Consider the following 71,827-nt stretch of genomic DNA (forward strand, 5'->3'; position numbering starts at 1 on the left):
GGATGCCATAATAAAGTACTATACATTGGACAAAATGATCTATTTGTTTCTTTTATTTCAAAAGTGAAGAAAAATCAAAGCCAGGGCGCTATTGGATTGTCTGATGAGTGTGTGCCTCCTGGTTCAACTATCCTCTTCCTATCTCTTTACATGGCAAGAAGATAGAGAGTTCCCTGGGATATCATTCATGAATGTGTGTGTGTGTGTGTGTGTGTGTGTGTGTGTGTGTGTGTGTGTATACTGGCAGGGGCTGGAGAGATGGCTCATCAGTTAAGAGCACTGGTTGCTCTTTCAGAGATCCTGGGTTCAATTTACAGCATCTACATGGTAACTTGCAACTGTCTCTAACCTCTGTTCTAGGGGATCTGACACAGACACAAATGCAGGCAGAACAACAATGCACATTTAAAAATAAAAAACATGTTTTTAAAAGTGTACAGGCTAGCTTTACGTGAACTTGATACAAGCTATAGCCATTTATGAGGAGGGAACCTCAAACGAAAAAAAAAAATGTTCCATAAGATGAAGCTGTAGGCAGGCCTGTAGTGCATTTTCTTAGAAATTGATGGCGGAGGGCCCAGCCCATTGTGGGTGGGGCCATCCCTGGGCAGGTGGCCCTGGGTTCTATAAGAAAGCAGGATGTGGAAGCCATGTGGAGCAAAAAGTAAACAGCTCCTCCCCTCCATGGCCTCTGCATCAGCTCCTGCCTCCACGTTCCTGTCCTGACTTCCTTGAGTGATGAACAGTGATGTGGAAGTGAAAGTCAAGTAAACCTTTTCCTCTCCAACTTGCTTTGGTCACAGTGTTCCATCACAGCAACAGAAACCCTGACCAGGACAACATATATCTCCCTAAGAAAACACTAGTCCTATGGCCTCATTAACTCCAAAGATCCCACCTTCTAATACTACTAGGGGTCAGGATTTCGATGTATGAATTGGGGGAAGGGCTCAAACATGTGGTCCACAGCACACACCCAGCTAGTTAAAACCTAAGCATAGGACCACACCAGATGCTGGAGGGAGGTAGGGTAAGAACGTTCATTTACTCCTTGGTCAGTGTGGGTATAACATACTGCACACATCATAAGATAACACTGAAGACTGACCAATGGGAAGTCCACATTTCTGTTCTTAGGTAAATATACGAAAGAACTGTATTTGTGGCAACCAGAAGTCATGTATAAAAATGCCTATCACATCCTTTGTCATGCTATACAAAGACTGAGACCCTCTCAAATTCTGTATTGTGATATAGATCCACTGTGATGATGAATCTTGAGTGCCAATATCATAGAATCCAGAGTCAGCTAAGAGATACACCTCTGGGCAGCTCTGTGGGGGCACTTCCAGGAGGGATTAATGGAGGAGGGAGGACCCTCTCTCACAGTACACAACACTTTCCTGCGATGGTCCAGGTGCAAGATGATCCAAAACAGCAGCTCTCTTGCTCTTTCTTGCCTGCCTTTGCGTCTTGCTGGTGAGTGCATCTGCCCAGTTGCTGCTACCCTTCACTGCTTCTCCCACCTCCCAATGTGGACTGGGGACCAGTCACTCTGCTGAAGTCCCCAGGCCTTCAGCACCAGATTGGGACAACAGAGTCATCAAACCTCACAGACTAAACTGCTGCTAGTTCTTGGCCTCTCCAGAGTGTAGCTAGCCACTGTTGAACCACCCAGCCTGCATCCTGTAAGGCAATCTAATAAATCCCCTTTGTAACATATATTCACCCTTCCAGTTCTGTTTCTCTGGAGGGCCCCCTCACCCCCACCCCCGCTGCGTGAACTGTTAAAAACAAACTCAGACCTTTAACAAAATATCAGATGAAAGAAGCCAGACAGACAAACTTGGTCAGTGAAAATGAGGTAACTGTATTCAGTGACCTGGTCACAGGAGGGAAACTTCAGTGGTGACCGCAAACCATCAGCCCACGGCTATCACTGACCTTTGGGGACGGGGAAGGAGATGCAGTCTGGTGGGCCTCCCACACGGTTCCCGAGTGCTGACAGGAAGGTTGCAGCCAGCAGAAGGTGACACATGCTTTCGCATTCTTCACATTTGTCACCGGGGACAACTCAGTGTACCTGTCCCATACCGAACACTAACAGCCTTCCAGCTGTGAACACCTGTTCTCTCTGTGTTCTCTGAGTGACCACGTGAGATTACTTACCACCTCCGATTTCCACACTGCAGCCTGGAGGACACGCCAGTGTGGAAAAACCAGGTCTAGAACCTGGGGCTAGTGTTCTGCTCTGCAGAACAACTGTATGGCAGAGATGCACACAAATCAGAAAAAACTGTAAAAGAGCTCCTGCGTGGTGTGCTACACGTTCATGCATGTGCGTGTTTGTGTGTACAGCGGCTTGGGGAGACTGGCCATCCACTTCTGCCATTTTCCTCTCTGAGCCTCCAACCTTATTTTTTTGAAACAGTGCCTCTCACTGAGCCTGGAGCTTGCCAATTTGGCTAGGCTGCCTGGTCAGCAGGCCCCAGAGATGCTTGCCTCTGCCACCCTAGCACTGAGATTATAGGGAGGCACTGTCAGGCCCTGAGTTTTATGTACTTGCTGGATATCAGAATTCAGGTCCATGTTCGTGTGACAGGCATTTTTTTTTTTTTGTTTTTTGTTTTTTGTTTTTCAAGACAGGGTTTCTCTGTGAAGTCCTGGCTGTCCTGGAACTCACTTTGTAGACCAGGCTGGCCTCGAACTCAGAAATCCGCCTGCCTCTGCCTCCCGAGTGCTGGAATAAAAGGCATGTGCCACCACGCCTGGCTGTGGCAGGCATTTTAAGCCAAGCCAGGCCCAGTTCCTGGAAACAATACCAAACAATACGAACAATACCAAACAAGAATAACAACAAAACCAAAACACTCCAAAATAAGGCTATGTAAGGCTTCTGGCAGGAACATTTTTATTTTTTGGTTAAAGCCACAACAAATAGAAATGTCATAAAAACACACATGTAAACAGCATCAGAACTTTGGTTTCACTGAAACATCTTCTACCTGAAATATCTGAGGTACGAAGGCACCGTGCTGGGTGCTACAGTCTGGCTCTACCGCAGCCATGCCAAGACACCCACAGAGCCAGGGCAGGCATAAGCTGGTCAGAGTCTGGGGCCCAGGTCACCCAGGACTCGGCTCAGGATATACTCTCTCAATTCAGTCAAACACTGGCTCCTCCAATGACCTGCCTGACAGGAGCTGGGACATACAAAGGAAGCTGTCACACTGAACTTGAAGATGATTTGGACTGTGGGCCAGGGAGGGGTGGAGCAGAAAAGGACATCAGTCAACTTCCGTTGTTCCACAAGGCCTCAAGAACTCCTGTCCTCGCTCATGGAACCACTTGTTGGAGACTGTGAACAGAAAGCAAGTATGTGACAATCCCCTATCAGTTCAGCAAACAGCCAAAATTAATGCTTCCTCCATGATGACCACTGCCCTGTGCTCTGTGGGTAACACTCCAGTGCCACAGGGCCTCAGGCTTCAAGCTGCTCACGTGCTGATGAAAACACATGAGCACACAGATAATGGTGCAGAAGCCAACCAGAGATTCGGTGAGTGTATGTAAGTTACCATGGGAACAAAGCCAAAGAGCATCTCATGATGTTAGGGACGAGAGCAGTACTGAAACAGAACAGGAAGTCAACAGAAGTTATCCCGGAAAGAAGGCGGGCATACCATACGGCTGCCACTCCAAGTGTCAGCACCTGTCAGCACTGGGCAGGGTTTGGCCATGAGCCTCAGGCCCTGTGAGCCACAAGACAGAACCTTAGTGCTGTGGGCACCCCAGCTGAAACACTGTCCTTGCCATGTCACAGGCATGGACCATGACTGTTCCTCAAACGTGGGCTCTCTCAAGGGATACAAAAGTAACGCAGAGCAGATGACATGGCTCCTGTTATAAGCTCCATCTGAGCTTAAACCCCAGAGCCCACATCATGGAAGGAGGGAAAACAGTGTTTCAAATAGTCCTTTGTCCCTCACACTTGTGCCATGGCACTTACACACACACACACACACACACACACACACATTTCTAAAAGTAATGCACTACTAAGGACAGATTTTTAAATACAATTTTAAAATACAATTTAATACCTGTACTTAACTAAACAAACTGTCTAGAAGACTTAAGACTAACAGCACATTAGCGAAATGACAAACTTTAGTTATTAACTCACAGAGCTCACGTGTGGACGATCTGTGCTACGCTTTTGACACCTAATAGATTAGACTTACACTGGTCTTTCTCCTCCTGAATCGGCAACCACCACATTTTCATTTGTTTATTTTACCTTTTCTGTGAGCCAATCACTATTTATCACCCAAACTCCAAGAGTTCTAAATGCATGTGGTCCCTTCCTGTCACGTTCTAGGCCATTTCTAGTTCTCCACAGCAACTTAAAGGATGAGGCTAACGTTCATCTTCTCTGGTCTGGTCCCAGCCTCCAGTCTCACCTCTTGGCTCCAGTCTCATCTCAGACCTGTCCTCCTTCAGGTGACAAGGACAGTCAGTCTCCTACCCTGCTACCTAAGATGCTGGTTATAGCCACACAAGTCTTGCCCTGGACAGACACCTCCCAGCTACGCTCCCCTAAAACCCTTGCCAGAGACTACATTGGACCTATGGTGCTCATGCAGCCCGGGCCTCCTCAGTTCTCTGAGCATCTCTGAGTGTCAGCAGACAGCTGCGGGAGCTCTGGCTGGGTGGTACAAGCCGCAGAGAAAACCTTTTGTGATGTATGGAACTGAACGCAGTTAGCTGTCGTCTCCGCTTCTACGCCTAAGGCCAACCATAAAATGCCAGGCTGAGGCGCCATCCACACTTCCCCTTGAGCCACTCACCCCACTTGCAGCCCACAAGCACAGGGCAGGCTGCATGTCTCGTCCGATAATCGCCTTCCCCACTGCGAAGAAGGTTGTACCAGAATACAGCCGTGCCCTGGGAAAGAGATGAGCTGTCAGAGCACACCCTAAAGATCACTCGCAAGGACATGCTCCAAGAACCCCTCACCCTTTGACAGAAATGTCCCTCCTTTCCTGTGTTTGGGAGATGGGGCTCTGGGACTCTGAAAACTAAGTTCTTAAAAAGTACCTATCCTTCGAATGGAAGGATGTTTAGAAACTACTTGCCCTGAAGGGTCTTCCTTACCATCCCTTCTCCCTGGGCAGAAGTTCAGGGTGCAGGTGGGAAGGAATTAAGGCACATCACATTGACAGTCAATAGCACTGGGGGACAGGGACAAGGTCTGAGGCCTGCATCAACGTGTGACCCTGAAAAGTCACACTTACCTTCTTGGGCCAAATAGCAGCTCCCAAGTCAGGGAAGACAGTGGCACCACCAGCTTCGACATCGCTCATCTGGGAACATAAGGCAAAGAACTTGGTCCCTCTGGTCAAGGATGGCAGGCGACCCTGAGGGGCTCCCCCTGGAGGCTCTGCTCTATGGCTAGCCTCAGCCAAGAGAGACTTCCCACACACCACAGAATCTGTGGGGTTCATCAGGACAGTCTCTATGGCTGGATGTCCAAGAGCTAAAGGCCCCAGAAGCCCCACAGTCAGGCTGTCCTTGAATGGGAACAATCCAAGCTTATTTTAAAAATGACTATCTTCGTCTAGAGAGACAGCTCAGTGGTTAAGAGCATTTGCTGCTATGTATCAGAAGATGGCCTAGTCGGCCATCATTGGGAAGAAAGGCCCCTTGGCCTTGCAAACTTTATATGTCCCAGTACAGGGGAACACCAGGGCCAAGAAGTGGGAGTGGGTGGATAGGGGAGCAGGGTGGGAGGAGGGTATAGGGGACTTTTGGGATAGCATTTGAAATATAAATGAAGAAAATACCTAATAAAATTGGAAAAAGAAAAAAAAAAAGAGTGTTTGCTGTTATTACACACAACCCAATGTAAGAGCACTCGTGGAGGCTCACAACCACCCATATCTCCAATACCAAGGGATCCGACGCCCTCTTCTGGCCTGTGAGCACCATGCATGCACGTGGTACATGCAATATATATACATACACACACACACACACACACACACACACACACACACACATATGCAGGCAAATACTCATATGATATAAATACATCTCAGAAAGAAAGAAACTAAGGAAGGAAGGGAGGGAGGGGAGGGAGGGATAGAGAGAAAAAGAAAGAGAGAGAGAAAGAGAGAGGGGAAAGAGAGAAAAGAGAGAGAAAGAAAGAAAGAGAAAGAGAGGGAGGGAGGGAGGGAGGGAAAGAGGGAGGGAGGCAGAGAGAGAGAGAGGAAGGAAGGAAGGAAGGAAGGAAGGAAGGAAGGAAGGAAGGAAGGAAGGAAGGAAGGGAGAAAGAAAGGGAGAAAGAAAAGGAGAAAGTAAGGGAGAAAGAAAGGGAGAAAGAGAGAATAAATGCCCACCTTGACCCCATCTTGAACCCTCACCCAGCTGTGCCTTGCCTATGCCACTGTGCTTAGCCACTGCTCTGGGCAGGAGCTCCCCATGGCTCCCAACCTCAGGAGCACCCCTTTCCCTGTGTGGCTGTTTTTCTGGCTCTAGCTGCTCTCATCAGACTTTCACCTTCCCAGAATGCCACTCTGCCTCTCCTATGGTACTAAATTACACTTTTACTTGAAGTGGGTTTTGTTTTGTTTTATCTTGCTTTTGGTTTGTTTTAGGTTTTCTGTTTTGTTTGGTTATACTATAATAAAATAATGCCTGTAAGGTAATAAAAATTAGTGCTAAGAAAAAAAAGGGGGAAACTCCTAGAGCCAAAAATTCCCCAGTATGGAATACACCAGTCTGACAGAAGAGGCAGGCACTCATCGGGCTCACGATAAGAAAGATAAAAACACCCAGTGGCTTCCCCAGTGCTGGGGTTCCAATCCAGAGAGCCTCCAAGTCAGTCTCACCTGCCTCTCTCTCCAGACACACTAACCTTTGTCCATTTCCCAACATCTCAGACATTTTCTCTTCCAGGCCCCCACACTCTCCTCTTTGCCATAAAAAAAAAAATGTTCCACAAATTTCCATTTGACTTTCAAGTCATAACTGACATGTTATTTCCTAAATGAGGCCTTTACTAAACCCCATGCCTGGGCAAATTCGTCAGTGTTTGTCTCCATGGGAACCAAGTAACACTCTCTCCCATGCTTCTAGTGAGTCTCCCAAGTCGGATCTCAGATGTTGCAGTGGAGACCACATAGGACTTTCTGAGCAGTGTGTGTGCAGGGCAGACCTCCAGCACATAATTAAAACGTAAAGAGGAATAAGTAAGCTTCCTTTCGAAGCCCCTTGACTAGGCTTCCTTAGACTGAGCTACTCCAGCGCGGAAAGGGAAGCAGAAGCCTACAGATGGGCCGGGCAGCAGGAGGGAAAATGGCCAACCACACACGGAGCAGAGGTCGTTATCTTTTAAAAGCCCCTCCCTTCTTCCCGTGCACTCTGCTACCAGGACAGAGCCTACCAGGGCTCTCATCCCTAAAGCTCAGAGTAAAACTGTGTCCATCAAAGGGAAGCAGAAGCAGCCACCACACAGACATCTGTTTAGGAGAGCGGGCTCAGGGCATCAGCCAGTGAAAAGCACAAAAGGGTTCCAGGCGTCCCCTTTGATGCGGTTCATGTGGGCTCAGAAAGCAGGATGGGGGTGGGGAAGGGACTCTGGAAGTACTCTCTAATAGAAACAGGGTTTCCATTTTACGAGGTGAGAAGAGCTGGGGTAACAGATGGTAAATGGTCCACATTAGGGATGGATTTAATAAATGTCACCAGAACACACCAGAAAATTGTTACGATAGTAATTTTTATGTTATGTATATTTTTACCACAGCTAAAAAAATAATAATGATGTTGGGGGGTGGGGAGCCAGGGAGTAGCTGAGAGGCAAGCACACCGGTGAGGACAAAAGCCAACCCTCTCTACTCTAGGCAAGAAGGGCGCCGAGGATCCACTAATCAGCAGCTAACGCTGCTGGGGGTGGGATACGGAGCCCGGTGGCCCCAGGGTCTCCACGGGGCCCATCAGACACGTGCATCATACTCACGTAGTTTAGAAACGTGGCCACACGGTTCCCAGTCCCTAAACGCTTGAAAGCATCTTGCTCATCGCTCTATAAAATTAAGTGAGAGTGAAAAAAAACCGCCCAGCCCAGTACTTACATAGTTAAGAAACGTCGCTAACCTATTGCCCTCCGTTTTGAGGCCGCTGTCAAAGGGTCGCTGCAACAGACAACAACTTTTATCCAAGTTTCCAACTAACTTGCCCGCCACCCAAAGGACTGGGAGAATGGGACAGGGTGATACAGGGAACCCTGGTCAGAATACAACAACGGGGATGGGGGAGAGGCAAGGAAACCCTTCACAGGCACCTAGAGAAGTCCTTGACTTTATTATCAAGCCAAACCACCCACACATCAATTGGATGCAACCAGGCTCCCCTGGGCTCTGCAGGTGCTTTGCCAGCAGCACAGGGTTTCCCCTTTCACTAGGTAGGTGGAGGAGGGATGCCGTGGGAGCTGAAATGTTTCTAGAAGCTCCAACCTTCTCAAACCAGCCAAAGAGGAGCCCTCCAAAGACGATCGGAGCCTTACCCTTGAGAAGTCAAAGTGCGGTTCGTACTGTCCCCCCATTCCGTAGTTTGCGACCTGGAGAGGGATTACAGCGTTGCATTTGCCATCAGTCTGAACAGCCCCACGGCAGCCCGACTCCCCAGGGATGCCATCTCCCTAAGCCTAAGCACAACCCCCAAGCTTTGTGTGTGCGTGTGTGTTCTTTAGGTATGTGGTGTATTGGTATGGTAGTGTGTGCATGCAGGGGCCAGAGAAGGATGTGGTGTGCCCCACTCTATCATGCTCCACCTTATTCCCTTGAGACAATGAACCTGAAGGTAAGCTGGCATCCAGCAAGCCTCCTGTCTGTGTTCTCTCCACGGCAGCTGGGGTGACAGTAAAATGTGTAGCCACACTCAGTTTTTTGTGTGGATGCTGCAAATATGAAGTCAAGGCTCATACGAGCAGACATTTGTTCCCCTGTTGGTGGTACTGTGTGGGGAGGCTGGAATCTGGAACCTGGCTAGCCTAAGTGGGTCATGAAGGTTATATCTTCTGTTGGTTCTGGCTAGGCCCTCTGGTTTCTAAATCAGCAAGATGTGAACAAGCTCTGTTGCAAGCTCCCACTGCTAAGCCTCCCCATGGTGGACTGAGACTGTGAGCCGAAGCGGATCTCCCCTCTGTCAGTTGGCTTCTGTCAGGTCCTTTCATTAGGAACATAACTAATGCAGAGGGTGAGCCTTCTCTCGCAGCCTAAGCACTTTGGGAAAACACCTCGCCCAACAGAAGTCCTCCAGCCCCAGGGACCAACCCACCTGCAATAGCTCTGCAGTCTTCACGGTTAGCCCGGTGATATGCTGCATCCGCCGGTTGACGCGGGCCACAACAGGGTCGTCATCCTCCTCTAGCCAGGAGCTGGGCAAAAGGAAAGAGCAAAGATGAAAAGCATAGACAGGCTTAGATGATGTCCTCTGGGCCCAGTCAAGGCCAGCACTCACGGGCAACAGGGTAAATGCTACAGAGAGCGAGGCGGAGCAGCAGGCTGGATAAGGTGGCATTGGCATGTTCTTGCATCCTATGGGAGGCTCCAGGGCTGGGCTTGACCAGCTACCCCACCCCACCCCACCACTCACCTTTTGGAAACTCTGTAGCTGGCAACAGTGAGGACCCCTGTCTTGGGGTCACGCACAGTGGCTCGTGCAAGCTGAAAGGGAGAACGAGAGGAATCTTTCTTGGTGTTGGTGTCTTCCCAGAGAACACCGAGGGCACACAGTAGGGCAACAGCTGCAGAGACTGACTCTAGCCAACGTCCCATGATGCTGTAGTCTAGTCTCCACTTTTCCTCTGTGCTTGGAGGCCTGGCCACACCCTCCTTGCTCACTACCCCCCCGCCACACACACACCTATCAGGTCTATGCTGCCGGCACTGTTGTGCTTATGAATTCTGCTTGGTTCGTGCATTTATATTCCCTGAACAAGGCCTTCCTTGACAGGCCCACACAATAGTCTGGGCTTTGATGATTCCACAACACTCAGACTGGGCCATCTCTGAGCCTCAACCTGAGGCTTCTTTTGACTTGGTCAAGTTTTCCCACCCTTCTGCCAAGAAGCTATCCAAATACTGTCTGCTGTGCCTCCTGCCTTGCTGGTCTCCCACTGCTCAGCAAGGAGACAGTTTCCAGTCTCTTGGGGCCCTCCCAGAGTCAACAAAGAAAACAGCAGGAATCTGAAGTATGTGGGTGCAGAAACCACCCATTATGGGCAAACCATACATGCACACATGCACACGCACACGTACACACGAACACACACACACACCCTTTACCCTGGCTCCCAGTCTCCGTATAAAGGCTCAGCAAGTACTACCAGCAGGGATAGACGTGTCTACAGCAAGTATACAGATGCCTTATCTGTGGTGTGGACTGTCCTAGTGGGCTCACATGATGTGGGCCTGGTAAGGAAGACATGTCCAGACAGAAGTACAGATGAACCAAACAGAATATTGCTGACTCTTGCTTTTAATAACTATTTGATTGGTGCCTACTGTGTGCCAGGTGCTAAGCTGGGTGACCGAGACATGACGTCTGCCATCATATAACTTGGTCAAGTGGAGACAGTAGAAAACCGGTCAGGCAATTGTAGCATACTACTAAAAGCTCACGGGTGAGCTGTAGTGTCCTGTGGGAGAGCAGCCAAAGGATTGCAGTGGATGGGTACGGTGGAGAGCCAGGCTGATCCAAGTCATTATTCTCTGAGGCCCTCGTGTGGAAGGAATGTCTGAATCTTGGTGGGCTTGGTAATGGCCTGGGACCCTGGCCTTGGGGAGCTGAAGCTTTGGATCCTAAGAAGCAAACCCTCCCCACCCTAGGGGCCTAGAGTTGTCAGTCCCAAAGTTGTGTGTTCCTCTCTGATGCCCTGTATTCCCCTTGTGCAATACTGCACTTTGTCATACTGTAGGATAGCTTTTCAGTGGCACTGTCTCACTTATACCCTGGAAATAGTATATACGACACCGACCTTCTTTAAAAGCTTGTGTGACATAAGACATATCTTATTCGAGACCTCCTGAGCCCACATGTTCTATCTTCTTTATCTCTGAACCCCCTGGTCCTTCCTCCTTGGGACCCTGCCCCTCTACCGGTACAAGTTAGAGTACCAGGCACCTGGAGTCCTCTACATTACAGCAGCGGGGAAGGCCCGGGATGAAAGGGCACTGGCCATACAGGCTGAGGCTCCAGGATGTAGTGAGATGAGGACAGGCTCGGGGGAAGCAGAGATGAGGTCTGCTGCCATCTTATGGCCAACCTGAAATAGGGACAGCCTTATGCAAGGGAGGGATGGGACGGTTACAATGTAAAGACTATTGTGCCACCTTATGGAAAGGCAACACAGAAGAGACCAGAATGGGGGAAAAAACTAACAGAATGCTGGAACAAGGATCAGGGCAAGAGATGGCAGTGGCCTGGAACAGGAGGTGACAAGAGAGATGGAGAAGAGGAGCCATAACGGAAATGTGGTAAGGAAGTAAATTGGCCCATCTGGTCACTTTGAGTCATAACATTCTAATGTGAAGATGGCAGCCAGCATACCCAGGGAAGACGGGTTCCCCAGGCTATGGTCCTTCTCTGAGCCTAGTGGATAGTCATCCCTGCCTGGTGACATCCATCGCCACTAGACAGTGCAAACATTGGAGCCTCAGCATTGGCCTGGTGCCCGAAAAAAGACTTTGGGCAGCTGTGTTCTGCCCTGGGGACAGACGGGGCTATTTTGAAAGCAGACTGGGGACTCACAGACAGCTGCCAGGCATTCTCCACAAGCCAAGCTAAGCTCATTGGCCCCACTTCAAAGCCAGAATAGCATCTGTCTGTCCTAGCCTCCGGAAAGAAGAGGTCAGTGAATGACGGCCAATGTGTATGCTTGTCACACGGCTCCTGTTCAAAACACAATTGTCCCAACGCCAGCCACCTTCCCGATTCATGCTCCTCATGTAGGCACATGCACAGAGAGAAATGTTCAATGTCTGAGACTAAGGCAGGTAAGGAATCTCCGGAGATTTCGGCTCGACAGTGCCTCTCTCGGTTAGAAACCCAGAAAATAGTTTTCTTTTCTAAAGGACTTTGTAACTGACCCAGGAAGTGAGGTGAGTCCCGGTTACAGTTGTCTGTACACGTTGACCTGACTGACTCTCGGTGATATCAGCAAGACCCTGTCTCCAGATGTGCTAGGTCTTCAAACCAAGGCTGTCCTACGGTTCTGGAGGCTAATACAGGAACCTCTGAGGTCTTCATGAGCAGAAGCTCCTGGCCACCTCAGTCACTACAATTCTACGACACACAAAGACCAGAGGAGCCAGCTAACTCCTCCCTCCCCATGATCTGTGATGGGAGAACATGGGGGAAATGGCAGCCCACAGTTCTCTTCAGAAGAGATTAAATGGGATCAAGTCATCTATGGGCCAGGCATCCAAGAATAATTGTACCAACCTGACATATATACAAAACCAACAGTCAATAAGCGTACAAAGCAGAAATACCAGTTGGATTTCCATGATACTCAGAAACAAGACAAGGATGTCTGCTGCAAAAATGTTGTAGAAGTTCCAGGCAGCTCAATAAGACAGTCAAGGCGAAGGAGTTGTATTAGGAAGGCAAAACATCTTCTTTGCTTGCAAAGGACAATCCTACTGAGATAACCCAAGAAAGTCAGCCCAAAAAAGGACTAACTTCTACCACCTCTGGTCCACACAGGCCAGCTTTCTCCATTTTCTCAAGGGAAAATGAAGATGAGCTGGAGTCTTTGCGACAGACAACAGTTCAAAAACATACAATGCTGGAGACAGGTCCTGCCACACCAAGCTCAATAAACTCTAGTTATCACCATGAGGTACATTTCAAAACAAATAGTTCGGCATAGCAGGCTGGGAGCATGGAGCAGCTGAAGGAGTGCTTGCTTAATACATGAGATAGATAAATCGATTGCCTGCATTGTAGAAAATGCTATAATATTATACTTCTGTAATTCTGTAATTCTAGCCCTTGGGAAGTGGAGGCAGAACTGTCAGAAGTTCAAGGTTATCCACATATCCAGATAGATAGATAGATAGATAGATAGATAGATAGATAGATAGATAGATTGAAGCCAGCCTGAATTACATAAGACCTTATGTTAAAAAAAAAGAAATATGCAGGGGCTGGAGAGATGGCTCAGCAGTTAAGAGCACTGACTGCTCTTCCAGAGGTCCTGAGTTCAATTCCCAGCAACCACATGGTGGCTCACAACCTTTTGCAACGGGATCCGATTCCCTCTTCTGATGTATCTGAAGACAGCTACAGTGTACTCATATACATTAGATAGATAGATAGATAGATAGATAGATAGATAGATAGATGTAAATAATTTAGCATATAATAGTAAACTAATAAAACAATGTAACCAGTTAAAATACTCCCAAGAAGAAAATTCACAAAAACAAGCCAAGGACTACTAAGCTTAGTAAAAAATGTATAAAGTGTGCTTGAACTGAAAACGGAAACATAATGAATAAATGGAGAAGATGAGGGATATCCAGATTGTATGGATGTACATCCTCCTCCAAGTCAGACAGTTCACTGCAGCTGGCACTGCTCACTGCAATCCTCCCCCTCACTGCAGTCCTCCCCCGTCACTGCAGTCCTCCCCCCTCACTGCAGCCCTCCCCCTCACTGCAGCCCTCCCCCTCACTGCAGCCTCCCCCTCACTGCAGCCTCCCCCTCACTGCAGCCCTCCCCCTCACTGCAGCCCTCCCCCTCACTGCAGCCCTCCCCCTCACTGCAGCCCTCCCCCTCACTGCAGCCCTCCCCCTCACTGCAGCCCTGAGGTCCCACTCTTCTAGAACTATGCATTTCCCCAAAAACAACCCATATGCCAGCCCTTCAACCAGGTGAATTGGCACTTGTTACTGAGATACCCTGCTCCCAGCACGACCTGCTGTCATAGCTTATGTCTGCCCCTCCTGCATCCCAACTTTTCCTTCCCTAGTAGGCCACGAACCTTCAAGGCTAAGTCTGCAGCATGTCAATGAACTCATGCTAGCTATTGGTGAGAGTGGGGAACAGACAAACTTCTCCAGAGAGGTAGCAGGAGGGACTGCACCCCACCCTATTCAGTGCCCCAGCAGGACCCTCAGAGACACCTACTTTGGGCTTAGCAACCTCCTTGATCCTCTCGATTTCTTCGTCAGACATCACATCATAGTACCGGACGATGTGTGGGCTGTCCCACTCGTCTTCCTCTTTGAAGGGGGCGATGAGGAGCTGTGGCACTCTGTTTCCATGATGGTACCTACAGAAAAGCTTCTTCCGCCTCCGGGGTGTCTGCGGAGCACAGAGCACAGGGCCTGAGCAGAGTGAGTCCTTACTCTCGGTCCCAGACTAGCTGTCTTCATGCACTGGTCTCACCCTCTATGACCAAGACTGTCGTCAGCTTCACCACAGAAGAAAACCTAAGTAGGAAGTGACTTTACCCCAATCACACAGCTCCCCTTCTCTCAGAAGATCACCTCATTTCCACAACCTCTGTGGCAGAGGGCACTCCACGACCCTTTCCATGGAGATTAGAATAAGTCTGAAGCACTATTGATGAGGAGACCGTTCCACACAGAAACTATTGAGAGCCAGTCAGGGGTCCAGGAAAGGTGAGAGCCTCCCTCATGCGGAGCTGTGAAGGTCACTGGGACCCTATGGCTCTCAAAACAAACCCCAGCAAGTACTGCCTTTGTTTACCACTGCGTCTTACATGTCATTTACACGACGACTACCTTGGGGACCTGAGGTTCATCTACACCCATCGTTTTCTTCAAACCAACGAGTCAAATGGTAGCTAGGCACACTGGGGTGAGTGGGACACACAATAATGCTCTACAGGATGGTACCTGGTACTTCTCCCGTAGCACCAAGGAGACAATCTCCTGCCCTGTGCATCAGAGAATGCCCACCTACCAGCCTCAGCAGATGTGGAGAAAAATACAAATAGGCAGTGGAACTTTCCAGATCCCCAGCCTGACCACCAGCCCCTTCCCAGGTCTCACCAGTTTCACGCCCTCCCCTCGACACAGGCTCTCGTACACATCCCTCTCAGGCAGGTAGTCCGTGGGCCTCTCGTACAAGTTTTCCTGGGTTGCCAGTCCGGCATCTGTCTGATTTGACAGTGATTTCCCTCTTTCTTCCTCTAACAACCGTTCAAAGTACCGCATATTTCCTCCAGCTCGTTCGTGGCTTGGGTCTGGGAAAGGTGAAAGGTGGGAACAAGGAAACAGCAGACATCTGTGAGGTCATCTACAGAAACTGGTCTGCAAGCTGCTTCTTGCCCAGCAGGTCATGGGTACCCTATGCTTTGCTGGCTGCAGCACCTAACCAGGGCACACCACTCAGAGCTTAAGAGCCAACAGCTCCTTCACCTTCTCCAATGATGAGGGAAACATGTCATCGAAGCAGAACATGTTAACTAGTAACTAGGGGCAGGGGGAGGGGAGAATTCCATCTCAGGTCTCCTGGAGGCCCCTCAAGTTCTGAGTTCTGCCTCCTCCCTGTAATTAGCTGTAGCAATTTAAAGTCATTCCCCTCAGACGTAGCCCGGTCTGGCAACCATACCACACACTGGCTACAGCTAGGGGACAAGCTGAGATACTGGTGAAAGAGAAGGGCTGCAAGGCAGGCCAGATGGCTCGGCAGGTAAAGGTGCTTGCTGCCAAGCCTGACAACCTGAGTTCGATCCCCAGGACCCACACACTGTGAAATGAAAGAACCAAGTCCCTAGAGCTGTACCACTGTGGCACTTGCATACTGACCCACACGCACAATTAGTTAATTAAATATCATCATAACTCTTTATTTAAAAATAGAAGAGTCACAGCTCTGGTGGACATCACACTATCTGAAGCAACCACGACAGCAGGATTTCTGTGTCACTCTCTAGACAAGTCTGAGTGAGTCCCAGAGATGTTCAGTGACGTAAGGTGAGACCACACAGGAGAAGACCCAGGATGTCCTGACCCCCTGTCCAAGCCTCTTACTAACTCACCTGATAGGATCTATAAAGCCCTCTCCCCTTGTTGGTCTTGCAGGATGCTCACATGTGAGCTGACCTCACACTTGGGCCCCTGGAAAGCAGTGGCAAAGGCAAGCCCTCGCTGCTCCATGAAACCCAAGACAACAGCATTCCCAGGTACTATTAAGAAGTGCAACTAGTGAGCTTTAAAGACTCAGTGCTTGGGGCCTTGTTCTGTCCCTCATCACCTGACACACAAAGTACACATGGCACGCTAAGTCCTACTTTAGACCTCAGGTCACTGAGAGCTGGGACTGCTGTCACCGTAGCAATCTGGAAGTAGTACAGCTTGCTTCTCAAGCTCTGATTAACACAGTGAAGGGTCCACCCTGCATAGTGGTACAAGCACCACAACACTTGGTCCTTATTGTTAAAAGTGCCATGGTGCGCACACATGTACACATGCACTCGCACATGCATGCCCATGAACATGCATGCACATGAGCTACACACATGAATACACAAAGATGTCAGAGGCATCTAATATGAGGAGTGTGTATAAGAAGCTACTCGGTGGTTAAAAATCATTTAAGAGCCGGGCGTGGTGGCGCACGCCTTTAATCCCAGCACTCGGGAGGCAGAGGCAGGCAGATTTCTGAGTTCGAGGCCAGCCTGGGCTACAGAGTGAGTTCCAGGACAGAAACCCTGTCTCGAAAAACCAAAAAAAAAAAAAATCATTTAAGACAATCGTCACATTGTAACGATTAACAATGGAACTGATACACTTCCAAGAGATGATCAAGCAGGTGTGTCAAGTTCCCTTGCTACCCCCAGCCCCTAACCTCCTTACCAAGAGAGAGCAGGCGGCGGGTGAGTTCCACAGCACGGTGCAGGTCACCCAGTTGGAAGACAGCATAGCTCAGGTAGTCCAGCACCAGGGACTTGGTAACGGTGGCCTCCTCCCCAGCATCGAGCTGCTTCAGCACCTGCTCCATCCACAGCACAGTATGGTAATAGTCTCCTTCATTGTAAGCTGAGCGGCCCAGCCCAAAGCAGTCGTCCACACTCAGCATGGCCTGGTACTTTGTGCCTGAAGCAGGAAAGACAGCAGTCAGGTTCTGAACCGATACTGGCTGAAGAAGGGAGATGCTCACTTTAGAAAAAGCCTGGGCCTTGGAAAGAGGGACATGATCCAAGCAGAACGCCACCTGGACTTCATGCCGTGCACCATGAAATGTCATCGATACATACATAAACAGGTTGGCTTAGTTCAAGTTAGAGTTCACAGTCTAAGGCTCATACTCCTTCTCTCATATGGGAAGGGGCTTTGAGAGGGAGTCTAGAAATCCGGCCCTGAGGTCAGTGGTGTAGGTCCTGTGGGTCAACACAAAAGAAGATGCTTGGAAGGCAGCCGGCCATGTAACTGTGAAAGTAGAGAACATGGATGAATTCAGGTGACTTGAGAACTACAGGTGAGGGCAGTGACTTGCAGGGAGAGTCTGAAGAAGGAACGAAAAGAGAAGGCTTGAGCCTGGACCTCAGGGGGCACAGATGGAGTAGCATGAGCAGCGACCAAGAGGAAGAAGATACAGGGAATGGGGACAGGTGACAGACACCAATGGCAGGGACCTTGTGCCTAACGGGGCATCTGCTGGGGAAAGTGACCACAGAGACAGTTCCAATCTGAGAAACAGCAACAGCTCTGGGGAGACGTGGAGCTTAAGAGAAGCTTGTGATGGTAAAGACTATATGTTTCTCAGAATAACAGATCCCACAGAACAAGGGGGTTAGGACCTCCCTGCAGACCACAGGAACCTCCCTATTACATGCTATCGGGTGTGGCTGGCATGTTAGAATTGCTGGAACATGGCTCTCTTTGTCTAAAGGCCACAATGGGCATCTTCCCAGAAGGGAACCCTGCTGCACAGTGGCAGCTGCTACAGAGACCAGGCTCTGTTCATCCCGGTGGCTCAGGGAACATGGGATAGAATGTCAAGAGAGTAAATACAAGATGGAGTCATAGGCAGGCCAAGGATTAGGGGACTTATGGGACCCCTTTACTCTCTCGACAAGTCTCTATGAATCTCCCCTGACTCTTTGGGCTCAGGAATCTATTATGGGCAGGATGTGTAACACAGATAAACAAGCTGTGGTCTGGACTTGGATGGAGCCTGGATGTACAGATCTTACTGAATACCTACTATTTGTGTGACTCTGGGCAATTTTTCCAGCCTCAGACTCAGTCCCCTATCTAAACAGATATAATAATATCTACCTAAATAGAGACACCAGCATCGGTCTTAAAGGGCTTGTGCCAAAAAACTAAATGAGATGACATATGACAATGTTGCCTCAGGATGTCAAAGACCAGCAGCCATAATCAACATGTCCTGTGAATGCCAAGAATGTGAAGAATGACTTCCAGAACTCAGCATCCTCCCTAGAAGCGAACTCATGTGTCTGCTCCCTGAACTCCCTGTGGAGTCCTCCACAGCTAAGCTGCGTGCTGAAAGGCTTTCTGACAGGGAGGAGGAGCCCAGAATGGGTCAGGGTACTGGAGCAGAAATGCTGAGAACAGGCACGGAAGCCAAGGAGGCAGTGGGGTCCTCAAAGACCACCTATAGGGAGACTTTGCGGTCACTCCTGAGCATCTAACGCAAGTGGATAACACAGAAAATTATCCTGAGTGAGCTGGAAATATGAGAAAGGTCAGAGGGCATTAAAGAGACAGAATCCACAGACGATGATTGTGGCTTAGGCTGCCGATGGGAATCGCACCTAAGATAATAGCTAAAGGCTGAGGGTAAACAGTGCAACACCAGATGGGAATGTCAATCTGGAACAGATAACGTTCGGGCAAACTATAGAATGTCCAAGTAGAGATGCCTACAGGCACTGGCTTATCCTGGCTGGAAGCCCAGGAGACATGCCTTGACAAGGGACACAGATCTGCACATCATGCATGTATGGCACCACAGCTGGGGAGGGGCTCAGAGTGACCAGTGGGGGAAGTTTCGGACAGTAACTCCCCTTGCCCTCTGGCCCTATTCGGGACACCCAGGGGCCTGTTCACTGTGGCAGGATACAGTCAGGATACAGCTCCCTTCTACCACCAACTATGCCTCAGAGCTACACGTCAGAAAGCTTCCCAGAATTCCCTCCTCATTCTGGTCTCATGGCTGGGCTTGGCCCAACACCTGATGAAGCAGGAATAAAGAGAACCGTCCTCCCTGTCAGCTCAGGAGAGTCCTCCACACCAAGAGCCTAGCTCATGATGAACCAGTGATAGGACATCTGAGAAGGAAGGCAGTTACGACAGCCTGTGGGCCTCTCTGCTGTATCTCCCCTAGGCTCCCAAGGAGTGAGGTGGTGTTTAAATCATAATGAAGTCCAATTGGATCCTTGGTTGTATTGGTCTCCACCCCTTAAGGCCAGGAAATCTCATAACAACTAGAAGTAGGCAGTAAGCAGGGGGGGGGCAATTTAAAGAACAAACAATCAAAAGCAGAGGAATGAATTATCAGATGAGTCAAAAGAGAAAAGTCAGAGATCAGCAGCCAGAATCTAGAACATCGGAGAGAAAGAAGCGATCCGCGCCAGATGCTACTGTGAAGTTAAAAGTTATACCTGTAATCTGACAGCTGGCTTTACTGGCCCAGTGCTCCTGGTGAGTTTGAAGAACAGGATCACAGAAAGAAGGGATAAAAGCACTGTGGGTACAGGAGTATGTGGGAACCAGGGAGAATAAATCACTACCCAGCAACCTCAGCAGGAAGGAGAGAAGTCATGGGCTCAAGAGAACATTGGATCTAGAGTAGAAACACAAGAGATGGGCAAAAACTGAGGTCATAAAAAGTCAGATGACAGAGAGCAGGAAAAGGGGGACATAAACAAGAAATGGGGGCTAGGGGGGCTGTATATGAACTCAAGGAGAGAGCCCAGAGAAGTACGGGTTGATTGAAAGGGAGAGACTAAAATGTCAATGGGGAATGAGCAGCGAGCCTACAGATCAGCCCTGGACAGAAAGCACTGAGAGGCTCAGGGATGGAAGCAGATCCACCAGCAGATGGACATTCCTCTGGGAGTGAGCTGCGCACGCAGGGAGTTTCCTGAGCTACGACCTCAATTCTCTACCTCACGAGGGGGGAGTTCCTGGCTAATATCTGAATCAAGACATTGGGGTAGGGGTTGACACATGGGAGACTGGCACCGAATGGAAACCCAAAAGATCAGCACCAACAGCAACAGTGAGTCGCATCTAAGCAGTCAGAGCTGTCCAGACAGCGAGAAGACGGGAGCAAATGGAGGTGTGTTACCTGGAAGTTCCCCTCTGGAAATCGTGTCCGGATCCAGTTTGTACGTGTCCTGAAGTCTCATCAGGGCTCTGGCAGCTCCAGACTCGTCCTCATCAGTGGGGAAGAACTGTCGCTGAACTGAGAGGTTAGCGACAAAACCTTCCAAATGACAGTGAGAACACAGGTCACCCTTGACCCAGTGGACAGTCACTAACTAGGTTTCTGGCTAATGAGCTTTTCCGGTCCCTTCCCTCAGAGGCTGTCGGCAGGCTGGGGGCTCAGTGATGAAACACCTGTCTGGCACACATTCGGGGTGCAACACCAAAATAATAGTCGAAACAACAATAATAACTCATTTCCCTTTCTTGGGAAGTCCTCTCTGGGGGCTCCTCTACAGAACTTTCTTAGCCCTCCCTGTGCTGTTCATTTGGAACCAAAAAGCCCTGCACACAGCTTAGCACATAAGAGTTCAGTAGGCAGGGTATGAGCTCCTTCTACCCAAGGCCACAGCCCAGAGCCTAGACAGATTTGACCCCTGAAGCAGCCCCAGGTTGCTTTTTCCAGGGCCCTAAGCCCTGGTCCCAAGCCAGAGACACAGCTCCTGTTATTTTAGGGCTCTAAGTAGAAGCCAGGCCTTGCTATACTAATGATTCAGGCCTTTGAATTTGCCTAAGAACTGGGGACTGGGAGAGGCACTCCAACACATTCTATCCCTGGTCCCTTGCCAAGAGGAGCAGCATCCACTGCTACCCCCTCTCATCACACCAAGCCAGGGTGTCAAAAAGCTGCTACATCATCTCCTTCACAGATATATGGTCAGAAACTTGGAAGACTTTAGTATACAGGAAAAAAGAAAACCCCCTAGAAATAGCCACATGGTACTGTCAGGGTTCCCCCTTATCTCAGGGGGCAAGCAGCCAACATCAGAGATGAAAATAAGTGATTGCTCTCGGGGCGTGTCCCATCACCTTCCAGGTAATCACAGCATTTCCACATGGCGATGTAGGGAGTGGGGACGACAAGATCAGACGTCGGAGTGTGGAGATCTATTGTCTGCATCTGTGCAAGCTTCCTTGCCTACCTCTCCAGAAGCAGGCAGAACAGCCTGTTCTGAGCTGTTCTGAGCAGCAGGCCCAGCCCAGGAAGGGAGGGTGAAGGGGGGTGGGGCCTGGGAAAGGCAGTGGCTCCTGGAGGCTGTGAGCTCACAGGCACAGCTCCAGCAGCTCTGAGCTCACCAATCCCTCCCCAGAGACTACCCAGCCCCCAGCCAACCCCCCTCCCCCGCGGGTCACGTGGCTGTAACCAGTCTCAGCCAGAGAGACAGCTAGTCTGAAGTTAATCAGCACTCAGTGAAGAGGCCCAGCCCAGCCTGGGGCTGGGAAGCCCGTGGCCCACCTCCAGCCCACCCTTCCATTACCAAGATCCTCTCCTCTGGGTGTTCACTCACAGAAGGTACTACCCCAGAAAAACAAATCTATGCTCTGCCCTGTAAATACCATTTCTAGGTATTTAGCTTAGAAAAATAATCAGAGGCAGACCCAAAATGCATGTAAAAGAGGGCTGAAAAATTGGAAACAACTCCAGGTGCACTACAAGATGACCATTCCGTCTTTACAGTCACGGCACAGGCACACTTAGCTGCATCTACAGAACCTGGGAAATGCAGGACTGAGTGCACGTTTACGCCAATTCCACACAGACATGCTTTGTGCGTAAAAGACACATGTAGGAAATATTCAGATGAAGTCTCTGTTATCCAGCTTGCCTCAGCCCACTTGACTTATTTTTAATTCATTCATCCCTTAAAGCAAATGAGTTTTAATCCTTTAGGCCATGTATAGCTCCAGTTTTTAATAACATGTTTGTACACATAAGCGGATTCTTTTGGTGTGTATGAACGTTTATAAATGTGTATATGTATGTTTTCTTGTGGATGGGTGCATACGGATGCATACGAATGTATATGGAAGCTCAAATTTGAAGTCACTTGTCTTCATCAATCACCCTCTATTTATTTACTGAGGCAGGGGCGCCCACATGATCCCAGAGCTCATGGGTCAGCGAGTCTAGCTAGCCAGCTTGCCTGGGAAATCTCATCTCTGCCTCCTGAGTGCTGGGATGATGCCAGACTCACTTGCCTGGTGCTGGGATGATGCCAGATGCACTCGCCTGGCTCTACATGGCTTGTGGGGATGCAAACTTCAGTCCTCACACTTGGATGATTAGGGCTTCACCCACTGGGCCACCTCACCAGCCCAAGATTATAGTTTTTAAAAATGATTTTAAAGGTTTATTTTTTGTGTATGAATGAGAGTTCTGCCTGCATGTGTGTCTGCATCATGCGTGTCCGGTGCTTACAGGGGTGAGAAGAGGTGGTCATATTACCGGGAACTGTAAATACCGATGGTTGTGAGCCAACCTATAGGTCCTGGGAACCAAATTTGGATCCTCGGCAAGACCAACCAGCTCTCTTAACCACTGTGCAATCTCTCCATTCCCCGAGATTATAATTTTAATGGTGTTTATCATGGAGTTATTGGATTAAGCATTGTGATTTTTATGTGATATTTTACGTATCTGAAGTTTGTTATAAAATATGTATTACTGAAGTATAATTAGAAAATGTCACTACTGAGAAACATGACAAAAGGACAGGAAGTGAGTGTTACTATACTTTTAAAACAAAACAACAAGGACAGCTCCAGGCTGCTCACCGTCCCTCACCTGCCGAAGCATCCTGAAGGACAAGGTCCCCCAGTGCAGGCCAGTCTGTGTTCAACCGCTTCACCAGCTTGTAGGCATTCACAGGATGAGCCAGGTAGCCCTCGGGGTCGGCAGCTGACCTGCTGGTCAGGGCTTCCATCTTGCTGGCCCAGCTGCAGAACCAAAGGAAAAAGTGACTACCACACCCACCCACACAGGGTGCTCATTTCCCTCGTGAGGTCCAGGGCTCTTTCATCAAGAGATGATAAAACATGAATATAGTACCTTCCTAGATACTTCTAGCCCTTAATCTAGGTAAGAGCTGGGAACTCTCATGTAAATTAAAAAGAAGGCAAAAGAGATGGTAGCTTCCTGACCCCCCCGTACTCAGCATAAGTTAACTGTAGGTCAACTCCCCAGGTCACCTCTCAATGACTTCCTCTTACACCTTGGATGGGCTGGGGAAGAGGAGCAGCAGGGATGACTTAGTGTGGGGTCTTAGGACATTGAACACCTCTTAATCTTGGCGAGCTTGGCTTCCTCCACAAGGATGTACTCCTTCAGAGACTGTACCAGGTCCTTCTCTGCGTAAATCAGGTCAGTCATGTGCCCTACAGGAGAGAAGCATGGGCCAGTGAGAAATGGATGAGGAATGGCTTATGGCAATTACCAGTACAGAAGTGAGTGCTCCCGCCCAGTATATGCCAGTAAACGAGGAATCACAGGGACTGGTAGTTAAAGGGGCCTATTCATTCACACGCCGTGACCCCCGACTTCAGGAAGATAGAAGCAATGTGTCAAGAAGATGCCTGGGCAAAGCGCACGTGCACTGGGAACGACTTTAGGAGAAGTTCTAAATCTCTTGGTCCCCTTGTCAGCCAGCTGGTCCTGTCAAAGGGGCATGGATATCTAGGGGTGCATCACATGGAAATCAGCTCTTAACCTTCAGTTGAAAAGGAGAGAATCTGGTCCTTGGAACAGAGACTGTCCATTGCATAGACCGGCCTTTTGCCAAGGACTGAAAAAGACCTGAAAGCTACTTGCAGTCTGCACTTCCAGAGAGGAGAGTCCAATTCAGAAAGCTGCCTCCCAAGATGCATGTTCATCAGGATCTCCTGGGGGTGCAGGGGTCAGGGATAGGGGGAGCCTTTGTAAGTTCCATTCTCCCTGGACTGGTCAAAATCAATGACTAGACTATCCCACCCTGAACGAACCTCAGGCAACAGCCCCTTGCACTTAGCTGAGGGCTGCTTAGGTAGACTAGAGTTCTGTTGCCACATACCAATGGAGGTGAAGAATTCTGCCTGCACCCAGCTCAGGACACCGAACCAGGGCATCAGCAACACTGACACCTGGAGCTTCATAACTGGAAAGGGCAGTACCTGCAAGGCATTCAGGAGCAGTTATCAGGTCAACGCGGTGGAAAGACATGGGTGGTGTATGCCTGGAAACTCAGACTGGAAACTCAGACTGGGTTAGGAGGGACAAAGTTCAAGGCCGCCTGAACTGCATACCAAGACCCTGCGAGAAGACAAATCCATACACGCTGTGCACATACATAAACGCACACTCAAAGATGTCACTAAATAAGGCATTCGGGATCACCCAGGGGATGGGCCAGAACATGGAACCAGAGACATGTGCTCACTTACGGCCCTTGCCTCAGTTTTGTTTTATTCTGTTTTCCTTTTTGGAGACAAGGTCTCATTTTGGAGCCCGGGATGGCCTGGAAGTCACAATCTTCCCGCCTCAGCCTCCCAGTTGCTAAGATTATAAATGTATACACCTGACTTCCCACCTAGCCCTGTTTCTTACTTTCTAATACCCATGCCAGGTTAGTGCCAAGAGCCACATGGAGGAGGAGCCAATTCACAGAGTTGGTTCCCAAGACGTCAAGATCATCATCGGGATCTCAGGAGGGGAAGAAGAACCTCTGCAAGCTCCACTCTCCCCAAACCAGTGATGGAGGCCATGGTATCCCAACGTGAAAGTGGCCTCCGGCAGTGAACTCCCTTTGTACATGGACTGAGGGTTGCCCACACAGAGAAGGGTCCCGTTGCCACATATCAATAGAGGCAAAGGATTCAAGAACCTGGATTCCGACCATAAGGAAGTGATAATAGGGAAGAGACAGTGACAAAAAAAATGAGATAACATGGCCAGGGTAACCAAGCAAACTGACTGTACAGAGTCGACAGTCAGCAGAAGAGGAAAACTGACCTCTTCCAGTCTGCACCTGCCTCCGAGTGGCAATTCTGAGCAGACACGGCTCTCCCTGTACTGAGACACTCCCTACTCATTCACAAGCATTTACTTACAACCCAGAGATTCCAGGCAGCAAGCTAGGTGCTCAGGATACAAAGGTGAATCAGTCTCACACAGTCAAAACACTGGGGCTGGGCTGCTGACATGAGGATGAAGCCAGCTACTGCCTTCTCATCCGACTAGAAATAGACACAGTTCTGAGAGACGCAGCAGCAACCTGGGACAAGCTTCGCTGGCAGCCGGCCTAAGTCCACAGTGGGGCCTTCAGACATGTCTCCCTATCCAGCCATGCAGCCCAGAACGTGCGGAAAGGCCACCACCCAGCTGAACCTTGCCTGTTCTTCCTCTTCTTGTTCCAACTAAGCCAAGTCTCTGGAATGGCTCAGATGGAAATTTACTATCAGATGGAAAGCAAAGAAAATAGAGAAGGCAAAAATGCCAAAAGAAAAAAAAGTAGGAAAATCTTAGAGTTGGGAGGCTCTCTGATGTGGAGGGCCAGCCAACTGCCCCTCAGAGTAGGGGTGATTCTCTGCCCAAGCAGGAGACCAGACCAGATCTGGATGAAGTAGGGGCTGCATGGAGCTCCCTGCTGTGTGGCCAGTTACAACTCTACCTAGTCAGAAATCAGGCAGCATAGTCAGGAAACCAGAAAGCCTCTTCATGCCTTTCAAATACCACCCACAGTCCATACCTGAGAGCAACCAGGTTTCTTTACTACATGAATGCCAGCTGTTCTTTCTCTGGAATGTGCTGCCTGGCTTAGATGAGTCCATCCACAGCCTCAAAAAAGCACACGTGGGCTTTAGGCAACAACTTACCAAGTGCCTTCAAAGTCCTGTTCTGGCAGGGGAGATGGGTTTGAAAGCCCTGTTGGTCCAGAGAACTGGGCACCCCCAGGCAAACCATTCTCAGGTTGCCACACTGACACTTCCATTCCAAGCAGGGACATCTGCTCATCTCTTCTGACCCCAGGGCCCCTGAACTCGAAAGGTTTCATATAAAAAGTCACCTAACTTGGGTCAGGTGAGAGGAGGTACTTAGCCTGAGTACAGCGGCTCTCTACAGTTTGGAGAATGTCAGCCCTTCATTAGAGCTATACCCAGCACTCACCCAGGACAGAAAAAGTGAGAATTCATGTGTCTGGCCAGGGCCAGTTCTGCCAAAAGCCTTCCCAGGAGCCCCCAGGAATCCGTGAAGAACAATCCAGGAGGTGGTCATGGTCAAATCTCATTTTATGAAACACAGCACCAAATAAGAACACTGCTGAGCATTGAGCTGCATCTCAGGGTTTAGAATAAAGTCTATCTAGCAGCAAGCACCCAGGGAAGTATTCTTCATCAGATTTGTCCAGACAAAATACAACTAAAGAGTTTACACATTGTACAGTAGATTAATATAAGCTAAATAACAATAAACACTGTATGAATATCAACATAGAGAGATCAAAGCAGCCTGGCAAAGGCCAGCCCCCAATAATACATTATGCTCCATGTTTTGAGAGGAAAAAAAATTATGTAGGAATGCATGTAAGAAAGAATTATACTCTAACTGTATCTTGGTGGCATGATTTTATTTGTCTTTTTATCTTTGTTTTCTTGATCTTTCTACAAGACATTCTATTAGAATTTCTTAAAAATATATAATTTTGTAGTATGTTTAATATGTAAAGGAAACAAAGTAGGACATTCTCAACTGAACTCCAAAGGGGCCTTGGCAATCGCAGTGTCTGGACCCCTGTGGGGAGGTCTTGCAAAGCTTGCCAATGTCCCAGTGACAGTAATTCACCCACCAGGCAACTGGCACCATTTTTCAGCACAGCGATTCCAAGACACACAAGCAGAGGTCCCGCAGCGAGCCTGCTCTTTGGAAAGTACATTTATAACCTGGCCAAGTAGCCATGAAAAGATGTTTCCAGCTGCAAACCAGCAGCGTCCTCAGCTTCTCCCCTTACCTCATCGGGGAAAGACCCTCTGCCAAGCTCCCAGCTGCAGCCCAAACACTACAGCTTGCGCTTTCACAAAGCATTTAACAGCCTAGAGACTGAACATGAGTTTGTAAATAGGTCTTGCCTGGCACTGGGCAAAATGCTGTTTGCCTTCAGGGGAGGGATAACTGCCCCCAACAGGACTGACTCTTCAACCTCCTTTTCCACCATGGCTCTGCCTGCTGCACTATGGCTAACTCGAGGCTGGCAGAGCTGAGAGGACCCAGGTACTCTCCCAGTTGTGCACAGGTCCCAAGTGCTCCCACTACTGAAGAACACGGATGTCCGTACAGCCCCAGAAGTACACCCACGTCCAATTACAGAACATTGTGCCTCAGTCATCACCCTGGTCTACCTGTAGCACACCCTTCAGCCATGTAGGCCCCACCTGCTCTGACCTCTCCACCTCTGGACTGGCTTCCCTCCAACTCTGTTCTACCAAGTAGCCAGCAAAGCTTGCCAAAGCCCTCCCTTTGGCTCCCCATGACTAGCAAGACATGGTCCAAATACCTTAGCCCAAAGAGCCCTTGTAGCTCTGTGACCTGGCCCTGCTACCCTCTCCAGCCCCATTGCACCACCCCAGACTTCAAACTTTCAATGACTTCATGTGAAAAATATTTATCTTAACCAAGAGCCTTGTGAGAGCAAGATCTCTGCTCAGTGAAGCCAAATTATCTCCCCTCTCCCAAGAGTCCTCCTGAGTCTCATCTCTCAGTGTCCATTTAAGGAAGCACATAAAAAGATCAGTTAAGGGACTCTCTAGCCTTAGACCTGCAGCCCCATGGCTGTCAGAAGAGGAAATGGGAACTGAATGGGCTTGACAAGAATGCATGTGTCCGGTAAAGTACATCTGTCCTGACATCATCTCTCTGTTCAGTACATGAATGCTGAAAGCCTCCTGCTTCAATAACAGGGCAGTGTACTTACTAGCAGAGAAGCTGTCGAAAGTCCACATGCTAACACTGAGCTGGGTTCCCATCAGGACCTCCACAAACGGACAAGCTGAACTTAACTTACCAAAAATAAACTTCACCAAAAGATAAAAGGCATCCCTGCCACGCTACAGCCATGCCCTGGGCTCCAAACCATCGTATTCTCGCTTAGCCAGGGAGAAGACACTGTTGACCCAAGGTGATTCTCAGACTCCTCCCACTCCCTTTTGACTTGCCTCTCCAACAGCTACAGAGGGACCAGATCTCAGGCTCCTCCCACTCCCTCTCGACTTGCCTCTTCAATGGCTACAGAGGGAACAGACTAGGGAATGAGGGAACCTGAGCTGATGAAGGGTGACATATCAGTGGGAGTCGACACTTCCTCCAAACTCCTCCTGTAAGAAATCATCTACAGTCATGGAGTCCCCACAGAGCTTGCACACAGAAGTAGATAGACCCGAAATGGCTGAAGAGCCAACAGATCTCCACACAGAGGGGCCAGCTGGCTAAGGTACCCCCGGGTTGTTTCCCATTCTTCTCTCCTTTCCTCTCACCCCAGCTGCCCTGCAATACACTTCTCCAATAAGTATTAAGCACTTAAGCTCTGCCTCGGGCTCTGTTTTCTGGGAACCTAGTCTAAGATAACCACGGTTTATGTTTCCAAAGATCTTTCATTTCTACCATCTAATTCTCACAAAAACCTTGTAAGCCAGATAGTCATCTCTGCTCCAGATACAATACTCCTGCCTTGTCCATGAAGAATAGATTCCAAGAAGCCCAGTGCATGCCTAATACCACAGATAGTATCAAAACCCTGAGATGCTGCCTTTCTCGGAAAGTACATACCTATGATAAAGCTTAATTTAGGAATTAGACACAAGGAGAGATTGCCAACGGAACAAGGCGGAATAATTATAACAATGGACTGATGTGAAATGCCCAGTGCTGAATAGGTTACTTGAGCACTCTCACTGTTAATACTGTACAGTCCACCTGATAACTGGCTATAAAGGATGGAAGGACTAACAATGGGTAGTGTATACCACATGGATACACTAAGGAAGGAATGACACACTGGGAAGGCCAGCATAGAGTGACACGGAGTCCGTCACAGAACTTAGGAGAGCCTAGAGTTGTTATGTCTTCTGTTTTCCAATGACTATTTCACAGTGTGGTTGACCATGAATGATGAAAACTACACAAAGCAGGAATGAGGAGAAACAGTACTGTAAACCACATAAGAAGAACCACCCACCGAGGCTGCTGAAGGCACGTCAGCAAGCTAAGCTTCCCCAGCGAAGGCCCCTCCTGTAAGACACACTGATACCATCCTATCTTACTCAGTAACTGTCATAGCACCTGTGCCTTCCCAAGACTGCGAATCCACACTGCACTCAGATTGAAAACTTGATCACAGATGTCTAAAGATTCACAGATTAAGAAGCCCATGACATCCGTACTTGGAGGCCACCAGGAAAAGGAAAGTTCTTGGAGGAAAAGTAACGACACCATTCCCTGAATTCAAGCCGGAGTCACTTCTACTGGACATGTCACACATTATCACCCAGGGAGCAGGCATGCCTGCCATGGAGTCAGAAAGACCTAGAGTTAAACCCTAGCTCCAACTGTCATTTCCTGGCGTTGTAACCTTGGAGTCCTGGACTTTTTGATCCTTAGTTTTTTTTTCGTTTATACAACGGAGACCATCCTTAGGACCTATACTTGTTAGTTCTGTGAACTGAATTAGACGACACACGCCAGCAAGCTGTCAATCATTGAGCTGAGTTTGACCAATCATCAGAACCAACCGAGAGAATCACAGGAACTCAAGGGGACCTGAAGTGGACAGTTGCTCAGCCCAAGTTAGTGGCTCTTCGAGTGAGGAAGGCCCATACAAAGAGGCAGTGAAGAAACAAGAAAATGTCAGAAGGTGAGTGATGTCTGGGTCCCAGGAATGCCAGGAGAGATGACATATTCAATTCAGGGGAGACTGGAAACAGGTGCCACCAAAGTATGCAACACTTGGAGGTGACCCTGGAATTGACCAATCACAGGCCCCAAAGCTCACCAAAAAAAGGTTCCCTGGCAAAAGACAGGGAGCAGAACCAATACTCCAAAAATCTCTTATAGTTCTATGCTTCTGACCTGCTCATTCCAGTCTCCCACAAGTACCAGGCCTTGGGGTCTCCACCACTCCCTGGCTCCCAGGAATGCCAGGTACAGAGCAAACAATCTCTAGCCAGCACTTACCAAGAAGTCTGGAGCAGAGGCTGACCTGCACCAGGCTCAAACAGATCCTATCAGGGTCAGGAAAATCACTATCCACACACAAAAGCCTCTGCCCTGCCATGGCACCGGCGGAACAAAACCCCCGCTTCTCGAAAAAGCCCAGTCTGACCTTCTCATCCTGCTCTGCTCTCGCTGAGAAGGAAAACTGTCTGTCTATCCTTCACTCCACATCCCCAGCACAAACCCCACAGACCACAGGACTCAGTAATTCCCTTTGCTCTGGGATACGCTGGTGCCCCACCCTCAGGTACTTCAAAGGTCTAAATGACTAGATTTGAATGATGGTTCTCAAAGTTGAAGCCTCTTTCCAGGACTCTGCTGGTCCTTCCCGTGCCTGCATTGCACCATTTGCTGTCAACCTCCATCTGCATAAAATTAAGCTCTTGACAGATCCCAGAAGCCAGGGACACACCCCCCAGGCCTCTGCACACTATCGGCCAACGTGGCCATAAGTCAGCCAAGGCCTTCGGTCCAGCCTCAAACCCTCCCAAGGATGTGGGAGGATGCAGTCAAAAATGGAAGCTTTCTCAGCAGAGAAGGAAACCCTCCATTCCCTCACTCCACGCAGTCCCCAGAGCTGCAGGCCCTCAGTCTCCCCCTGATGAGCACCCACACTAGGGCTCCTCCCTAGGCTCTAGGCAGCTGCCAGGGCTAAACAGCAATCTCAGAGAGCTTATGAGCTGCCTGTGGGCAAAAAGAGCTCCTCCTCCACCTCCTCTCTTCTCCCTCATTCAAACCCCAGGCCCAGTCTAATCAGATATGAAGCTATTCAAGGAACAACCCACAGTCCATTGTACGCAGTCCAATCTATAGATAAGTAAGTCACTCTGCATCACCTCTCTGCAGAGCCCGTGACAATGTGGAGGGACACCCAAAGGCCACACACAATGCTTCAGTTGAGTTGTCACTGTATCTGCCTGCTGAGCTCTGACGGTAATAAGGAGGATCAATATGACAGAATCTTCAGGCTAGGGCCTCCAGCCAACTCACTCCATCCTTGCGACGTGGCTTCACTGGTTGGGCCACACAGTGGACAAGCTCGTGTGAGGACAAGAAGGCCCAAGAAGAAAAGAATCCAAAGGTCAAACATTCTGTACATGGAGAGGAGCCGAGAGGCTGGGCCTTGAGGCACACACAGAACCATATCGAGAGACTACACCCTGGACACTTCAGAGGCAGTGGAGATACAGGCCAGAGGAAATCCTGGTCAACTGAACAGGACACTCAACCATGGGCTGACTTGGATGTGATATAAATTCAGAACAAGCAACAGCTTGCAAAAATCACCCTATAAATTCTGAGCTAGACAATAGACCTCTGCAAAGCCGAGAACGTTGGAGGATGCCAGAAGCTGCAAAGTGGTGCACTGGGACCCTGCTCTTAGGACCAGGAAGCTCTTCCAACAGGAGGGATAAGGTGTCAGTAACGAGATGGCCTGCATTAAGAAGCAAAATCCTTAAAGTGTCATTCTTCAGGGTAAGGATCCACTGTGTGGCCCAGTCAGGGAAGCCACGTCGCAAGGATGGAGTGAGTTGGCTGGAGGCCTTTCCCCAATGATTCTCTTGTACTGAGACTCCTTAACGTGTTGAGAGTGCAGCAGAGTTGCTGTAGGGAACAATTCAATGATCTCCTTCAGCATAGTAAATGACGCATTAGAACACAGATGACAGGAAGACCCACCTGTACTTCCCAGTAAAAACCTGCGACAGAAGTACCCAGATCCATGCTCACCTTGCAAGGGCTCAATGGACTTTCATCATGCAGATCTCTCACTGCTTGTGGGTGGGGCCCTTGGACAGCTATTCCCTAAAGCGGCCCAAAACCGTTACCTTGATTCCACTAGTGTACCACAAACGTGATACTGGCCCAAGCTTGCGGCCACTCATAAGTGAGCCTCCCACGCCAGCCCATGTCTCCTGTCCGGAAGCATCCAGACATCTACCAAGTCCACACAGCTCAAACTCCACACTAACTCAGTACTTACCTTGCCGATGCTCTGGACCTGAACTTTCTGAGTCTTCCTTTCTGCCTGCCTCAGTCCTTGAAAGTCTCCAGGCACAGAGAATGCTCTATTTGTTGAATCAGTCAGCCAATCGCCACCGGTCTCTGAAACTACTCAGGGAAAACATCAGAGGTTCGGTTCGACAAGGATGTCTTCTGACAGATAGGAGGAGAGTTTCTGATTTAAGAGCCCATAAAACTGGCAGCGACCAAGCTGGTCCTTGCCAGGGTTGGGAGCCAGGGGTCTTCCTCATCCTAAGCAGCGCCGCCTCCGGGGCCAGGCGGGCGCCTCCGCCTTAGATCGGGGTGGGGGGGACCCCGGGGTCAGGCCGCCCCTTCCCGGGAGCCTGAACCGACAGGCCCGCCAAGTGTCCTGTCCGGCCCGGCCTAGTAGTACCGGCAGGAAGGGCACCGCTGACCTCACCGCCCTAACCCTGGTAAGGGACGCGGGCGGGACAGGAACCCAGGCGGGTGCAGAATCAGGGCGCCGGACGCGGGGCACGGGGCTGAGGGACCCCGGATCCAGCTCCCGGCTCCGCGCAGAGAAGAACGCACCGCCCGGCCACCCGGACCCGAGCCCAGCCGGGCGACGACCCTGCGGACCCGCGCTCACCTGAACACGCGCAGCAAGCCGGCGTTTCCAGAACCTCCCGCGGCGTCGCCCAGGCGCTTTCGGCTCCGCCCTCGTCACAGTCTCCGCCCGCTTGAGCCTCCGCCACGTCCCCACCTCCCGCCCCCCGGGCCCGCCCGGGCCTGGCTCCAAGCCACTGGAGCCTTCGGGAAGGCCCGAGCCGCCCGCCACGCGCTGCACGTATGCGATGCACGCCTCCTTGCGCCGCATGGGACCCGCACCGGGGGCGGCGCCCCCATCCCAGCCTGCTCCAGCCCTCTGTGGTCCCACCACCCCCACATCCATCACCACGGGCAAATTGCAGGAGGCTGGCGTCACTAAGATCAGGAATTGAGTATCCCGGGAGGGGAGTGGATGGAGGAAAAAGACAAGGGTCTGAGGTGTCAGCGCACCTCATCTCTCCAGATGTCCCCTCTCCAAAGCGTAACTGCTTCTCTGAGGGGCTCAGGCTAGCCAGGCTATGGCTCTTCTGGAAATGTGAGAAGTTGCCATAGCCTGGAGCATCTCATCCTAGGGCCAACCTATGGCTTAAAACACAGGCCAATGAGATTGGACACCTCAACCAGCTCTGTCTGAGACACAGACAGTAAAGACAGGGAAGCAGCCGACCTCGATCTGAACTGAAGGATGCTCTGGCAGCTGAGCAGGTTCCCACGCCTGCCCTGTAAGCTTGCTTCTCCATGAATGAGGGGAAGCAGTCTGAGAATCTCATCAGGGAGCAGAGCCCAGAACGGAGATGCCCAGCCTGTGGGACTGTGCCTGGAGTTTGGTGTGGATTCCCTATAATGGCATGGGGCCAGGCAGACGGCCCAGACTAGGAAAGACAGACACACAGAAACAACTCAGAAAATACTACCTGGCCACTTGTCCGTGTCTGTGGCAGCTACCAGCCAATAGCCCAGTTGAAACCTGCACAAACCTTTCTGCATCTGCTATGCCACAGAAAGTACAGTTTGCCCAGATCCTCAGATCCTTCCCATGCCCGCCCACTTCTCTTTCCGAAGTGGTCCTCCTTCTCCTCCTCCTCCAACCCCTCCTCCTCCTCCTCTTACTCCTCCTCCTCCTCCCCCTCTCCACAGGATCTTTCCCATTGGCCTATAAATACCTTCAAGCCATGGCTATGGAAACATAACCCTCACCCCACTCTACCACCTACTGTGCATCTCTCCTTGGCCAACCAAGCAAGCAAAGTCCATCTTCTTGGCCTATCTCTCAGGCCTTCTAGCTCCACAACAACCCCAAACAATTACTGTATTATGTTTATTGCTTCACCTTTGATAAATCACCCTTACATGGTGTATGCTCTTTTTTATTTTTTTTAATTATTATCTTTAATCTTTTTTTTTCAGTCCAGTCGTTATCCCCCATCCATTCTGACCTCCTCATCCCATTCCTTGTCCCCCGTCTCCAAGAGGATGTCCCCACACCCCCACACAACCCCACACTCCACCAGGCCTCCCATTCCCTGGGGCCTCAAGTCTCCTCAAGAGTTAGGTGTGTCTTCTCTCACTGAGGCCAGACCAGGCAGTCCTCTGCTGAATATGTGTCAGGGGCCTCAGACCCGCTAGTCTGTGCTGACTGGTTAGTGCCTGAGAGATCTCCGAGGACCAGGTTTGTTGAGACTGCTGGTCTTCCTATGGGGCTGCCCTCCTCCTCAACTTCTTCCAGCCTTTCCCTAATTAAACCACAGGGCCCCAAACTTCAGACCATTGGTTGGGTGTATCTGCTTCTGTCTTAGTCAACTGCTTGTTGGGCCTCTCAGAGGATAACCATGCTAGGCTCCTGTCTGTAAATACAACATAGCATCAGTAATAGTGTCAGCCTCCCCTTGAGATCTGTCCCAATTTGGACCTGTCACTAGACAGCCTTTCCCCTCAGTCTTTTCTTCAGTTTTGTCCCTGCAGTTCTTTTAGACAGGAATAATTCTGAGTCAGAGCTTTTGACCATGGGATGGCAAGCCCATCCCTCCACTTAATGCTTTGTTTTTCTACTGGAGGTGGACTATACAAGTTCCCTCTCCCCACTGTCTGGCATTTCATCTAAGGTCCCTTCCTTTAAGTCCTGAGAGTCTCTCACTTCCCAGGTCTCTGGTACATTCTAGAAGGTTGCCCACCTCCCACCTCCAGAGGTTGTATATTTACACTCATTCTGCTGGCCTTCTGAGCTTTACTCTTGTTCCCCTCCCCCATGCCTGATCATGTTCCCTTCCTCCCTTCCCCTCCCCCTTCCCTCTCCCATCCAGTTCCTTCCCTCCCTCTGCCCTGTGGTTTCTTCTCTCTCCCTAGTAGGATTGAAGCATCCTCACTTGTTAGTCTTCATGAGTTCTGTGGATTGTTTCCTGGGTATTCTGTGCTTTTGGGGGCTAATATCCACTTATTAGTGAGTACATACCATGCATGTCCTTTGGGGTCTGAGATATCTCACTCAGGATAATATTTTTTAGTTCCATCCATTTGCTTGCAAAATTCATGATGTAATTGTTCTTAATAGCTGAATAATATTCTGTTGTGTAAATGAACCACATTTTCTATATCCATTCTTCTAGTGTGGGACATCTGGGTTGTTTCCAGCTTCTGTTTTTCACAAATAAGGCCACTACGAACATAGTGGAACATGTGCCCTTGGGTATGGGGCATCTTTTGGGTATATGACCAGGAGTGGTATATATAACTGGGTTTTCAAGTAGTTCTATTTCCAATTTTCTGAGGAACCTCCAGATTGATTTCCAGAGTGGTTGTACCAGCTTGCAATCCCACCAGCAATGGAAAAGTATTTCTCTTTCTCTGCATTCTTTCCAACATATGCTGTCACATGAGTTTTTGACCTTAGCCATTCTGATTGGTGTAAGGTGGTATCTCAGGGTCATTTTGATTTGCATTTCCCTGATCACTAAGGACTTTGAACATTTCTTTAAGTGCTTCTCGGCCATTTGAGATTCCTCTGTTGTGAATTCTCTGTTTAGTTCTATATCCCATTTTTTGATTGTGTTGTTTGGTTTTTTGGAGGTTAGCTTCTTGAGTTCTTTATATATTTTGGATATTAGCTCTCTATCGGATGTGGGTTAGTTAAGTTTTTTTCACAATCTGTAGGTTGTTGATTTGTCCTATTGATTTTGTCCTTTGCCTTTCAGAAGCTTTCCAGTTTCATGAGGTCCCATTTATCAATTCCCAATCTTAGAGCCTGAGCTATTGGAGTTCTGCTTAGGAAATCCACCCCTCCCCATGCCCATGAGTTCGAAGCTCTTTTCCACTTTCTCTTCTGTTTAGATTCAGTGTATCTGGTTTTTTGTCAAGGTCCTTGATCCACTTGGATTTGAGCTTTATACAAGGTGACAAATATGGATCTATTTTCATTTTTCTACATACAGACAGACAGCTAGACCAGCACCATTTATTGAAGATGTTTTCCTTTGCATATTTTTGGCTTCTTTGTCAAAGAGCAACTGTCCATAAATGTGTGGTTTTATTTCTGGGTCTTCAATTCTATTCCGTTATCAACCTGTCTGTCTCTGTACCAATACAATGCAGTTTTTATCACTATTGCTCTGTGGTATAGCTTGAGGTCAGGGATGGTGATTCCCCCAAAAGTATTTTTATTGTTAACAATTGTTTTCACTATCCTGTTTTGTTGTTGTTGTTGTTGTTTTTCCATATGAAATTGAAAATTGTTCTTTCCATGTCTTTGAAGAATTAGTTTGGAATTTTGATGAAGATTGTGTTGAATCTTTTGGTAGGATGGACATTTTTACTATGTTAATCCTACCAATCCATGAGTAATCTCTCCATTTTCTGAGGTCTTCTTCAATTTCTTTCTTGAGAGAGTTGAAGTTCTTGTCATACAGATCTTTCAAATTTGGTTGGAGTTACCAAGATACCAAGATATTTTATATTATATTATCTGTGACTATTGTGAAGGGTGTTGTTTCCCTTTTTTCTCAGCCCATTTATCATTTGTGTAAAGGGGGGCTATTGATTTGTTTGAGTTAATTTTATATCTGGCCATTTTGCTAAAGTTATTTATCAGCTGTAGAAGTTCTCTGGTAAATTTTTGGGTTTGCTCATGTATACTATCATATCATCTGCAAATAGTGATACCCTGACTTCTTCTTTGCCAATTTGTATCCCCTTGATCTCCTTTTGTTGTCTTATTGCTCTGACTAGAACTTCAAGTACTATATTGAATAGGTTGGGGGAGAGTGGGTATCCTTGTCTTATCCCTGATTTTAGTGGGATTGCTTCAAGTATCTGTCTATTTAACTTGATATTGGCTGCTGGTTTGCTGTATATTGCTTTTATCATGTTTAACTATGGGCCTTGAGTTCCTGATCTCTCCAATATGTTTAACATGAAGAAGTGTTGTATCCCGAGCTTTTGTCCCCGCCGGCAAGAACACACTCAGGACAACCGGAATCTTCTGCAGCAAAGCTTTATTGCTTACTTCTCTGGAAGATCTCGACCCCAGAAAATGGAGTCCCTTATATAGCACTCAGCCATGACGTTTCAGCACCTGATGTGGCGTGACAGCTCTTGATTCGTTGCTCGCTCATCACACCACTATTACACCCCGAGAATGGGCAGTGACTAGGAGTGAGTTCACTCTCGCACTTGTGCACAAGGCTTGTTTACTAGTTTGTCACAGCGGAGGCCAGCGCCATCTTATAATGGTGATTGCTCGCGGCACGCGCACGGCTCTCCACAGCGATTGCTCGCTGCACGCTGCACGCTGCACGCTGCACGGCTTTCCACATCTCCCCCTTTTTATTTTATTAAATTGAGGCTGGACTAGGTCTGTGTAATTATGCCCATCCGCTGTTGCTCCTGTCTTAGGTCGTTCCTCCAATGTCACAGCCTTTTCCTGTCATAGGGTAACCCTATCGCCACTGGGCCCCGTGTCTTAGGATGATCTGTGCATGAGGAAAGTTGCCCGTCCCTGGATACCGCAGTGCTATGTGACAGTAACTACTAAATGACCTAGGGCGAACTCTACAAAAGAGGCCAGCCACCAATGTCAACTAATTTTTGAGCATAGATAGCCAGATTTCGGGGGAGGCGCCTTGCTCAATGGCAGCAAGTGCTTGAGCTATCACAACCTTGTCACGTGTTTGTTGGGTTCTGAGCTTGCAAACCAACCAGAGCATGAACACAAGTCCACAGCAGGTGGCAACGCCAAATAAACCCACCCCCACCCATTCCTTAAAATAAGAAAATGCAGATGAAATCCAGGAGGAGAGGCCCTCTGTCAATGACAGGTCCACTCGCGTTGAGTTGATCTTTAAAACTGCCACCCTCAGGGCCTCAAGAGTCTCATCGAATCCCTCAGACCAATTTCCTGCAAGATACAAGGAAAGCTGTCTAGACAGATTAGCTGCATAAGTAAAATTTTCATATTGGACACTGGTAATACACAGGGCTTCCAGTTTTCTTTCACAACCCAACTGGGCCATCTGGTATAGAACTCCTATCTGTTCTTCTGCCAAGTCAAGGCGCTGATTCAATATCATCAGCCCTCCCTTTAACTTGGTACTAGCAGAAGTTTGGACAGTGATGGCATCAGCCAGATCTGCTGAAAGCTGATTTAATTTTGTGCCTGATTGAACCGTACTAACCATAGCATACCCTGCAGCTGTAGCAGCAGCTGCACTGGCTGAAATTGCTATGATCATGGCAGCAGTAATTCCAAAATCTCTTTTTTGTCGAAACAGGGATAAGGTGGAGGGTGTTTCCACCGGAACCGGGATCCAACGTGGGATCCGTGCTACCATGGCACGGGTGTTCTTTGTTATGTCCCAACATTGAGAAATCCAACAAGAATCATTGGAACAGACTTCAAATGAATCATTTGAAAGAATAAACAAGAAAGGGGGGTAAACACAGACTGGGGTAGATGGATAATTAATCTGGTTTACCAAAGTTTTATTGAACCCAGTGATCTCTACACTGGTATTAGTATATCCATAAGAATCCTGGGAGGCAGCATGTATTCCCCAATACTGAGCAAATCTTGAGATGCCAGTAAAAGAAGCCTTTCCAACTGCTCCTCCCTGGATAAAGATCAAAGGATTGAGTTCTGTACAACTGCCATTGACTCCACAAAGCACCCACTTGTGAAAGGGATGCATTCTAAAGTCCTGTATGAAAAGTCCCTTTTTCATAACAAATTCCTTCTCTGGATCATCTATCATGTTGGGAGAAAAGGAAAAGGTTTTACTCTGATCTGCCCAACGAGTGATGGAGGATTGACAATCAGACCAAGGCAATATCAGCCCTTCATCTTCCAAGCTACAATGAGGGGCTATTTTTGGTTGGTGGGGACGTTCTTTGTCTGAAAAGTTAGGTGGTAGAAATGTACCATTAACCCAAATTGCCTCCTGCCAAAAGGTCCGATTTGTAAAGGTTATATCTGCATTGGAAGTATCTTGGGTTGTGCTTACCCAACCTCCTCGGTGCTCATTAAACTTCCCCAAAGCTCGAGCTGTGAGGTTGATACATTTTCCTGGTCCATTCATTTGAAAACATAAAGAACCCTGTTCTAATAAAGAGCGATTTTCCCCTAATGGTGCTCGGGTGGGATCATAGGGTAGATATGGCAAATCTAATGTTTTATTAGTAGTAAAGAATTTTGGAAAAACTATAGCATTATGGCGAACTGGCATTGGTTTAGGGAAAGTCGAGAGAATGGCCCATCTCTGTTCGCCCCTCATACTAGGAACCTGAGACAAGTTCAGCATTGTCAGGATCAGGAGCAGTCCTCGGGAGGTCTGCATCTTCTGCACCATCCTTGATGAATATCTTGCGGGTGAGTCGTTCCGGCAGCCAAAATGGGTTGTCTTCACTCTGTGGAAAAACACAAACAGCTCCCCTGGATCTTATCAAAATAGGATCCGGGCCTTTCCACAGACCAGTTAAGACATCCTTCCATTTGACCATTTCTTTTGGTCTATCAGGGTCTGAGCTATGTCGATCAGCTGCAGAGCGACCTTGCTCGTCAAGATTCAAAAAATTGAGTGTAAAGAGTGCCATAGATACAGCTACTCTTGGCACTGAGGGCAGAGTCTCATCAACTCCCCTTTTTTGTTTTATGAGATAAGACTTAAGTGTACGGTGAGCACGTTCCACAATGCCTTGTCCTTGAGGATTATAAGGAAGGCCAGTCAAGTGAGTGACATCCATTTGATGACAAAATTGCTGAAATTTAGTAGAGGTATATGCTGGCCCATTATCAGTTTTAAGAATTGTGGGCTTGCCCCAAGCACTCCATGCTTCTAAACAGTGCTGTATAACATGAGAGGCTTTCTCACCTGTTAAAGGTGTAGCAAACATAACACCAGAGCAGGTGTCAATGGAAACATGTAAATATTGATTTCTTCCAAAGGAGGAAATATGAGTGACATCCATTTGCCAGACCTGTAATGGTCTGATGCCTCGGGGGTTTACCCCTACATGAGGAGTAGGCAGAAATTGACAACAGTTTTGACATTGGGTGACAATGTCACGAGCTTCTTTCCTAGTTAAAGTGAAACGGCGGCGTAATGTTTCAGCCGTCACGTGGAAGCGTTTATGAAACTCCCTTGCAGCCTCTGACTGCGAGGACAGAGCAGCAGCCACTATTCTAGTAGCTTTGTCTGCCAAGTCATTTCCATGAGACATGGGGCCAGGAAGGCCAGAATGAGCCCTAACATGAGTAATATACACAAGATGTCTTCTATGTAACAAGGCTGACTGAATTTGCTGAAAAATGTGAGCAAGCTTGCTAGAGGGTCTAATTAAGCCAGCGACTTCAAGCATATTAACTGCATTGACCACATATGAAGAGTCAGATACAATATTGAGCGGTCCCGGGAAAGTTTCAAGGACTTCTAGAACTACCAAACACTCTACAATCTGGGGTGATGTCTCATTATATTGTTTAGATGTTACTTGGCCATTTACTACATATGCACCTATGCCAGATTTGGATCCATCTGTATATACTACTACCCCATCCGGAAGTGGGTGTTTGGCTGTTATTACTGGAAACACTATGGCTTGGCTTAAGGCAAATTGTAAAATTGGATGTTTTGGATAATGATTATCAATTTGTCCTGAATAAGAGGCAACCAAGACTGCCCAATCGTTAGTTGTTGCTGCCAGGGTTTGAACTTGAGCAGAAGTATAAGGTACGATTAGCATATGAGGTTCTTTCCCAAAATAAGTAATAGCTGCTTTTATCCCCCTAAGTGCAAGTTGAGCAATTGCATTAGGATACCACTCAATGATTTTTGCAGGGGAAGCATTAGGATGGACCCACAATAAGGGTCCTTTTTGCCATAAGACTGCTGTTGGTAACTGTGCAGTTTTTAATATGCACAATTCAAATGATTTTGACTCCTCAATGCGTTGTAATTGAGCATCTTGTAAGGCCTTTTCTATCGTTTGTAAAGCTTGACATGCAGCTGGGGTAAGTGCTCTGTGGGAGGAGATGTGGGTATCTCCCTCTAATATGTCAAATAAGGGCTTTAATTCTGCTGATGGAATTTTCAAAAATGGTCTTAGCCAATTAATATCTCCTAGCAATTTTTGGAAATCATTCAAGGTATGTAGTTGATCTTTGCGAATCTCTAATTTTTGAGGAACAATTTTGTCAGGATAAATGAGTGACCCTAGGAAGGCTCCCATTCGAGCAACTTGCACCTTTTCAGTGGCCACCTGCAATCCCCATTGCCCTAACGTTTTTATTAATATAGGGTATGCATCTTGCAATAACTTTGAATTTTTATGGCAAATCAAAATGTCATCCATATAAATTATCACCTGTAATGATGGAAAATGCTCTCTAACTGACTTAAGTGCCAATTGCACATACAGTTGACACATGGTGGGGCTATTCGCCATCCCCTGAGGTAGGACCTTCCATTGGTATCTTTGATCCGGTTCTAAATGATTAATGGCTGGGATGGTAAATGCAAATCTTTGCCTATCTTGAGGGCATAAAGGTATAGAGAAAAAGCAATCTTTAATATCTATAATTATAATTTCCCAATTTTTGGGTAAGGCAGAAAGCAATGGTAGCCCTCGCTGAACTGGTCCAAATAGACGCATTTGTGCATTAATAGCTCTAAGATCATGTAATAAGCGCCATTTGCCAGATTTTTTCTTAATTACGAAAATAGGTGTATTCCAGGGTGAGGTAGAGGGCTCTAAATGACCCAAGCGTAGCTGTTCAGAAATTAGTTTTGTAGCTGCTTCTAACTTTTCAGAGGAGAGAGGCCATTGAGGAACCCATACAACTTCCTCTGTAAGCCATGGTATGGGCATGGAGCCCTCAACGGCCCCTAGAAAAAACCCAAACCTTGTCTCCCATTATTACCTTTTTGAGGGATAGGTTCAAGTTTACCCTGCTCTCCTTTCCCTAATCCCCTTCCTTCTTTATAGCCCATTTTCTTCATTATTTGAACAGCTTGTGGCGAGTATTCATTAGTCAAAGTCAGTCCTAGTGCCTGTAAAATGTCTCTCCCCCAGAGATTTACTGGGAGTGGTAAAACATAGGGAGTGAATCGTCCTGTTTGACCTTCAGGAGCTGTCCAGCTCAAAGAACGGGAACTAATAGTGGGACAGGACTGATAACCTAAACCTTGCAAAGAACGTGATGACTGAGTAACGGGCCAAGTTTTTGGCCACCATTGGGAAGACAGGATACTTTTATCTGCTCCTGTGTCTAAAATCCCTTTAAATTGTTTTCCTTCTATAACTAATTCTAAGAATGGCCTGGAGTCAAGAGGCATCACTAAGTAAGCAGAATCATTTCCAGTAGAACCAATCCCTCTGGCAGCTCGAGGGACACCAGAGGAAGGAAAACAGCCATGTAGGCTTGGCAAAATTATTAACTGAGCTATTCTATCCCCTTGTGAAATAGAAAAGACACCCTGAGGACAGGAACAGAGAACTTGAAGTTCCCCTTCATAGTCTTGATCTACGACTCCAGGGTGAACAATAAGACCTTGTAAGGTAAGGGAGGCCCGGCCCAATATTAGGCCAACACTCCCGGATGGCAGAGGTCCTTTATAATCAGTAGGAATAGGCTGTACCCCCATTTGGGGCATTAGCATGAATCGGGTGGTGGTACGGAGGTCCAACCCAGCTGATCCTTCTGTTGCCCTGCGGACTGTGGGGTCCACCTTTTGCCTGTCGAGGTCCCATATGTTTTCGGGCCCTGAGACCTGAGGGCCCTGTACTGGTTTTTTGGAACGGTCTCATTATCTACTGCTTGAGGGAATCCTGGCTGCAGGGGCCTGCCTCGAATGTCCCTGACTGAACGACAATCTCTAGCCCAATGATATCCTTTTCCACACTTAGTACACAGTCCTGGTGCTCTCCTTTTGACAAGGGCTCTACAGTCCTTTTTTAAGTGTCCTGGTTTGCCACAATTATAGCAGAGTTTGAGCTCAGCCATGTCAGGGCGTTTTTGCCCTTGTAGAATGGCAGCTGCTAAACCTGCATTAGTGAGTGGCCCTCCAAGCTCACGGCAAACCTTCAACCAATCCTGCAGTCCCTTGCTCTTTCTAGGTGTAATAGCCGCCCTGCATTCCTGGGTAGCCTGTTCATAGATCAACTGTTCAATTAAAGGCATAGCTGTTTCTGGGTCCCCAAAAATTCTCCCTGCCGCTTCTGTCATTCTAGCCACAAAATCTGAGAATGACTCCTGTGCGCCCTGGGTGATCTTGGTCAAATGCCCACTTGCCTCTCCCTTCTTAGAGAGTGCCTTCCATGCCTTAACTGCAGCAGCTGAGATCTGAGGATAAGCTCCCCAATGGTAATTTGTCTGGTTATTAGCGTGTTGTCCCTGACCTGTAAGCAACTCAAAAGTCCATGTTCCTTGGTCCCCTTCAACATTGGCATTGTCCCTTGCCTGTGCTTGGCAGGAGTCTTGCCACAAAGCTTTCCATTCTAAATACATTCCCATGTTAGGAGATGCGGCTTTTACTACGGTCATCCAATCGCCGGGGGTCATTGCCAGAGTCGCAAGCCTTTCGACTTGGGCTACAGTAAAGTTGGCATTGACTCCATAGTTACGAACTGACTCTGCTAATTCTTTAATCTGTATATACTCCACTGGGGCATGAACGCGTCCACCCTCTGCGCCTTCGAAGACTGGGAACGCTTGCTGCACTTTTCTCTGTTCCTCTTTTGAAATGAATGAGTCTGATTGATACCTCTGCACGTAGGGCGGAGGTGTACTAGGACCCAGAGGTTGCGGACCTGAAGATCGCATAGTGATTTGACATTTGTCTCTAGCTACTTTTGCTTTCTTTATGTTATTCTGTAACTGATTAGCTCGTCTTTCATCTGGCTGGTATCTTTCTTCCTCTAAGTCTGTCTCCTCAGAGGAGCTAAGTTCCTTATCCAATTCTGAGCTACTGACAGCTAGTGCCTTAAACTCATCTAATGGCGGGTAGAGGCTCCTTTCCTTATGTGCCTCTCCAGTTCTTTCTCTCTTCTTCTCTCCCTTTACATCCCTTTTTCTAATCTCTCCCAAGGCATTCTTTCCTTTGTATCTCTTTTCCTCGGGCTCAAGGCCCGTGGAAAGGCCTAAATTCTTCGGTGCACCTTGTTTCGTCCCAACTTTCAATCTCTCTCCCCACTCTGCCTCTGATAGACTGTCTTGAATTTCGTCCAAAATCTTCTGCCCTGCTTCTACCATCTGCTCACAATCCTCATCTGTTAAGCACGATCTCACCAATTTCCATAACGGCATGACCCCTGCTTTAAGTTTGCCGTTCTTCTGTTCCCTAACTAGATCTCCTTTCAGTTTATCCCAAGAAGTGACAGTTAACGAACCTGAGCAAGCATACCATGGTGCCACACGGTCTACCTCCCTGACAAATGCCTCTATACTCTTAGTGGCGATTTTTAGGCCACACTGCTTCAGGACCGACCTTAACGCCACTACTACAGAGTGAGAAATTCCCATACTGCCGCTATCCAGTCCTGACCGTGACTGAAACTAATCACTGTCCAGGCACTGTCCAGGTGCTGTCCGAGCCTGACTGCGACTGGGAACCAGTCAGCAGTTCCAGCGGTGGAAACAAAACGAAACTGAAAGGGAAAGTGCGATCGCTGTGCAAACAATCATAAGGGCATCTAACTCTGGAGAAATTTCAAGACAATACTTACCTTGCAGAGCTGTAGTGTCCCGCAGTTCTGATTCCGCCCCGCGAACGAGGGATCTTCCTTGCGCCGGTGTGATGGTAGTTCCCGGGTCTTCGGCGCCACTTATCCCGAGCTTTTGTCCCCGCCGGCAAGAACACACTCAGGACAACCGGAATCTTCTGCAGCAAAGCTTTATTGCTTACTTCTCTGGAAGATCTCGACCCCAGAAAATGGAGTCCCTTATATAGCACTCAGCCATGACGTTTCAGCACCTGATGTGGCATGACAGCTCTTGATTCGTTGCTCGCTCATCACACCACTATTACACCCCGAGAATGGGCAGTGACTAGGAGTGAGTTCACTCTCGCACTTGTGCACAAGGCTTGTTTACTAGTTTGTCACAGCGGAGGCCAGCGCCATCTTATAATGGTGATTGCTCGCGGCACGCGCACGGCTCTCCACAGCGATTGCTCGCTGCACGCTGCACGCTGCACGCTGCACGGCTTTCCACAGTGTTGTATTTTGTCAAATGTCTTTTCAGCATCTAATGAGATAATCATGTGATTTTTTTTTCTTTGAGTTTGTTTATATAGTGAATTACATTGATGGATTTTCATATATTGAACCACACTTCATCCCTGGGTATGCTCTTTCGATATGTTGTTTAATTCACATTTGCAAATACCTTATGGAAGTTTTTGCATCTGTGTTCATGGAGAAAGCTAGTATACAGTTTCCTTCTGTTGTTATTTTACCTTTATCCAGTTTTGGTACCAGGGCAAAAATGAATTTATAGAATGATTTGAAAGTGTCACTTCCCTTTCTAGTTTATAGAACAGTGTGAGTGGCACTGGTGTCCAGTCTTAAAAGTCTGGCAGAATTTTGTGAAGCCATCAGCCCCTGGATTTTTCTTTTCTAGGATGCTTTTATTACTGCTTTAATAGTATTGTTTCTTATTTTCACCTGTTTAGGTTATTTAGGATATTTAGTGGTCTGTATATTAGTTACTTTCTTCATTGCTATAATAAAATCCTCACAAAAGCAACTGTAGGAAAGAAAGTTTTGTTTTGGTTCATGATTTGAAGATACAAACTGCCATGACAGGGAAGGCATGGAGGTGTAAGGAGGCTGGTCATGTGGTATGCAGGCAAGAAGTGGATGGAAAACAAGGCACCATGACAGGGAAGGCATGGAAGGGGGAAAGAAGGCTGCTCACGTGGTGTGCAGGCAGGAAGCGGAAGGGATGAAGGCTGGTGCTCAGCTCTCCTTCGCTTTGCTTTTCCTTCATTCCAGGACACCAGCCCGTAAGACGATCCCATTCACGTTCAGAGAGCATCTCAGAGACAACCCCAGAGCTGTATCTCCTAAGTGAGTATAAAATTCCATCAAGTTGGAAATGAAGGTTAACCTTCACAGCAAGTCCATCTGTGTCTGTGGACGTGTTTCCCCTAGATTTTCCAGTTTGTTAAAATGTAAGCCTTCAGGATGTTCCCCAGTAACGCTGGATTTCAGTGTGTGTTAGTTAGTATCACCTTTGTGTCCTCTCTTCTTTGGTTAAGATAGATCTAAGGCCTTATTAACCTCGTTTAACTCTTTGTTTCATGGATCCTTTCTTGGTGGTTTGAAGGACAAATATTGCCCAGAGTCTCAAGCCTCTGAACTCTTGGTTCACAGTTGATAGCACTGTTTGGGGAGATGTATGTGGCGCGGACTTGCTGGAGGAGTGTGTCCCTGGAGCAGACTTTGATATTATATAGTCTCGGGCCACTTCCTATGAGCTTCCTGCTCCTGCTACCATGCCTGCGCTCACTCTTATGCCTCCCTGCTGTGGTTGGCTCTCATCCCTCTGGAACCCTAAGCTTCCAAATCAACTCTTCTTTCAACGAATTGCCTTGGTCATGGTATTTTATCACAGCAGCAGAACGGTAACTAATACACCATCCTCATTTCATTAATCTCTGCCCTAATCTTTATTAGTTCTTTCTTCTATTTTGAGTTTGGTCATAGCATTTTCTTTATGGCCAATAATTCAGTAATTCCCCTTCTTTTTTCTCTCTCCCTAGAAATACAAATTGTCTTGTCTGCTTTTTGATGCAACCAGCTGTCTGCTTTTCACCTGTGCACTTGAACTTAAGCTGGGGCCTTTAACATCCCCAGTACTAATAAAAATATTTAAGTTGTTGCCCAAAACACTGAAAGGAATTAGACACAGACCTGGACCAATTTCCTATAGTTTTTATATAAATCCCATACACTGATAACCTTGCTACAGACATACCTAAGTAGAACACTTTAGAGTTCTACCATTCTCTGCCATGAATATGCACTGCAGACCCCATATGTATATAAGTTCCAATGACAGATGCAAGAGTGTCCAACCCATAGGCCACATGAGGCCAAATATAGCTATGAATGCAACCCATCCAAAAATTGGAAACTTATTTACTTAAAACATGAAAGCTTGTGTGTGTGTGTGTGTGTGTGTTTTCAACTGTGTGGTTCTTGAGAGAGCAAGATGACCATGTCATGTTGTAATGTCAAGGAAAAAACTCCCTTAGAGACCTCCCCAGTGTGTGGGTATGGATAAAATGAAACATCACACCACCGGAACTACTTCTCCAACATTTTCTCTATCTCAGAAAAGGAAATCACCAACTCCTGGGTATTTCTGTGACCTTAGGAGGCATCCCTGACCAATGGCTCCTTGACTTGGCCTTCCTTCCCCATCACTAGGTAAAGACCTAGTGTTGGTGTTACCACTAGGAGAACAAGAAACTCTGTGCTGAGCAGACAAACACTCAGATGAGTGAGAGGTCAGATGAGGTATAGTCCTTTCCTCTAAACAGGCTGCTCAGCCTCTCCTGCCTCCCCTTGCCTGTGGTCCCTACCCTGAGGAAGGGGAGCAGGCAAGCTCAGCTCCCAGCACTGAAGCCTCCTTAGAGGTTGATGCTGGAGGCCTTGGCAACTACTCCAGCAACTAGAGGTCTGGTGGGGTTTACAAACTCCTGGTCTTGGATGGTTTTTTCTAAGTCATACCCTCCTGGATATATATATATATATATATATATATATATATATATATATATATCACATAGATGTAATATATTATACATACATACCCACATACATACATACATGCACACACACACACATATATACACATACATATCTTTCATTGGGCCCTGGGACCAACCCTGCATGTACCCTAGGCTCCTCCTCTTCATAGGAACTGAAATCAACTAAGTATGTCCCAGCTGGCTAGCATTTTGACTGAAGGCCAGAAGCACAGGGCAGGCAATGTAACTGGAGTGAGGCCACCTAGTGGTAGCCACAAGCTTTGCCATGGAGCTAATCTGTTACCTGGCAGATCCTGAGAAGCCTGCTAGGCCAACTGAGGAAAGAAAAGACCAAATCAGTGCCTATAGCTCTCCTGGGGACTAGTTCATCTGTGAAAATCCCCTGAGATGGCTTTAAGCCACCTCTCAGCTGCCTCCCACGTGGACCACTGCCACCAGGAACAGCAAAACCAGCACAAACTAAGCTATCATTAGATATTTCAGGACTCTGAAGAGCTGTAATTACCCAGCAGATCTCCAGGAGGCCCCCCAATATATAAATAATGAGCTTAGATGTCAGCTTCCTTCTGCACTCTGCCCCCATCCTGGTCAAAAGACTGTGTAATGAAAACACCCAGAGAGCCAGCTCCATAGGGTGCTTACAAATACAGAATTTTTAACATTCTTATTACATTTTATATTACTGGGTGAGGAGCAGACATCTGCCATAGCATACATGTGGAGACCAGAGGACAATTTTCAGGAGCTAAGTCTCTACTTTCCACCATTTGGGGTCCGGGTGATTGGACTCAGGTCATCAGGCTAAGCAGCAAGCACTACGGTGCTGAGCCATCTCACTGGCCGCAAACACAGACACTTTGATGTATGTAATATAATGAATGCTTTTAAGACTATTACGGCAGCACACTAGCTGCCCGGTCTCTCTGCTTTCAACCCTGGGACCATATGGGGACTGGGTATTGGTAATGAGTGAGAGAGGTTGGGGACATCTGACTTAAATATGACAGAAAAGATTTTGGTGATTTTTCAGGGTTGGTCCGGAAGCCAGTAGACACGGGAAGGAAAGCAGCAAAAAGAGATAAAGCCACAGAGGTCAGGTGAGGTCATCTGCTGCCTCATAAGCTGCAGAAAGAATTTAGGTCCAACGCTGAGGACAGACGGCTGTCACCCCAAAGTGAAGGCAGAGCAGGGGAACAGGGTTGAGTTTGCAGAACTCACCCCCACTCAATAACCAAAATAAGAGCAGCTAAGTTCCTCCCCTCACTCACTGAGTGCCCCCCCTACCCTGAGCAGAGTCCCACTTAAAGCTCTGCCACCTAGAGTAGGCCTTGCTAAAGGATAACTAACTCCAATCCGCAGACAGCCTAAGAATGGAGACTGCAAAGCCAGCTAGCTCCAGAAAGCACAGCAGCCCCGCGCGGCACAGTAGCCTAATCACAGCATCTGCTTTCCTCAATTGCAAGGCTTTCTTAGGGAAGAAAGACTTGAAGGTCCAGCCCTAATTCTCCCTGTCCCGCCCTTCCTCTCTGGTGCCTCACTTTCTGTTCCTCTTTTTAAATGAAAGCACTTCTCTTGACTATCATGAGACATATCTGTAGATCGCCCTGCATCCTTTGCGGGGTGAGACTGATGTCAATGACTGTACTCATGAGTGACTCTAGCCCATTTGTGTAAATGGAATTCTGTGGCAACCAGGGGTTCCGTTCCCACCACCTGATAGCTTTGCATATTCATGACTTCATAGACTTGAGGCAGGCTAGAAATAACAGATAGCTTAGGACCCTGTGACCCTATCTGGTTCGGGACAGTACACACCACCCGTTTATAATCCTGCACAGGCAAACCGAGTTCTCTCACCTCACCTGCACATACACTAAACAATGAGCCTGAAAACCTCAGAACCCTCCTGTCCCCCCACCCCCACCCCACATCAGGTACACTCGCTCTTATCTCTGAACAATGCTATAAGTTTCCCTGCCCCTCTTGACAAGCACACTTAGACAGTTTCTATTCAAGTGTATTCCCAACACATTCTGCTCTGAAATACAGAAGGACAAATCAATCAATCCAGCTTGAACTGGTTTGTCACACATTCACAGTAAGACAAGTTGTGCCATCTACAATGCTTTTAGGGGAAACCCCCTATTTACCACCTTATGATTATGCTAAACATAATTAGGCATGCCTTTGGTTAAAGTCAGATGGGAAAGGATATATGTACAGTAGAAAAAATATTGTATGATCTAATCTATTGCTCAAAATAGAGAATTAGCCAAACTATACCTTTTAATATCCAGCCTCTTCTCTTGATCCCCATAAGAGGAAACTCTTGAGTCTCTCACACATGTGCCCGCCTGCACTCCCGACTGTATGTCCCTCTATAATCTGTGTTAATGCTTTGCTCCCAACAAACTTATTTTGATTCTTTGCAAATCTGTGTGAGCCCTTGTTTTCAAATCTCTGAATGAGAGAGGCTAAGAACCTGGGAACCTAGCCCAGACCCCAAACACCAGCAAAAGATAGAAATAAAGGATATTAGAAAATGGTTATCTGGGTAATTCGTACAAGATCACCACATGGGGTAGAAGTAGCTACCCCTAACCCCAAGCTACCACTCCATCAGAGGAACCTGGGGCACCAGTGTGACTATGGTCTGTTCCCATGTGTCCAAGTACCCCAGCCCTGCTTGTGGTCCCTCTGCTGCCTCAACTGTCCTGCTGGGATCAGCTCTGGCCACAACTCTCACCAAACTCCTCTCCCTTGAGTAGACTCCCACATCTGAACTTAGTCATTAGGAACACTGGCCCAATTCCCTGACTCAATACAAAAAGGCCAACGCATTCTTCATTCCTCTGGAGTCTCTGACTACCTCATCCCGCATCTGACACATTCCAGAATGCTCAGATCCCATAAAAGCACATTTTGTAATTTAACCTTGTAAAAACATGGCTGAGCTTCAGTAGACTCGTTGCCATGTAAAAATGTTACTTCTACTCACATATAATTTTTGTATTTTCTCTTTTTGTAATTTTCTGCATTTTTTCACAACTTGGAAACTTGCCTAACACTCTGAAAAGCTTGCACTTGAAAGGCAAGATGAAAGGAAGGGTAGATGAAAGATTCTTGCTAAGCTAAGACATTGACATAGACTACTCATATGTGTGTGTGCACATGTGCACACTCACACACACACACACACCTATGCAAGCACACAGGGATTCACATATGGGCATGTGATGGTTTGTATATGCTCAGCCCAAGGAGTGGCACTATTAGAAGGTATGACCCTGTTGGAATAAATGTGGCCTTTGGGGAATGGGTGTGTTACTGTGGGTGTGGACTTTAAGACCTTCATCCTAGCTGCCTGGAAGCCAGTATTCTGCTAGCAGCCTTCAGATAATGATGTAGAACTCTCAGCTCCTCCAGCACCATGCCTGCCTGGATGCTGCCATGTTCCTTGATGATAATGGATTAAACCTCTGAACCTGTAAGCCAACCCCAATTAAATGTTGTCCTTTATAAGACTTGTGTCTGTTCACAGCAGTAAAACCCTATCTAAGACAGTGCCCAAGTTGGCTTTGTCCTCTCACATGACAGGGACAGGTTTATCTTCTGTCCCCTGTCTTTTATCTTTTCCCTTGGCCTTGGTCTAGAACCTAAATCTTTAAACTGGGATTGGGGTTTGCAGGTGGTATAGAGGTGGCTCAGCACTTAAGAGCTGCTCTTGCAGACGACCCAACTCAGCTCCCAACATCCACATGACAGCCCACAACCCTCCAGTACCCTCTTCCAAGCTTTGTGGGCACCAGGCACACACATGGTACATGTACATACATGCAGGCAAAACACTCACACATATAAATAAATAGATAAATAAATAAATCTTTTTTTAAAAAAGCAAACCGGAACCTGACTTGATCCGTACCCTGAAGCAGCTATCTAAGGGCCCTGGGTCCAGCAAACTGTTTTCCTCCCTCATCTGCCGGAACCAGCGCCCTGGGTGAGTAGGGACAGTTGAGAGAGTGTCCCTCCATGGCTGGAAAGTGCATGATTCACATGGTAAGAGCAGAAGGGCAGCCTTCTCAAAGCAGCTACACTCTGGGACACCGACTGATGACAGCTGTCCAGGACAATCGGGACTCTCCCTCCGCAGTCACCAACAACCACAAGCCAGGCTCACCCTCTTTCCTCATCCAGACTGCATTTCCTCCTGCTCCAGCTCAAAGTACTAACACAAGGCAATGTGCACAAGACAATGGCCTGTGGGGCCTTAAGAAAGAGGGACCTTTGAGCCCTCCCCTGAAATGTCTGTCATTCTGGCTCAGACTGTTTTAGCTGCAAAAATAAAGATGGCCGCCAGGGGGGAGTGAAGTCCACTATGGGACACTCAGTTTAAGTGTCATCACTGGCCTGGCTCTAAGAGCCTTCCTGATATTCAGTTCTCGATCCTGTCCTCCCACCCCCAAGCTCCAGTTTAACTCTTCCTATTCCATTGACCTTCTATATCACTGTGTTCTATTTCTCCTCCTTTAAAAGGCCCTGCCTCGGCTCCTTTCTGACCTCTATGGGTCAGATGGGACACACGTATCTGAAAGTGCAAAGCTAACATGCACATGTGAGGAAAAAGCATGCAACATTTGTCTCTCTGGGTCTAGGCTACCTCATTCAGAATGGTACTTTCCCAGCTTACATATGTAGTCCATACATAATATGTACGCGTTACATTGCTTCCATTTACGTATGAATTTCCTACTTTTCATTTTTCTTAACAGCTGACACTGTGTAAATGTCGCACGTTTCATTCTCGACTCACAGAGTGGTGGACATCTAGGTTGTTTCCAGTTCCCAACCATCATGAATAGAACGGCAATGAACATGGATGTAGTTCTCTGTGGTAGGGTATAGAGTCCCTTGGGTATATGCCCCAGAGTGATATAGCTGTATTGTATAGCAATCTATTTCTAGCTTTTTGAGGAACTGACACACTGGTTTCCATGGTGCCCGTGCCAGTTTTCACTCCTGTCAGCAATGTATTAAGTGCTCCCCTTAGTCATTCTGACTGGGTAAGATGAAAGCTCAAAGTAGTTTTAATCTCCCTGATGGCTAAGGATACAAGAGTTTTGTTGCTGTTGTTTGTTTGTTTCTTTCTTTCTTTCAAGCCCATGTGATTTTATCTTTTGAGAGCTCTCTTCTTAATTCCATACCCCAGTTTTTAAAATTGGGTTGTTTGATTTTTTTAATGTTTATTTTTCTTAAATAATTTTAAAGCCCCTCTGACTGAGTGGGTGCCCAAGTCTCCAGTGTGACAAGATTCATCTAGGACCCTTGCTTAGCACATCAGTATGGAGCACATGGGCAGATAGAAGTGTTCTCCAGACCCTAGAGAGTAACTTCAGCCTGGAATTTCCAGTATGGAAGACACGGAGGATGTTGGGAAAGTCCCCAAACCTCTGCCCAGCCTGTGAAGGCCTCAGCAGCCGCTAAATTTACTTGCAGCCTTGGAGGCATCCAGGGATGTAGAAGCCTATGGCCAAAATCAAGAACTAATCCTGCAGAAAGGTCAAGAAAGTGCACGGGAAGGTGACTGGCAGAATCCTGGATGAACCAGAATCCCCTTGCTCCTGCTGAGATGAATTCCTCAGGACACATGGGACTGCCTCCCTGTCCTTATCTGGCTTCCTAGGATGCTGTGGGCTGCTTCTGTGGTTGGACTATGAGTTCATGGAACATTCTGTCATGCTAAGCATAAGTAACACATAACAGACATTACCTATACTGGAGAGCGTGGTGGACCCCATAGGCTCACATATTTGAATGTGTGATCCCCAATTGATGAAACCATTTGGCAAGGATTAGGAGATGTGGCTCTTTTGGAAGAAATGTGTCACCAGGGGTGGACTTTGAGGTTTCAAAAGCCAACCATTCTCATTCTCTCTCTCTCTCTCTCTCTCTCTCTCTCTCTCTCTCTCTCTCTCTCTCTCTCTCTCTCTCTCTCTCTCTCTTTTCCTCCTACTTGCAGATAAGAGTTTAAAGTCTCTGTCTCTGATCGAGTGCTATGCCTGCTCGCTGCCTGTGCCCCTGCCATGATGAGACTGGAAACCCCACCACACCTTTTCTTCCATAAGTTACCTCAGTTATGGTGCCTTCACAGCTATAGAAAAGTAGGTCTGTGCTCCTCAAATCACTTCTGCTCCTTCCAGATTCCCTCTCACCACCCCTACATTGTGTACACCGGTTAATTATCTATGTCAACACCATCAACAGAGTCTCCTGCCATTGTGACTTCTGACTGATCCCAACGAATTGACTGTCAAATAAAGATGGGCATGAAGGCCTAGTTCAGTGTCCAAAGAAAATACCAGCTACCCTGACCCTCCTGGTGAATAGCAGACCCATCATCCACTCTCTCAGCCTACAACCTCTAAAGTCCTTTATACCTCATGTATACTCAGTCCACCAGTGAATGCCTACCGATGTCCCCACTGAGTACAGCCAGGCTAATGCTCAGATAGGGCTGAAGAGAGAGCTCAGTGGTGGAAAGCATATACTGCTCTTACAGAGAATCTCAGTTCCCAACTCCTAAGCCAGAAGGCCCACAACTGCCTATAACTCTTGCTCCAGGAGATCTGATGGTTTCTTCTGGCCTCCATGGGCACTCACACACACACACACACACACACACACACATACACACCTACCCACACACCAACATATGCACATAAATGTAATTTTAAAATATATGTTGTGTAAAAAGGCTACCCAAAATTCGTGTTGTCATTTTGGCTTTTGTGGGAGAAGAGAGGGCATAGGTGAGGGAACTGACAGCCCCGGGGAGGGGAGAACACCCACAGAAGGGGTGACTCAGGAACAACATAAATTGGAGGGGTGATATGCAGTCCCCCAAGTAGCTGCCAGGGAAAAACCTGGGTATTCAAGCACAGAACACAGAATGAGCAAAGTCAGAGATAAGAGGGTGGGTATACAATAACAGCTTGTGTTTATAAATCATAAAGAGTTCATTACTTACATGACCTATGTTACAAAATTCATACTGCATTATTGTGAGTGGAGAGTAATAATCACTTAAAACAGTCAATATTCTCTTTTACCCATATATTTGCTGTTTCTGACACCATTTGTGTCTGGTGGCAAACAATCCCATGTTTTCCTGACAGATGTTTGCTTTGGATTGCACACAGTGAGGGTCGCTGACAGATTTGGACTTCCCCTTTCAGAAGTGTCTTCTGTACCTGCCTTCATTTTGAAAGCTATTTTTGCTGAGTAGAGAAATTTGGGAGCTGGAGAAATAGCTCAGCGCTTAGGAGCCCTTGCTGCTCTTCCAGAGGAGCCATATTCAGTTCCCAGCACACACAGGAGGTGGCTCACAACCAGTTTAACTTCAGCTCCAGGGATCTATGTCCACCTACGCCCTCTTCTGGCCTTAGTGGGAAAATGCACCTTTCATATGTGCATACAAGGAAAAACACACACATAAATAAAATAATTGTGTCTGTGTTAACAGGGTTCCTTTACTCTCTGTAGTTTACAGAAAACACTCCACTGTCTGCAGACTCTGCCGTTCCCCTGGAAGAGCTAACAGCCTTGCAGTGAATCCATTGTTCACGAACGTTCTGCCGTTCCCCTGGAAGAGCTAACAGCCTTGCAGTGAATCCATTGTTCACGAACGTTCAAGACTTTGACTTTGCTCTACACTAGCTTGACTTTAATGTGCCTCGATATGGTTTTCTTCATCCTTTGATGGCTCCTGTTGGTGTTGGAAAACACTTGGCCATTATCTCTCTTAATATTACTCTTATTCTTGTTTCATCTCCTGCAGCGAGACAATCATGCCTATTCATCTGTTTGACAACGTCCTCTGTGTCTCACTGCTTTTTCTTTTAATTTCACCTGTGTGTTTGGTTGGGTATTTCCTAGTCCACTTATCCTATCTTCTCCTGCATCTATTTTATTCTTAAATCTGTAAGTTCTCTTTTCTTTGTGCATGTCTATGTGTGTATATGCACGTATGTATATATACATGTGTGTACAGGGGTGTATGACGCGCACATGTGTGTGTGTGTGTGTGTGTGTGTGTGTGTGTAGGCCAGGTTGACATCCAGTATCTTCCTCTATCAACCTCTGCCTTATGTATTGATTCAGGATCACTTGAATCGGATCTTGTTGATTCAGCTTGTTGAGCTAGCTGGCTTGCTCCAGGAATACATTATTTCAGCCTCCCAAGTGCTGGGATCACAGGAGGGTTGCCACACCCACCCAGCATCTGTGTGGGTGCAGGCTGTCCAAACTCTAGTCTTTGTGCTTGTGTAGAAAGTGTTTTACCCACAAGGCCATCTCCCCAGCCCCAAATCTACCAGTTCTTAATGTCAGATGGCACATTGCTTAGCTCTCTAGGTCCCATTGATTCTTTTTAAATATTGCTATTCTATTTTAAACACTCCAGCTAGTCATGTTTTTTGCTCTTCTCTTCTGCTTTCTTAAACATTTCAATCACAATTGTTTGGAGTTCCCAGTTTTCTGTCTACTCTCATTGTTTTTTCTCTTGGTCTTTAGCCATTTGGCCAGATATTTAGGATGACTTTTGGCAGACAGGACACCAGTAGACCACCTAACTACTGCCAGGGCCTGACTTTATACTGTGTATGGCAGGGGTGGTTTCTCTTTGCCCTAGAAAATCTCTCTCTGTCTCTCTGTCTCTCTCTCTCTGTCTCTCTCTCTCTCTGTCTCTGTCTCTCTCTCACTCTGTGTGTGTGTGTGTGTCTGTGTGTGTATGTGTCTGTCTCCTGTCTCTGTCTCTGTCTCTGTCTCTCTCTGTTCTCTCTCTCTCTCTCTCTCTCTCTCTCTCTCTCTCTCTCTCTCTTCTCTCTCGTGTCCTTTCTGAGGACTTGAATAGATGTTTCCGCCCTCTTGGCTTGCCAAAATGCTCCCCGGTCTAGAATTCCAGTTGTCTTCCTAGCACTCTGGTTGAAGTCTTCTTCATTCTTTAACTGTTTAAAACCAGAAAAACAAATCCAGAGGAATTTGTATGTGATTGTTAGACAACATCTCTACCATTACCTTCCTTTTGGAATCTTCCCCTGAAGCTCCAGCCTTGGGAAATCCTTCAACTCTGACCTCTATATCCAAAACTTGGTAAGATTGATGCTTTTTGTTGGGCCCTTATCAAAATGCACCTGGGGAAAAAGTCTAAAAAAATGTGGGGTTTAGAATGTGTTGTTTCTGTTCTCACGGGGTATGACCCTCAGTCCTCACCTGTACTGGTTGTTCTCCAATGCCTTCACAGTTCACTATGTAGCCGAGCGCCTCCTTGAACTCCTGATCTTCCTACCACCACCTGTATGTCCACACCCATTTTATGCTGTGCTGGGATCAAACCCAGGATCTCGCAAATGCTCACCAAGCGTTCTGCTAACGGAGTTACATCCTCAGCTCTGTTTTATATATTTTGTCTAACTTTTGTTGTTGCTTTTGGCAAGAGGATTGGTCTGACATGTTTTACCCATCATGGCCACAATGGGAAGTTTTCTTCAGTCTACTTCCTGTGCCAATTTAGAAAGATCTGGCAAGGTGTAGAACCAATGGACCTGACTTCCGGACTTCTTTTCCTTTCTTTAAAGTTTTGAGCTTTTCATGAGTTGCAACCAAGACAGAGTGGTAAAACATTTAACCCCTCCCCCCTACACACACACATAAGAAACTCCAAAACTAGATAAAATATTTACAGCAACCAATTACAAACCTCAGCCGTGAAGTCATGTTCTCTCTTGAGCAGGGAAACACACAAAGTAATCGCAACACTCATCAACATCTTGTTTCTATTTACAGCAGGGCAGATGTTTGTTTGAATTTGGTTTATTGTCATTGTTTTTGTTGTTGTGGTTGTTGTTGTTGTGTAGCTTTTCCCTCGGACTCTTACTGTCTGAATTAGGATTTTTACTTCAGTGAACAAACACCATGACCAAGGCAATTCTTATAAGGACAACATTTAATTGGGGCTGGCTTACAGGTTCAGAGGTTCAATCCATCATCATCAAGGCGGGAGCATGGCAGCATCCAGGCAGGCATGGCGCAGGAGGAGCTGAGCATTCTCCATCTTCACCTGAAGGCTGCAAGTGGAAGACTGACTTCCAGGCAGCTAGGATGAGGGTCTTAAAGCTCATGCCCACAGTGACACACCTACTCCAACAAGGCTCACCCCCAAATACTGCCACTCCCTAGGCCAAGTATATTCAAACTATGATACTTACCAAACTATGACAGAGGGAAACAGCCAGAATGGAGCAACGGTCTCATTTAGTGGATAGTAGAGAGTAAAAATAGAGTGTGCATGCGGTGGCTGAAATATGTCCGCAGGGTATCAAAGCAGAAGGAACCGCCCTAAGGAGGAGCCCACAAAGCTACAGAGGTCCACATCAGACTCTTACCTACACTGCACAGGTACACATGCAATGTTCCATGATCCTGTAAAGTAAATGAAGATTTCAGAGGTCACACTGTGCTGGTACCTGTTTTGATCAGCCAGAAAGGAAACTCCTTCCTAACTTGCTGAACAACCTGAATGTTCCATCAAAACCTTAGAATTGGCTAAGGAGACAGCTCAATTGCTAAAGTGCCTGACTGGAAGACACAGGGACCTGGATTCAGTTCCCAGAATCCACATTTAAAAGGCCAGGCATTGTGTGTGCTAATAATGTCAGAACTGAGAAGGCAAAGACAGGTGGATCCTTGGGGCTCAATGGCTAGCCAACCTAGACTACTTGGCAAGTTCCAGGCCAGCAAGCAACTGAAAAGTCAAGGTGTATAGGCTGGAAAGATGGTTCAGTGGTTAAGTGGGCTTGCTGGTCTTTCAGGGGATCCAGGTCCAATTCCCAGCATAGACATGATGGTTTGTAATCCTTTCTAACTTCAGTTCCAGGGGATCTGATGCCTTCTGCTGGCCTCCACAGGCATTGCTTGCACATGGTGCACAAACATACATGCAGACAGACACTCATACATAAAATAATATGAAGAAATCTAATAAAAAACTAAAGGTTTATTTGTAAAGAACGGAGGTATATTACATCTGAAGAATAACACCTGCAGTTAACTGTGGCCTCCCTTCCCCCAGCCTGGAACCTGCTTGCTCAAGGGTGGAGCTTCCTGCTCATTCGTCCTGCCACGCCTACTGCTGGAACCTGCCTTTGCTGCTTGGAAGAGGCACACACGTGTTCGTCCTGCTACTGGACCCTGAGTTACTTGGCGGGAAATCGGGTTCCCTCCCCCTTCCTTTATAACTGAGTGTCTGGAAATAGTAAAATTGAGCTTTGATCAGGATCTTGTCTTAGCTCCATTCATTCTTCCGCCCCGTCTAGATTCCTCTCTTTTCAGCTCGAACTGCCATTCTCAGTTGAACCGTTCGTGTTGTGGACTGCGGGCAGGCCGCAACAGTTAACCTCTGGCCTTTATGTGCACACAAGCATACACAGACCTGTACATACATGAATACACACACACACACACACACACACATATTCCACCACCACCCCCCCCCCAAAAAAACTTAGAAAGCCGATTCAGAGCATGAGTACTCTACCACTACAGTACCTTAAGTTTGCCCTAATAAAGTCAGTAGAACTAAATGGGGCTCCTGGTTAATTTGCTGTCTAGTGAAACACTTAAAGGAGAAATAATACCTGGACTCATAGCAATGATGTACCGACAGTTCCCATTATCTCTGATCAAATGCTCTTAGGCACGTGAAGAAACAGAAAATGCAATAGCTAGCCAAGAGGGGAGACGATGAAGATTAGATCCAGAGAGCCAGGCATGGACGTGCACCTGCACCTGCCATCTCAGCACTCAAGGGGTTGAAGCCGGAGGATCAGAAGTGTAAGGCCAGCCCTGGCTGACGACAGAAACAGAGACGGGAGAGACAGCTTAGCATGGAAAGTGTCTTCTGTGCAAATATGGGGACCTGAGTTTGGATCTCCAGAACTCACCAAAAAGCCAAGCATGGTAGCGCAGGCCAACAACCCAGGTTTTGTTAGTGAAGCTCAGTGGCTAGCCAGCTGATTGGCTAGTGAAGCTCAGTGGCTAGCCAGCTGATTGGTTAGTGAAGCTCAAGGCCCAGTGAGAGTCCTTGTCTCCTAAAATAAAGGTGGAGGGATTTGGGCGATGGTTCAGTAGTTAAGGGCACTTTCAGAGAATCCGCACTCAACTCACAATGCCAATATGAAGGATTACAACTGTCCATAACTCCGGTTCCGAGGAATCCAATGCCCTCTTAACAACCATATACATGAAATTTAAAAAGGAAAGCATGTTTAAGCCAGTAAACTAAAGGTGTGGGGGTAGAAAAAGGAGGCTCACATGGGGCTTGTGGCTGATAGCCTAGCTCCGGTTTCAGTAAAATACCCTGTCTCACATGAATAAGATGGAGAGTGATAGGTCAGAGTACCCATTGTCCTACTCCGGCCTCTGTGCACCCATACATATGCACATGAACTGCACACAGTCATACACATATGCATGCTCTCTCTCTCTCTCTCTCTCTCTCTCTCTCTCTCTCTCTCTCTCTCTCTCACACACACACACACACACAGAGAGAGAGAGAGAGAGAGAGAGAGAGAGAGAGAGAGAGAGAGAGAGAGAACAACCAGAAGTAGATTTTGTGGTACTAGAAGTGTTGGAGAAGGTTCTCAAGGGCAGAGGGAAATAGTATCTGATAGAAACTCAGTCCTAAAGAAAGGAACACAGGCTGCTAGTACAAATAACATAACTAGAAGACAGGTCTGATAGTTAATCTTGTCAGCTTGCCGGGATTCAGAATCCCCATGTCTGTGAAAGATTGTCTAGATTAGGTCAACTGAGGTGTTGGAGGGTCCACCCTAAATGTGAGCGGCACTGTCTCATGCACTGGGGCTCCTGAATAAAGAAAAGGGAGAAAACGAGCTGAGGCCCTGGACTGACTTGTCTCTCTGCTTCTCGGCTGACTGCAGGTGCAGACTGGCTGTGGTGCAGAGGGCTGGCTGCCTCCCTTCCTGCCACCACACCTCCTGCTCCTTGATCGCTGTACCTTCCAGCTGTGAGTCAACATAATCCCTCCCTCCACTAACACGCCTTTGTCACAAGTTTTAAGTTACAAACACAATAAAAATACCAGCCCTCAAACACCAGCTCCAGAATTAGAAATCTTCTCAGTAGTTAAGAGTGCTCAGTGCTCTTCCAGAGGACCCAGGTTCAATTCTCAGCACTATACAGCCCCTCACAGCCATGTGTGCCTCCACAAACACCAGGAATACCCCTGGTGCACAGACATACATGCAGGAAAAATACCCACACATATAAAATAACAAAATAAAGAAATCTTAAAGAAAACCAGAAATAACAAGTCAGTAAGTCACCACTGTGTTCTTCTGATCCTTTAGCCTATCTATAACAAGAAAACAGAGCATTGTGGTGATAAAAAGGATTCCCACCCCAAGACTAAACATGTTTACCTATGCTTCCTATGAGCTCCTGGTTTTGGTGTTTGATGGTGGCCAGTTTTTGGGTTGGTTTGCTTGTTTGTTTGTTTTGTATTTTGAGGCAGGATCTTACTCTGTAACCCAGACTGGCCTTCAACCCACAGAAATCCTCTGCCTCCCCCTCTTGAATGCTGGGATCACAGGCGGGAGTCATCATACCCCGTTTATTAACTTCGTGTTGAATTTAAGTATCAGAACTGTTTAGAAACCCGTCCGTACTGTAATAATGTGAACATAAAGTTATGATTTAAATAACCATGTATTTTGGGAAGGTCCTCACGTTCAAATGTTTAGGTACTTGTCTTCCAGATGCCCATTTCTGATTCTTAGTGGGGCTCTCTGTTTCCTGATCTGTCAGAGGTGAACAGCTCAGGCCACTCACTCCAACCAACAACAGAGCCACCCCAGCCACCGTGCCTTCCTTTCCCAAATTGTTCCTGTCAGGTATTTTGCTGCAGCATCAAGAAAGGTGATCTAAAAGGGTGAATATTTTACACTCTCACACACATGCATACACACACACACACATATACACATACACACACACACAATGAATCCATGTGAGGCTAATTCTACACTGTGGAAAATTATAAGATTACAACCCTTGTTCTGTTGCTGTATAAACAACAGCAAATTACTTTTTGACAATTGCATACACATATAGATGTACTTTGATCGTATTCATCCCTGCACATGTCTCCTGTCCCCTTCCCACTCCTACTGACCTCCTTCTTTCTTGCCAACTAGTGTCTTTACTGTGGGTGACTCAGTGATTTTACAATGGTTGCTTGCGGGAGCATAGATAACGGTTTTTTTACTGGAGTGTATGCAACATATGCCAGTGGCTGCATCACTGAAGAATATGTGTCCCTTTTCCCCACAATCATGAACTGCTCCTTCGGGAGTGATGGAACATCCATATCCCACCCTCTATCCATGACAGAATGTTGACAGCCCAATCTTGTGAAGGCTCTGGGCAGGTAACCACAGCTGCTAGGCGTTTATGAGTGCCATAGTTATGCTGTCTGGAAGCCAGCTTTGGAGCATTCCTCCATCCCCTACTTGTTTTCCAGTTTATTTACTTTCTTCTGTGGGGTTCTCTGGGCTGTAGATGGAATGATACATATGTCCTGCTTAGAAAATAAATATTCAATGTTCACTTACTGTCTTAGTTAGGGTTTCATTGCTGTGAAGAGACACCACAACCAAGGCGACTTTTATAAAGGACAACATTTAATTGGGACTGGCTTACAGTTTCAGAGGTTCAGTCTATTGTCATGGTGGGAAGCATGACAGTATCCAGGCAGACATGGTGCTGGAGGAGAAAGAGTTCTACATCTTGATCTGAAGGCAGGCAGAAGGAGGCTTTCTTCTGTAGGCAGCTAAAAGCTCACACTGGGTGGAGCTTGGGCATAAGAGTCCTTGAAGCCTGCCTATACAGTGATATACTTCCTCTAAAAGGCTACACCTCCTCCAATAAGACCACATCTCCTAATAGTGTCACTCCTAATAGTGCCATATGAATGGGGCAAGCATATTCAAACCACCACATTCCACTCCCTGGCCCCCATAGGCTTATTCAAACATGAGTCTACAGGGACCATACCTAGCCATAGCATAACACAAAATACACTTACTCCAACTTCAAAAGTCCCCTTGGTTTATAACAGTCTCAACAATGTCATAAGTCCAAAGTTCAAAGTCTCTTCTGAGAGTCATGCTAACTCTTAACTGTAATCCCCTATAAAATCAAAACAAAAAAGCAGATCACAAACTTCCAGCATCACAGGATATACATTACCATTCGAAGCATAGTGAGGAAATACTGGACCGAAGCAAGACTGAAAACCAAGCTGGGGGAACTCCAAACTCTACATCTCCATATCTGATGTCAAAGTGCTCTTTGGTCCCAAACTCCTTTCTTTCTCAGCTTACCTCAGCAGGTATCCCACAGCTCTGGCATCCCTAACACCTTGGGTGTCTCCAAGGCAACTTCAATTTCACAGCTTCTTGTTCCAATGTCTGGGATCCATACATGATTTTCTGGGATCCTCGAAAGGACTTGGGTCACTTCCCTAGCTCTGCCCTCTGTACCACTCCAGGCTCTAGGTGACTCTACTCCACTCCTCCTGCTGTTCTTGGTGGTCATCCCATCATCTCCAATATGCCATGGTCTTCTACTGCAAATAAGCCTCACCAATAACTTCTCATAGGCTCTCTTCATGGTGCCAGCCCTCAGCTTCTCTGCATGACCCTTCATTTCTGGGCCATCAACTACAACTGATAGCTGTACCTTCACCAATGGCCTTCCCTGGCCTCTCACAGTGCCATGCCTCAACTTCTCTTCATGACCTCTTCATCCCTTCATGCTTTCAAAACCAGTACCACTTGGGTAATTCTTACATATTACCAAGTCTGGTTGCCAGCACAATGTCTATCTCTGGAACACAGCTTCTCTTTGCTCTCAGAAAATACTTCCCAGGAGATTTCACCTCAGTGATGCTGGCCTCTTCTTAATCACCACTAACTTCCTAGCTCCAGCTAGCCAGCATCAATTGTTCCAGTAACTCCTGTTCTTGACTTGAAAGCCAGAGCCACACAGCCTAAGGTGCTAAGTTCAGCTGCTTTCTAGAACTAGAACGTGACTCCCTTGTTCTATTACATCATTTCCAGCTTTCCATTTTCCATGATTTCCTTTAACGCCTAAACTTGGCTGTCCTGGAACTTACTTCATAGTTTGAACTTCTGCTAGGATTAAAGCCCTGCACCACTGCACCTAGACCTAAGCTTTTCTCTACCTTTCACAAGATTTTTATAAGTTCTGTACTAGAGTACATTCCAGTCAAATTGACAACCAAGAATAGCCATCACCATGCATCCCTTTTCAATTTGACACATAATCATATCATATCTCCTTGTGTCCGAGTGTAAACTATAGCCAGGTCATAGTAATGGACATCGAGGCACATCGAGGCAAGACTGTTGATGTCTTTTTCTCCCGGCCGCCTGGATAGCACCCGCCTAAGCTGTGGAAGAAATCCAGGAGGGAGGAAGATATTTATATGAGTTTAAGCTTGATTTCTCAATGTTTTCAGCAATAGAGTCTTATCATTTAGCTATAGTGGGTAACCAAGAGCAATAACAATAATCTGTATTACCGGGGGGTTGGGGGGGCGCTGTAGGGACCTCTCTGGCCAGCTATTCCTTGAGAGGTATCCAATCCCTGGCACTGGGATTTTCACTTACTTATGTTTCCTAGAATCAGCAGTATCTTCCTATGAGATGTACCTCCCAGAAGACTTCACAGATCTGTATTCATTCTTGAACAGGGCCAAAGCTAATCTGTATCATTCCAGTTTTAGTATATGTGTTGATTAGGAGAATCCCATAGGGTCTTTTATTGAGCGAACTAGGCTCTTTTTAATCTTCTGAATTAAATTCATGCTTCATCAATACTCTTCTGATCTACTCAGACATTTATACTTAATGATTTTAGATGAATTACATATATACTTTGGACTCTATAGAGCATCTCTTATTTGGGTTTTCCCTTATATTTACCTTTTCCATTGATTTTAGAGTCATCTTGTCAATCTCTTCCATCCAAGTAAATTTTCATTGGAATTTCATTGAATGTATCCATTAATAAGATTTAAAATATTGGGTTTTTTAGGAGCATAGCCTATGTTCAATAAATTTTGTTTTCTTTTCAATCTACACATGTCAACATTCCTAGGCCTTTAATGATCTTTAATTCATTTCTATTTCTATGTTCCCTTGTTATTGTGAGTGGTAAATTGTTTTATTACATTTAAAACTATTTTCAAAAGTTTAATATGCATTTATTTTATGTGTATGTGTCTGAGTGAATGCCTATGTGCCAGATATATACAGAACCCCCTTGAGATCAGAGGAGTCCATTGAATTCTCTGGAATTGGAGTTACAGGTAGTTATGAGCTATCGTGTGGGTGCCAGGAACCCCACCTAATTCCTTTGTAAGAGAAGCAAATGCTCTTAACTGCCAAACCACCTCTCTAGCCCCTATTTCATCACATTTTTAAGTTATCTATGACTTAGCATGTTAAAAAAGACTATTGATATCTATATACATTTATGAATTTATTTCATCCTATTCCATTCTTACGGATTCCTCATTCTTCATAATAGTTTTTCAATTGATTCTCCTGTGCATTGTAGCCAGCCGAACATTAACATCTGCACAGAATGGACCCTTTGTCTCGCTCTACTATTTGCTATTTGTTTCCTTTACTTATTTCTTTTTATTTTCTTATTATCTCTTATTTCTTCTTTTTGTCTTATTTCCCTACTCATAACCTCCAGGGAAACACTGACCAATAGTGGTGGAAAGAACATTGTTTGGAATCTATCTTAATGAAACTTTCTAGACTGTTAAGCTCAACACTGGATTTGGAGTTCTGATATTCTCTCTCTCTCTCTCTCTCTCTCTCTCTCTCTCTCTCTCTCTCTCTCAATGAGAATTTTTCCTACTCTGTGGTTTGTGGATAGCTGGTAAATCTTCATCAAACATCTTTTGAGATAATCACAAAATTCATTTTCTTCCAGTCTAATAAATTAATAATTAGATTTAATGAGGCCCAGGCAGTTTTATTAATTCCAGAAAAACAATTCCCATGATGGCAATCCTGTTTCCCTCTTGACTACCCTTGGCAATTAGCTGGGCCACCATTTGCTCCAGGGGCTGACTGGAATTAGGACCAATCCTTATGAGGAACTGTGGAAGCGGTCCATCTCTCTCTGGCACTGGAACACCATGCTTCTCTGGAAGAGAATGCTTGTTCTCCTTCACTGGGCCAGCAATACTTCATGCTCCAAAGCTTGATGTCACAGCCATTTGTAATCAACTTGTCTCAGTCCTGGACACAGACACTTCTCAGAACTTGTGAGTCCCAGAGTGCTGAGCCTAGTCTTTCCACAGCCAGTGCTCCCTGTCAAGCCCAGACCCGGCACCTTCACTTCTTTTTCCCTGAGATGAAGCACTTTCTCCTTTAACCCTCTATTCATGAGTTCTTCCTTTACACTCTCACATTCTCTTGGCATAATCTGGCTTCCCGTGTGCGAGAGTTGGGTGTAGACCCTCTATCCCTTAGGCAGGTCTATCTTCCCATTAATACAGTGGGTTCCCACAAAGCATCCAATGTGGCCAGGCATCCTCTAGGTCGGGTTCAAGACAAGTGAGCATACCACTGTCCTTGTCGGTGGGTATGAGAGCTGCTTCCCATATTCACTTCTGAGCCCAGATATGGCTCAGCAATGGAGTTAGCTTTGGGAAACAAAGGAACTGAAGGACTGTGACGCTTCTTAAGCAGCCAAGAAAACAGCCACCCAGGACATGAGGCTGACTCACGGGCCCTGCTCTCCTGCACTCCAGTGGCCTCCAGCAGCCTCCGTTCAGCTTTCCTAGGCTGGATCTGGCCTTTTCTGCTCTAATCCCCATAGCCCCTTGCACCTGGATTCCCAGACCTCTGGGCCAGCTGGCAGCTGCTAGCCTCCAGAGGAATGGCTCTGCCCCATTTGCTTGACAACATGGGAGGTCAGGCTCACACCAGATGGTCACGGTTGAGGTGTCCAGTGGCCTGACCGGAGGTGAGGTCAGCCTTGAATAGCCCTTACCAGCCTGTGACTCAGTCAATACTGGCTACTGGGTACCACTAGTCAAAACACTTCACTAAGACTGATCAGAGTAAAGAAGCTACTCCTGGGCTGGGGATGCAGCTTAGTTAGGGATACAGCTCAATTGGTAGCATCCTTGTCTAGCACACTTAGAGCCCTGGGCACCACATAACTGTCATGGCGGCACATCTATGATTCCAACATGTCAGGGGTAGAGAAAGGAGGATAAAGCCCAGAAGATCATCATAGGCCGAGCTGAGGCCAGCTGGGGCAATAAGAAACACTGCCTCAAAAAGCTTTAAAAATGTACAGAAGAAAAGATGGGGCTGAGACATTATGCTGGAGATAGGCCAATGTCTGCTGGACCCTCTGCCCTGTTAGCATCATAACTTTGTGTCCCCTCAGCAGCAGGAAATGGAGGCCCCAAATATGCTAGTGAGAAAGTCATGGGCAATGGGGGTGTGAGACTCCATCCTGAGAAGAAGAGCCAGGAATTTTAATCTTTGCAGTTTTTTCCAAGTGAGGAAATACAGTTGTGTGCATTACAAAGGCTTAATTGTCCAACTCTCAGCCCTAGAACAGTGCCTGACACAGAAGGCTCAAAAATACCCGTTGACGAAATGGACAAATCCTAAATAGCATGTGCCGTAATTCCGGAAACAATATTTTCACATGTCTCCTCTTTTATTTTACTGGATGGGTAGAAATAGAGACATGGCCTGGAACTCCCCAGCTGGCCTAGGAGCCCCGGATGTCAGCTCTGGAGGTTGGGAGGGGGTCCTTAGGCTGGAGAATAGATGGTCCTGGTCAGGTCATTGCTAAATGTGTTCATAAATGTGTCGATAGAACAAAAGCTACAGACATACAGCTGTGCTGGAGTCCAAAACCAGTACAGCCGTGAACAGCAAGCAACGCCTCAGGCAGGGGAGTCACAGTAACTCCATTGCTGTAGCCTCAGCCCCTATTTCGTCTCTGTCGTCTCTGTACTTTGGGCACTACCTTTCCTGTACCACATGGCTGGGCCTCTCTTTACTGGGCTGGGGAAGGAAAGCTCATGAATCCTTACTTTCACCTGATGTTATGATGGGAAAGCCTTGGCTAAAAGCGTTGAGGACATAGTGAACACATATCCCAGCTGCTCACCCCAGGGGCTGATTTGTAATGGGAAGCATTTTCTCCTCACAAGGGTCAGTGTAGCTGGGCTGGCAGAGAGCTCCAGCTGCCAGGGGAAGCAAAATACCCAGAGAAACTTGTTTGGGGCTGTTTTAAAGTATCTTGATTGACTTCCATTATCAGTTTGTCGGGTTTTGGAACCACCTAGGAGACACACCTCGGGGCATGTCTGTGAGGGCAATTCCAGAGAGATGGAACAGAGGGAGAGAAAATTCAGCCTGAGTGTGAGCTTCTCAGGGGGCAGGTGAAGTACGGAAATGAACAGAGAGGAAGAAACAAAGTGTGGAGATATGAGGTGTAAGGTGCGAGGTGAACCCACCGTGTTCCTCTCCCTCTGCTTTGTGCCTGCTGAGGCACCATGACTGGTCCACCTCACCCTCCTGCCTTTCCATCTTCCTCACTGTGATGTTCTGTAGTCTCAGACTATGAGTGAAAAGAACCCTTTCTTGTTTAGTTTTTGGTTTGGTTTGGGATTTGGGGGGTGGGGGTGCAGGGATATGTTATCATAGCAACAAAAGCAAACAAAAAGCTAATACGAGGGAAATACAGGGAGAATTACTACCTTCAGAGCTGGGAGAGGCTGGGTAATCCCAGGCAGGGTGCCTGCATCCTTTGTCCAAAGTGACAATTAAACTGAGTACAAAGATGAGGGTCACCCTAAGGCGAGGGTGGAGCCTAGTGTCTTTTAAGACTGCTACCTCAAGGTCTCAGTTGCACAACACCCAATCACATGGGTTTCACCGGCAGAGGCTGACAGGCTGTGTTGTCACCTCCCTGTCAGGGCTGGGCCACCTCTGCCTTTCCCACCTGCCTTCTGCTACCCCTGTGTGAGATGCTATCCACCCCAACACCCTCCTTCTCCCAGGCCTCAGGGCTGGGGCCTCATGGGCTCAGCTGGATACACCTGTCCCGCCCTGCCACCCAAGAGTCTCTTTGTTGGGTCTCAGAGCAGGCTGTTTTCCTCTGTGAAAACAGAATCAGAGCAGGTCTGACAAGGGTGACGGAGGCACAGGTGGTGACTACAAGGACAGCTGAGACACAGCTATATATCAGCAGAAGTGTCATTTGTAGGAAGGTACCAGCCCAGCATCTGTGCTCCAAATCAACCACTTGAAACTGTGTGAGCTCAGGGTGGCCCCTCACACCTCCCCCCTGAATCTGTTTCCTGAACAGCCTTCTTTCCACTTTTGTATCTGTCCTGGAACCTGGCTGAGGGCCAGCCACCAGGGTCCTGTTGGCAAAACCAGCTTCATTCCTGTTTGGCCCCTGGGATACTGACTCCCTCCAGAGCCTCCAGGATCTCAACCTCCTTAGAGATGGTACCCGGTACCTTAAAGCCCAGCCTCTTGAGTCCCATTGACTCTGTCTAGGCTAGACACACAGCCAGCATTTGCTAAGTTGTTGTTGAGGGATTGAATGGCACAAAACTGGCACTGGGAAAGTCCCTTTGCTATAGCCACACCCTCTTCTGTGTTCCATGGAACCAAACACGGCTTAAAGACCAGCTGAGCTGCACTCTTGATAGAGTTTTGTCCTCCTTGGTCATGTCGGGCATAGTTCCCAACCCAGCGTTCAGGCTAGACGTCTCCAGACTTCCTTTCTTCCTCCTGTTACCTGGACCATGATTTTGGCTATGTCTACCCTTTGCAGTGTCCCCAGATCCTGCCTAGGGCCTGACTTGGCTCCCTATCACCATAATGCTGACCAAACGGCCCTCCTGTGCCTCCTGTCCTAGATGTGAACACTCACCAGCACCTGACCTCAATCACAGGCTACTGAGAGAACAAGTCCTTGAGTAGCCAGAGGAGATATGGCCTGGAGCTGGACCAGACAGGACACAGAAATGAGACTTTTTCAGTTCTCTCCTCTGGTTGCTCTCTGTGATCCTGCTGTGATCAGAAGTGTGGACTGGGCATAACAAAAGGAGAAGACCCGAGCTATGGAGGCTGCAGACCTCCAGCTATGTTAGCAGCTTGCAACAGCTGGGGTTGGAGTAGGGAATGGGCTGGCTCTTGAATGAGGGACATGTTGGCTCTGAGGAGCTGAGCAGGAGTAGAGCAGGCTTCATACACAGACTTATGGCCACTGGGGTACAGTGGCTCAGCCTCTTAGTGCTCTGGCTAGCACCGTGGCCTCCCAAGAAGGTACTTTAAGTATGAGCTGGCCCATCAACTTTACTCTGCCCTACCCATGGCTTTGTGTATCCCTGGACAGTCTGAGCTGAGCATTCCCTCAGCCTGAAGTTGTTCATGCTCCGCCCTCCCCTTCACCCTAGGCTCAGATCCAAGGGCATCTCCCAAGGGCGTCTGTTCACACTGGAGCCTGCCAACTCTACCAACCCATCAAGGAAAGAGTGCTGTGGTTTCCTCTGGCCTTGGACAGCCCTGGCTACACACAGAGGACCTGGGCATCACGCCCTGAACTACTTGGGGCTCCTTAGAAGGACAAGGCCCCTAAGTGTGGTCTCTAAGGCAGCATTCTGCCAAGCCCCCTCATACCCTCCTCGGCTCTTTCTGAATCATGGCCAAGGTCTAAGCTAGGATAATGACTCCCATATCAGTTCTGACATTGTTAATAGCAAATATGAATACCTAAGTTGTCTGTTGGGCGCTGGAGAAAGTGAGACAGACACAGTTCTTGCCCTATGGTACCTCAATCCTAGACCTTGGCAGCACCAAGCCTTGGCATATGGAGGCCGGCCACTCAATAAATTTTTGATGGGTGAATGGGGAAGGTTTGAAATGAGCAGTCTGCTTACACTCAGCAGTCCATGCGCCTGAAGACATATAAAGGCCACTAGGGTAGAGGTGAGCCATGACCAGCCACCACCCATTCCCACCTTAAGCAAGCCTCTAGCTTGGACAGCAGCCTCGTGACTTGCTACATCACCACCATAAAGATTCAACACAGCAATCCTCCAGGACCAAAGCCATCAAGACAGGAAGAGAACCACAAAACCTTCAGCTTAAGCCTACAAAGCCTTAGTGGTGTTGGAGAGGCCATATGACCTGACACTGAGTTGACCTACTGCTCCAACCTCAAGTTGACTCAGAAGTAGCCACACAGTATGTCCACTGCTAAGGACTACCCCTACCCTCCAGGACCACAGTCTATCCAGGCCG

General features: G+C 47.4%; 1 protein-coding gene across 4 annotated transcripts; it reads right to left on the reverse strand.

Annotated features, from left to right (window-relative positions):
* Positions 1–2,900: 2,900 nt before the first annotated feature.
* On the reverse strand, positions 2,901–33,201 carry P4ha2 (prolyl 4-hydroxylase subunit alpha 2). Of its 4 annotated transcripts, none has more exons than XM_085830011.1 (17): positions 33,134–33,201; positions 32,504–32,631; positions 24,332–24,431; positions 24,094–24,164; positions 23,564–23,660; positions 23,071–23,222; positions 20,368–20,505; positions 16,902–17,141; positions 15,093–15,286; positions 14,203–14,379; positions 9,661–9,731; positions 9,343–9,442; positions 8,570–8,623; positions 8,024–8,089; positions 5,298–5,366; positions 4,851–4,947; positions 2,901–3,358 (listed from the first exon to the last, which is right to left on the reverse strand). In XM_085830011.1, the coding sequence occupies exons 5-17, from the start codon at positions 23,653–23,655 to the stop codon at positions 3,288–3,290; spliced, it is 1,521 nt and encodes a 506-aa protein (XP_085686137.1). In that variant the 5' UTR covers positions 23,656–23,660; positions 24,094–24,164; positions 24,332–24,431; positions 32,504–32,631; positions 33,134–33,201; the 3' UTR covers positions 2,901–3,287. The 4 variants fall into 4 exon arrangements, with proteins under 4 accessions (XP_085686137.1, XP_085686138.1, XP_021032082.1 ...); XM_085830012.1 differs by having other exon boundaries at positions 24,079–24,164; XM_021176423.2 differs by lacking the exon at positions 24,094–24,164 and having other exon boundaries at positions 33,134–33,195.
* Positions 33,202–71,827: the final 38,626 nt, after the last annotated feature.

The sequence above is a fragment of the Mus caroli genome, unplaced genomic scaffold (genome assembly GCF_978045245.1).
Source record: "Mus caroli unplaced genomic scaffold, Mus_caroli_1 scaffold_13, whole genome shotgun sequence".
NCBI classification, from domain to species: Eukaryota; Metazoa; Chordata; class Mammalia; order Rodentia; family Muridae; genus Mus; species Mus caroli.

Excerpts from the sequence above, each read along its gene's own strand:
- P4ha2 (XM_021176423.2), bottom strand. The coding sequence starts at position 24,413 with ATGAAGCTCCAGGTGTCAGTGTTGCTGATGCCCTGGTTCGGTGTCCTG. Across the intron at positions 23,661-24,331 it reads AGAATTCTTCACCTCCATTG|GGCACATGACTGACCTGATT; the intron begins GTATGTGGCAAC and ends TCTCTCCTGTAG. Across the intron at positions 4,948-5,297 it reads CTGCTATTTGGCCCAAGAAG|GGCACGGCTGTATTCTGGTA; the intron begins GTAAGTGTGACT and ends TCTCTTTCCCAG.